The following is a 72089-nucleotide window of genomic DNA, read 5'->3' as shown; positions in this document are numbered from 1 at the left end:
CTTTCAACTCATACATGTTTGTTTACTTTGGACTGTAAGTGTGTTGGATGCACCCTCACGTCACACTGAGCCCCGCTTTACTACTCTCACTTTCAACTCATACATGTTTGTTTACTTTGGACTGTAAGTGTGTTGGATGCACCCTCACGTCACACTGAGCCCAGCTTTACTACTCTCACTTTCAACTCATACATGTTTGTTTACTTTGGACTGTAAGTGTGTTGGATGCACCCTCACGTCACACTGAGCCCAGCTTTACTACTCTCACTTTCAACTCATACATGTTTGTTTACTTTGGACTGTAAGTGTGTTGGATGCACCCTCACGTCACACTGAGCCCCGCTTTACTACTCTCACTTTCAACTCATACATGTTTGTTTACTTTGGACTGTAAGTGTGTTGGATGCACCCTCACGTCACACTGAGCCCCGCTTTACTACTCTCACTTTCAACTCATACATGTTTGTTTACTTTGGACTGTAAGTGTGTTGGATGCACCCTCACGTCACACTGAGCCCCGCTTTACTACTCTCACTTTCAACTCATACATGTTTGTTTACTTTGGACTGTAAGTGTGTTGGATGCACCCTCACGTCACACTGAGCCCCGCTTTACTACTCTCACTTTCAACTCATACATGTTTGTTTACTTTGGACTGTAAGTGTGTTGGATGCACCCTCACGTCACACTGAGCCCAGCTTTACTACTCTCACTTTCAACTCATACATGTTTGTTTACTTTGGACTGTAAGTGTGTTGGATGCACCCTCACGTCACACTGAGCCCCGCTTTACTACTCTCACTTTCAACTCATACATGTTTGTTTACTTTGGACTGTAAGTGTGTTGGATGCACCCTCACGTCACACTGAGCCCAGCTTTACTACTCTCACTTTCAACTCATACATGTTTGTTTACTTTGGACTGTAAGTGTGTTGGATGCACCCTCACGTCACACTGAGCCCAGCTTTACTACTCTCACTTTCAACTCATACATGTTTGTTTACTTTGGACTGTAAGTGTGTTGGATGCACCCTCACGTCACACTGAGCCCAGCTTTACTACTCTCACTTTCAACTCATACATGTTTGTTTACTTTGGACTGTAAGTGTGTTGGATGCACCCTCACGTCACACTGAGCCCCGCTTTACTACTCTCACTTTCAACTCATACATGTTTGTTTACTTTGGACTGTAAGTGTGTTGGATGCACCCTCACGTCACACTGAGCCCCGCTTTACTACTCTCACTTTCAACTCATACATGTTTGTTTACTTTGGACTGTAAGTGTGTTGGATGCACCCTCACGTCACACTGAGCCCCGCTTTACTACTCTCACTTTCAACTCATACATGTTTGTTTACTTTGGACTGTAAGTGTGTTGGATGCACCCTCACGTCACACTGAGCCCAGCTTTACTACTCTCACTTTCAACTCATACATGTTTGTTTACTTTGGACTGTAAGTGTGTTGGATGCACCCTCACGTCACACTGAGCCCCGCTTTACTACTCTCACTTTCAACTCATACATGTTTGTTTACTTTGGACTGTAAGTGTGTTGGATGCACCCTCACGTCACACTGAGCCCCGCTTTACTACTCTCACTTTCAACTCATACATGTTTGTTTACTTTGGACTGTAAGTGTGTTGGATGCACCCTCACGTCACACTGAGCCCAGCTTTACTACTCTCACTTTCAACTCATACATGTTTGTTTACTTTGGACTGTAAGTGTGTTGGATGCACCCTCACGTCACACTGAGCCCCGCTTTACTACTCTCACTTTCAACTCATACATGTTTGTTTACTTTGGACTGTAAGTGTGTTGGATGCACCCTCACGTCACACTGAGCCCAGCTTTACTACTCTCACTTTCAACTCATACATGTTTGTTTACTTTGGACTGTAAGTGTGTTGGATGCACCCTCACGTCACACTGAGCCCCGCTTTACTACTCTCACTTTCAACTCATACATGTTTGTTTACTTTGGACTGTAAGTGTGTTGGATGCACCCTCACGTCACACTGAGCCCAGCTTTACTACTCTCACTTTCAACTCATACATGTTTGTTTACTTTTGACCGGCTTTGAGATTGATAGCAAGGTTTGCAGTATCACCAACAGTGACCCACGTGCCATCAAGGCACTTCAGTGCTAGCAGTGGCGTAAACGTCCAAAGAGTTGGAGAGGCTGAGAAAAAGAGCACCTTGCTCATTGCAGAAAGGTCCTGTCAAGCAGCTTGTCACATTTAACAATCTGATGTTGAGGTTATTTGCTCAGTTTACGGCCAGACTACACTGAGCATGCCGGATCTGGTCAGCTCTGAGAATGTAAGCCCGGTCAGGCCTGGTTAGTATTTGGATGGGAGAGTGAGCGGGAATACCATGTGCTTTACGCCTTTGGCAATGCACCCTTTTGCTTTTCTTACAACGCTTACAGGAACTTGCCATACTTGTCAATACAGCTACATATTGCTCGTCCAAACAAAACCTTGCTCTTCTTACAGAAAAACATGATACAACCTGCCTATCATGTGATTCTACCATGTTGGCAAAATACAAACACACAATATATTGACATATATAACACATAAAACATGGAATTAGAAGTGAACAGTACCCATCCCTACCAGCAAGTGTTGTTGTACTGGAAACTAATTTACAAACACAACTTCATCACACACAATACTCCACTGTGGAATTGTTCTTATATTAAAATGAGAAACAAATCCATCTTTGTACAGCAATGGTTTGAAAAAGGCATTTGGTCACTGATGCACTTATTGACTGATAAAGTATTTTATTATTAGAAGATTTCATTAAGTACGACCTGCAAACAGACACAATATTTTAAGCAATTATAAAGGCTTTTGTTCAAAATATTGTGATTCCTGTAAATCTTTTTTTTTTTTACTTCTTTACTATTTCTTCTTTACTGTATTTTCTCTGGAACAAAAAAAATAGAAAATACCCATAATTTGAAAGTTTCCATTCTTCCAAACGCCAAAGGGTTAATTTAAGAAAAAAAGCCCCGGATTGATAACTTTAAATAATTTTTAAGATGTTGTTTTGCAATTGAAGACAACACTTGTTCGTTCTGCGATAGGGAAACAAAATAAACACTATATTTTATGAATGAAATGAATGAATGAAATCCCTGTGAGACAATGTACAATATTGGCTTTTCCCTGACATTCCAAACTTTGATTGATATTAATATTGTTTTGGGGATGTTGAAAAAGAAAAAAAAAATGTCTAAAACACAATAAGGGATCTTTCTGTGTGGAATTTGCATGTTCTCCCCGTGACTGCGTGGGTTCCCTCCGGGTACTCCGGCTTCCTCCCACCTCCAAAGACATGCACCTGGGGATAGGCCCCTCCCACCCCCAAAGACATGCTCCAGGGGATAGGTTGATTGGCAACACTAAATGGTCCCTAATGTGTGAATGTGAGTGTGAATGTTGTCTGTCTATCTGTGTTGCGATGAGGTGGCGACTTATCCAGGTTGTACACTGCCTTCCGCCTGATTGTAGCTGAGATAGGCACCAGCGCCCCCCGTGACCCCAAAGGGAAAAGTGGTAGAAAATGGATGGATGGATGTTTTTAATTCACAAATGTATGTTTGAAAAACAAAACCATCCTTCCACAAACAATTCAGACATTTTCTCTCACTTTTTATTGCATAAAGGTCTGGGGACATACATTTAAAATAATCACAACACAATTATCATAATACAAAAGAGAGTAATAAAGATAATAATAAAATGGATTACAGATTCCCAACAAATGATTCATAAAATCACACATTTTAAAATTGTATATAAGACAACTGTTTAAATGATGTATAAAGTAAATAATAATATGCTTCCTGAAGTGGTCCAGAAGATGTTTCAGATGTGAACCAGTACATATGTATATCATATAAAGGTGATAATCTATGGGATTATTAACAATTACAAATACAAATATGTAATACTTTCATATTTCAAACTATCTTAATCTATAAATGTAGAAGCATATTAAACAGATTGTTGGACAAACAACAATGTCACACATGTTATATGTGCTGATGTTGTTAGAAAGTCAAAATGAAAGTCTGGACAGTTTATTTCAAATCCTGCAGTTTCATTTGCTGCTGCTGTTCTCACCAGCACACTTGTGTTTCTTACACTGGTACTTAGAAGACAATCTTTCACCACACACACTGCAACTCAACACTTTCTCTCCTGGGTGTCTTCTCATGTGTGCTACAAGCTTTGATTGTTGACAAAAGATTCTGTTGCAGATTGAACAGGAATGCGATTTTTTTCCCAGTGTGTGTTCTCATGTGTCTTTTCACATATGTACATGTTGTAAAACCTTTACCACAGGTTGAACAGAAAAAAGGCTTTTCACCAGTGTGTGTTCTCATGTGTACCTTCAAATTGATACTTTGTGTAAAACCTTTACTACAGAGTGAACAAGAAAAAGGTTTTTCTCTAGTGTGTGTTCTAATATGTCTTTTCAAACTCTGACTTTGTGTAAAACCTTTACCACAGGTTGAACAGGAAAAACGTTTTTCACCAGTGTGTGTTCTCATGTGTACTTTCAAATTGATACTTTGTCTAAAACCTTTACTGCAGAGTGAACAAGAAAAAGGTTTTTCTCCAGTGTGTGTTCTCATGTGTCTTTTCAATTTACTAGGATATTTAAAAGTTTTGTGAGAGAGAGAAGATGTGAAGTGAGTGTTGTCAGTGTGACATGTCTTATCATCTTTAGAGTCTTCATCATCAGTGTCAGGAGAGTGTGACGTTGTGTCCTCACTATCTGATAGTGGAGCTAAGAGCTTGTCTGCTTGTGATCCTCCACAGTGGTCTCCATCAGCTTCTGTTGTCATGTGTTGTGTTGAGCTGCTGCTTGGAGGCTCCCCCCCTCCCCTCTCCTCACTTTCACCTTTCACCTCATCATCTTCACTCTTCACAGGGACACCAGTCACTGGGAACTCCTCCAACCATTTAGGCTGACTGATGCCCTCTTCCTCCTCTTCCTCTTTAATGTGCGGCGGCTCTTGGTCCTCCTCTTCCTCTTTAAAGTAGGGTGTCAGTGGGTCCTCCTCTTCCTTTTTAATGTGAGGGGTCAGCAGGTTCTCTTGCTCCTTAAAGTGAGGGGTCAGTGGGTCCTCCTCTTCATTTTTGATGTGTAAGATCAGTGGGTCCTCCGCTTGCCCTTTAATGTGAAGGGTCAGTTTAACATTATGGGTCTGTGGCGTCTTGCCTTCCTCTTTAATGTGGGGGGGATGTGGCTCCTCTCCTCCCTCTTTGCTGTGCTGGGAATGTGGTACCTCTTTTTTCTCGCGTATGTTGGGGGACTGTGGTTCCTTCTCCTGCTCATGGGGTAGAGGTTCTTCTTCAACGTCTGCGGGACAGGAGAAAACAAACATTCTTTAGAAAAGTCCAGCTTTGCTCAAATCAAACCAAATCAACTTTACTTATACAGCACATTTAATATTTACCACAAAGTGCTGTACAATAGACAGGTTAAAAGATAACACAAGGGAAACTAGCAAACACACCAAAACACAAACAAAGCCCGATAGATAATAAATAAAACATAGAAACAGGTTCACAGCAGGTGCATAATGGGCTGCCATAGCAAAATGGAGATCACAGAATGTTAAAGGCCATGGAATAAAAGTGTGTTTTTAAGAGTGATTTAAAAACAGGAAGAGAGGAGGCCTGTCTAACACTCAAAGTTAAGTTGTTCCAGAGCTTGCGAGTAGCAGCGGCGAAAGCTCTGTCACCGCTTAGCTTCAGCCTTGTGTAAGAGACCGTCAACAGCAGCTGACGTTACTGCCCCCCCCCCCCATGATCTAAGGGATCAGGAGGGGGTGGGGGGGCGTGTTCAGCAAGGCCGAAGGAGGTCGGAGATGTATGTTGGAGCGATGTTGTTTAGACATTTGAAAACAAATAGTAGTTCTACTAATTGATTCGGTAGAGCCCAGGGAGCCAGTGAAGGGACGCTAGTATGGGGGTGATGTGCTCACGCCTGTGGGTCTGTGTTAGCAGACGAGCAGCAGAGTTCTGCACGAGCTGCAGGCAGGCGAGGGAGGCCCGGCTAATGCCTACATACAGGGCGTTGCAGTCGTCAAGACGAGTCGAGATAAATCCCTACGTACAGTAGTTATAAGTGCCGAGGGGAGGGAGAGCGACTTGGACTAAACAACATAAAATCACAGGGCCAACACTGATAAACAGACAACATTCACACTCACATTCACACACTAGGGCCAATTTAGTGTTGCCAATCAACCTATCCCCAGGTACATTTCTTTGGAAGTAGGAGGAAGCCGGAGTACCCGGAGGGAACCCACACATTCACGGGGAGGACATGCACACTCCACACAGAAAGATCCCGAGCCCGGGATTGAACCCTGACTACTCAGGGCCTTCATATTGTGAGGCAGACGCACTAACCCCTCTTCCATCCTGTAAACTCTGCTGGTACTATTCCAGAAGAGAGGCTACTATTGATAATGTTAAGGACGCTTGATCCAATAGTAGCAAGTACCTCCTTAAACAGGTAAGGTGGGAGGGCATCTGCAGGAGAACCAGAGGGCTTCAAATGACTAACCGTGTCCTTTAGAAAGGAAAAGGACACCGGCTCAAACTGATGGAAAACAGAAGAAAAGTGCAGAGGAATAGAAAGGTCCTAGGAAAGCTGAGATAAACTGGCTCTAGGTGACACAATTTAGTCAGTGAAAAAGTGGACAGAATTTTCACAGAATTCTGAAGAAGCATCAAAACCAACAGATTTGGGAGCATCAATGACAATGCTAATGGTCTTGAACAGAACTCTGGGGTTGTTACAGTTAGAAGCTATAATCTCAGATAGATATTTATTCATCTTTGCTGGAGGACAACATGCTCTCTTTAAAAATGGCAAAAGACACATGCAGCCTGTCTTTTTTCCATTGTTCTCTCTGCTCTCCTACATTCGCGCCTGGCCGCACGAGTGATGTCATTCAACCAGGGCTCAGGTGTGGGTTTGGCGCGGCGGAACTTGAAAGGAGGGATAGTATCCAGTGTTTGTAAACAAATAGAGTTGAACCCAGAAACCAACTCTTCAGTATTCAGACACACAGAGGCTGCAGAATTATCATCACAAAGATTCTAAAAAATGGAAGAGAAAACAGAGCAGGAGACCAAGAATTAAACATGCGAGAGCGTTGAGGTGGAGCGCACAATGTAACGGACACTGAGTGGGAATATCAAACAGGATCGGCATATGATCAGAGAACACAGCGTCGCAAACCATACGAGAGCACTAAATGGAGTTTATGCCTGCGTTCATGTGTGGAACCACACACAGACTGTACAAAGTTAAATGAGTCAGGAAGCTCCTGGAAAGCGACTCGTCTGGGCTTAGGTGTGAATATTAAAATCACCAGCAATAAGGACAAGATTATATTTAGGCAGGATTTCAGCCCAAATTTCAGAAAAGTCAGTTATAAAGTCTTTGTGGTACTTGGGTGGTCGATGGACGACGGCACACAGGACGACATCAGAAAGACCCAGTTCAAACATGCACAGTTCCAAGCTTGAAAAGGAGGATTGCAGGCGTATCAGACGGCATTTAAATTCATTTTTAAAAACCACTGCTAATCCTCCTCCTTTTCGACCAGACGACCGCGGAGAATAAACGTAGGAACACTCTGGAAGCAGAAGTTCATTAAGAGGGGCGGACTCACCGGCTCTCAGCCATGTTTCCGTCACACAGAATTGGTCAAGTCTGCGGGAAGTTCAGGATAATCGTTTTGTTTGTCAAAGATTTTGCGTTCACAAGACTGAACCTGGCAGGGGCCACCACGTCCAAGGCCGCAGCTATTCCAGGTGGGGCCCGACAGACAGCCCGCAGGTGGCGGGAATCCACCCCGCGCCTCCGGGGGCGGGGACAGCAGGAGCAACGGCGGCAAGTCACATCCTCCAAACCAACGATATAGGAACAAGCCAGGAACCGATGGGATCCAGCGAGCATGGGTGCAGGAGGAGACCGGATACCGCACCATTCCTCCTTCGGGAAGCCATGGGAAGCCGGGCCAGGAGTGCCCTAAATTTCACCAGCTGGCCGCCACGTTTACTACGGCGCCGGAGACACTGCCGCTGGGGGAGAGGAACCAGGGGGCGGGAAAGGAAGGCAGGAATCCATGCAGGTGAAAAAGCTGACTTGGACCCCAGCAATTACACAGTCGATGCTTGTCCTGGACTGTGGTGCCGGGGAACCACACAGTGATGGAGGAGGTGAGGATGGACTCGATGATGGCTGAATAAAACTGCACCAGCATCTTGGTCGGCACCTTAAGTTACCTCAGCTGCCGCAGGAAGTACATCCTTTGTTGGGCCTTTTTCGTCATACACAAGCAGTGAGCTGACAGAGACGAAAATAGACGCAAACAACACAAAAACGAACAGAGCTGACAGCGAGACACAGCAGGCCAAAGCACATACTAGCGCCATCTTTGAAATACCTAAAACTCATTGTTATATCAACGATCAGAGACAGAAACTCTTCATTTAACATAATGTCCTTGTTTGATGCTTCAAAACAGCTCAATTAACACATAAAAAGGAAAAGTGAAATAACAGACGGACAGGGCTTTGCTGTTTGTAACACACACACACACAGCAAAATGCGCTAATGTTAAAAGCTAATTAGCCTTCACCTCAAGCCAGGACTGCGAGCGAGCTGAGCTGCTGTTTGTTTCTAGAACGTCAAAGGGCTCATAGTGATGTTACTAGTACAAACCTTGTTTCCATATGAGTTGGGAAATTGTGTTAGATGTAAATATAAACGGAATACAATGATTTGCAAATCCTTTTCAACCCATACTCAATTGAATGCACTACAAAGACAAGATATTTGATGTTCAAAGTCATAAACTTTATTTTTTTTACAAATAATAATTAACTTACAATACCATGGCTGCAACACGTGACAAAGTAGTTGGGAAAGGGCATGTTCACCACTGTGTTACATCACCTTTTCTTTTAACAACACTCAATAAACATTTGGGAACTGAGGAAACAAATTTTTGAAGCTTTGAAAGTGGATCATTTTTTACCATTCTTGTTTTATGGAGAGCTTCAGTCGTTCAACAGTCCGGGGTCTCCACTGTCGTATTTTACGGTTCATAATGCGCCACACATTTTCCATGGGAGACAGGTCTGGACTGCAGGCAGGCTAGGAAAGTACCCGCACTCTTTTTTTACGAAGCCACACTGTTGTAACACTTGTCTTGCTGAAATAAGCAGGAGCGTCCTTGATAACGTTGTTTGGATGACAACATATGGTGCTCCAAAACCTGTATGGACCTTTCAGCATTAATGGTGCCTTCACAGATGTGTAAGTTACCCATGCCTTGGGCACTAATACACCCCCATACCATCACACATGTGTAAGTTACCCATGCCTTGGGCACTAATACACCCCCATACCATCACACATGCTGGCTTTTCAACTTTGCGCCTACAACAATCCGAATGGTTATTTTCCTCTTTGCTCTGGAGGACACCACGTCCTCTGTTTCCAAATATAATTTGAAATGTAGTTACTGACAGTGGTTTTATGAAGTATTCCTGAGCCCATGTGGTGATATCCTTTACACACTGATGTCGCTTTTTGATGCAGTAACGCCTGAGGGGTCAAAAGTCCGTAATATCATCGCTTACGTGCAGTGATTTCTCCAGATTCTCTAAACTTTTTGATGATTTTACGGACCGTAGATGGCAAAATCCCTAAATTCCTTGCAATAGGTCGTTGAGAAATTTTGTTCTAAAACTGTTCGACAATATGCATACAAATTGGTGACCCTCAGCCCATTGTTGTTTGTGAATTACTTAGCATTTCATGGAAGCTGCTTTTATACCCAACCATGGCACCCACCTGTTCCCAATTAGCCTGCACACCTGTGGGATGTTCCACATAAGTGTTTGATGAGCATTCCTCAACTTTATCAGTATTTATTGCCACCGTTCCCAACTTCTTTGCTTCTTTGTCACATGTTGCTGGCATCAAATTCTAAAGTTAATGATTTGCAAAAAAAAAAAAAAAAAAAGGTTTATCAGTTTGAACATCAAATATGTTGTCTTTGTAGCATATTCAACTGAATATGGCTTGAAAATGATTTGCAAATCATTGTATTCTGTTTATATTTACATCTAACACAATTTCCCAACTCATATGGAAACGGGGTTTGTAGTTGACTGGGAAGTGTTTACTATAATTTGGGGAGAGTCCGCTGGCTGATGCTTACCTGCTAAACACCTACCTGCTCATGACACACACTGCTGATTGGCTGTTACTGCTCTGTCTGTAACCAATCAGATGGTTGTGTGGGTGGGACAATGCTGGGTGCTGTGTAGAGTACTGATGGAAACAGGCAGAACGAAGCGGCGCAGCTTGTTAAGACTTTAGATTAATATGTTCGTGTGGAAACTCATTCGTTACACATCCGAACCGAACCGAAACCCCCATACCGAAACGGTTCAATACAAATACACGTATACACAAATACATCCCCAATCTTCACTACTAAACCTTTGAAATGTGCTGACATATGTGCTGCTAAAGGTAAATAAACAGTAGCCATATTGAATGTTTGCCTTCATTTGACCACGTGAGGTAAGGAGGACGGCCTCTAGGTCACATGGTTACACCCCAGCAATTACACTGTTGATGATTGATGAGCATTCATTTTTAAATGGTGGTGTTAAAAAGCAAATATATCTCCCATCTTTAGTGATAAATGTGGCCCCCGGATGAACATGTGTCACAAACATTGTATTAGATGATATGTGGATGTTGTGCTTACTTGGACTGTGATGAAGCTGTGAGGACTCAGGTGGTTTGTCTTCATGCTCTTCAGTCTTCACAGAGACAACAGTCAGTGGAAACTTGCTGACATCAGCCTCCTCCTGCCCTACAGGAAAATCTCCCCTCTCTTCCGCTTTAAAATAGGGGGGCTGTGGATACTCCTTGTCCCCTTTAAAATGTGAGGGCTGTGGATACTCTAAAGTGAAACTGTCCCCCTGCAGATGAGGGAGACATTCTTCTTGGTGTCCAATCAGCTGATGGATGTCTACAGGACACAAACAAATCACATTTTAACTCCTACATGCTATGAAATAATGTGCTGTGGCTATTGAAAATGTTATTAATCAAGTGTTCCACTGGGAACGTTTTCGATTAATCGAGTAACTGGATAAAACATAGTGTTGCTTGGTTAAAAACAAATTTAAGCAACTATAAGACACTTCACTTAATAATGAACGGCCAATTAGTCTGAGATGGTATGAGATCAAGATGTCATCTTTAGATCAGGCTTGGTTTTTCCACAATCACTGCCACGTTAAAAAGTTAAAGTACCAATGATTGTCACACACACACTAGGTGTGGGGAGATTATTCTCTGCATTTGGCCCATTACCCTTGATCAACCCTTGGGAGGTGAAGTGAGCAGTGAGCAGCAGCGGTGGCCGCGCCCAGGAATCTGTTTTATGGGGATTTAACCCCCAATTCCAAACCCAATTCCAACCCTTGATGCTGAGTCCCAAGCAGGAAAGTAATGGGTCCAATTTTTATAGTCTTTGGTATGACTCAGTTGGGGTTTGAAATCACAACCTACCCATCTCAGGGCAGACACTCTAACCACTAGAACACTGAGTAGGTGGATGTAGTAGGTGTTGTAGTAGGTTAATGGCTGCACCAATATGAAGGAACTAATAGCTTTGACACACATATGGGGCGGCATAGCTCGGTTGGTAGAGTGGCCGTGCCAGCAACTTGAGAGTTGCAGGTTCAATTCCCGCTTGTGCCATCCTAGTTACTGCTGTTGTGTCCTTGGGCAAGACACTTTACCCACCTGCTCCCAGTGCCACCCACACTGGTTTAAATGTAACTTAGATATTGGGTGTCACTATGTAAAGCGCTTTGAGTCACTTGAGAAAAGCGCTATATAAATATAATTCACATAATTCACAACATATATAACTTGTCAAACCTGCCAGCTAGCAGGCTAGGTTTACAGAGTCAGTCACCATGGTAACTGACTCTGACTTTGTCTTACCTTTCTTATTTTTGGAGGTAAAACTCTCGAGCTTTACATACTCAGGACTTTGCACTTAACCTGCTCTCTGGAATATTCCCCCGGTGACTGTGTGAGTTTTGTGTAAACATGTTGATACACATTGTTACAAACATCAACCTCTCATAAATATTGTGTGTCTGACAATGTCTCCTTCTTATGAACAATGTAAAACAATCAGTGCATCATCCTCACATAACAATTCATCTTCCTATAGACAATCTATTTAAGAATAGTGTTAATAATAAATATAAAGTTAGTAAAGATGTGAGAGTAAGAAGTAAACAAACCTGTTCTGTGTAACACAACTTGATGTTTTTCATGTTGTCGCTCCTTCTCCTCTTTTGTTGGACAAAGTTCCTCCTCGTACTCTGCTATGGTTCTTTGGCACATTTTCACACAATCACAACACTTTACACTCACATTTGATCTCTACTTAGTGATGTGTTTTGATCACTTCCGCCTCTCTTTGTTAGCAGCTAACAAGCTAAGCTAACTAGCAAGCTAATCTAGCTCGAGAAGCATCAAAGTGCGCTCAGACTAATATAACCGGATGCAAACAGTTATTAACGATGTTTACTCTATTTACTAGAATGTAATAAAGGACATATATGTGTACATGGAGGCACAGATTAAGAACACTGAACTGTGACGACTGCAATAACGTCTTCACCGTCAGACGCCATCTTGCTTTGTCCTCGCCGTGTTTGGTTCGCGCGCAGTGTTGTCAGATCTCGCGAGAGAAACAAGTAACCAGCTCTTTTCCAAATCTCGCGAGAGGAATAAGTACAACCAGCTTTCCACCCCCGGTTTACTTCTTGTGAAAATAAAAGTAAACTTGTCCATTTCAAATCAACCAAAAAAAAAAAAAAAAAAAAAAAACCTATTTCCATAAAAATATTTAAATATTTGAAAATGTTTTGAAACAACAGTAGCATCAGGAAAGAAAAACAAGAAACAAAATAGATATTACACTCATGGTATTCTTTTTGTCTTTGATGGTAATCGTTTTTATAATGTATTTTAGAATGTGGGAGGTTTTCATGTCCTTTTAAAATTTCCTTTGTCGTTATTTATATTATATCTATCTATATACCTATATATCGATATATATATATATATATATATATATATATATATATATATATACATATATATATATATATATATATATATATATATATATATATTAGGACTGGGCAACAATTTAAAATTTTAATCAAAGTTAATCGCACTATTTCTCCGATTAATCGCGATTAACTGCGTTGTATACACAAAGCCCAATAATGAATTCAAAAGTAGTGTGTAGTGCACCTTTATTGGAATTTTCTCTCACATGAAGAAAAGGGCCAAAACATTTGTTGTGCAAACACAATTTAAATCAGTCCTTGTTAAACAGTAGCAGTTAAATAGCATATTTTATGAAAATCAACTCAAAAATTTTAAATACAAACATTTAAGCTAATTGCCACTACCAGGGTATTAAAGTTATCCTGTTTGTTATGGAAAATAAATATAATCTACATACAAATCTCTGAGCCACAATCATAACATCTGAACAGGCAATTTCTGAGGTAACAGCAGAAACATTTTTTTTTATCAGGGTCTTATGTTTAAAAAACCTATATTATAGGTAGTGGGCTGTTTTAGGGAATGTTTGATCAAATTATCCGTTCTAGCAATATTAATAATGTTGTGTTTATTCTGCGTAGTGCACTTAAAATAATTATGACCATATCTAGGAATTGATACGATGGGAATTTTCCGATTGTTTGCTTGGTGCTTTGATAAACTGAAGGCATCATATACATGGTACTATATTGTGATGTTATGAGCCAGGGAAAAAAATAACTACCCTACCCAGCATGCAACAGGAGTGACGAGCATGCGCGGTAGCCCGGTATAGGTTGTGTCGCCATGACAGCATATTGTATGTTGTGATATGCACGCTCTGAAAGCAAACGTTAAGAACTCAGCCAACACTCCTGGTCTGCATTATTGATAAATAGACAGACAACACATATACTCCGCTGCTTCACAGGCCGCTGGATGTAGCCGGCAAAGTATTCCCATGCTAGCTAGCCGGTCTAGCAAGCACGCGTCATTCAGTCCAAAACGGCCCGATCTATCCACATCCAGAATTGTCTGGCGGTCGTAAGTGATCCCCGAGTGACCACGCTGTAAGCCAGCCATGAAATTTGCAGAATTGTCCGGTATTTTTGCCAAATGTTCCATCTTTACCAAGAGCCCATCGACGCCGAAGTACATCCGGGAGTTGCCATCTTGTTAAGAAAAGGCGTTAACAAAATAAAAGCATGTAAACAACATACGCCCATTTGCCCACCCCTAATATATATATATATATATATATATATATATATATATATATATATATATATATATATATATATATATACATATATATATATATATATATATATATATATATATATATATATATATATATATAGTTTTTTTATATAAACAGTTGGCAGCAGAGGCTCCATGTATTACCTGAAGAAACATTTGACTTCTGACCTTTCCACATTATTTCTCTCATCTTTACTGCTGAAGTTCAGCTCACTGAGGATGTAAGCTCTGTTTTTTGTATTTTAATTATCTTTAATTATTCATAAACAGGCTAAAAACAAACCATTATTATGACTACTTCCTCATTTGTTTCACTCTCTACTAATTAAATCTATTCTAGCATGAAAACATTCAGGATGTTAATTCAAACAATATTACACATCCCCAAACGTACCATTTTATTAATGTATTAATATCATACGATATTACATTGAATATTCACATGTTAATGAAAATGTTTATTTCCACTCAGGGATTAATAAAGTATTTCTGATTCTGATTCTGATAATTACATCACTCTCATAAAGCCTTCAAAGCTGAATATGTTTTTACCATAGCTCAGCTTCACAATGTTGGAATATTGACTGCAGATATTGATATTCTTCTATTGTTTACAATATTACACTTTACTCTCTTTCTTTGCTCAAATGAACAGGATGAAAGTGTCTTTAATTGTCACTACTATCTATATATAATTATGTATATAATAATCTTCCATTCTTCACCTTCATTACAGCTTGATTTAACTCTCATCTTATTTTATCCAGAGAGAACTTGACCATAAAAAGATGGCTTAACATCAATAAACTGTCACTAAACTTCAATAATCCAATCAATCCACTTTATTTATATAGCACATTTAAACAACAATAACATTTCCAAAGTGCTGCACAGCCATGTTAAAAACAATATTATGCTCCACCAATGACTGAATAAAACAAAAATAAATACAAATAAAACCAATAAAAACAATACAAAAACAAATATGATTAAAAACTATTTTAAAGGGTAAAATCAATTAAAACAGTAAAATAGAAATCAAAGTGTATAAAAAACACAGAGGACAACAGAGGACAGAGGACCACACAACTCACATAGTGTTAAAAGCCAAAGAATAAAAGTGGGTGTTAAGATGAGACTTAAAACACTCCACTGTGGAAGCAGTTTGAACATGGAGGGGCAGAGTGTTCCAGAGCTTAGGGCCGACCACAGAAAAGGCCCTGTCTCCCCTGGTCTTAAGTCTGGTTTTGGGCACCACGAGCTGAAGCTGGCTCTCGGACCTCAGAGCGCGCGCAGGAATGTAAATTTGGATGAAGTCCGAGATATATTGAGGTGCCAGTCCATGTAAAGATTTAAAAACAAACAGCAATGTTTTAAAATCAATTCTAAAATGAACAGGGAGCCAGTGCAAACTCTGAAGAATTGGGGTTATATGCTGGCGTTTCCTGGCCCCTGTTAAAAGTCCTGCTGCCGCGTTCTGGACTAACTGCAACCGGGAGAGAGCTTTTTGGCTAATGCCAGCATAAAGTGCATTGCAGTAGTCCAGGCCACTTCAAATAAAAGCATGCACGACTTCTTCAAGAAGGTTAAAAGATAAAAACGGTTTAACCTTTACTAAAAGACGAAGGTGATAAAAACACGATTTTAAAACGCACTTGACTTGTTTGTCTAGTTTAAAATGGCTGTCTATAGTGACGCCAAGGCTGGTGACTTTGGGACGCACATCATTTTGCAATGGTCCCAAGTCAGTGAGGGCCGGACCATAAACTAAAATTTCCGTTTTTCCCTCATTCATTATTAAAAAATTCTGGGCTAACCAAGCCTTGACGTCACATAGACAGTTAAGGAGGGGTGTCAGGGGGCCGTGGCCTTTTGAAATCGGCATATAAATTTGGCAGTCTTCTGCATAAAAGTGATAAAACACTCCATGTTTCCTAAAAATATCTCCAAGAGGGAGGAGATAAAGAGCGAACAGGATGGGGCCTAAAATAGATCCTTGGGGGACACCACAGTAAAGCGGGGCAGAAGAGGAGGTGGCGTCCCCCAGCCTGACAGAGAAGGACCTCTCAGACAGGTAAGATCTGAACCACTCTAACGCAGTCCCCCTGACACCCACACAGTCTCTCAGGCGCTCTAAAAGAATTGTGTGGTCGACTGTGTCAAAGGCAGCTGTAAGATCTAAAAGCACTAAAATGGCAGAGCTGCCAGAATCAGACATTAAAAGCAAATCATTAAAAACCTTTAAAAGTGCAGATTCAGTACTGTGCAAAGCTTTGTATCCAGACTGAAATGGATCGAAAGTGCTATTTTCATCTAAAAAAGGCTGCAGTTGTGCCAGAACACATTTCTACAAAATCTTCGACACAAAAGGTAATTTGGAAATGGGCCGATAATTTGACAAACTTGTCGAATCAAGACCTGGTTTTTTAATCAAAGGCTCAACAACAGCTCTTTCACAAAAGGAGGGGACACAGCCAGAAATCAAGCTGCTGTTGATGATGTTCCTAACAGACACATCAATAGTGTCCCAGATTTCTTTAAAAAAGCGAGGGGGGACTGGGTCTGTGGAACATAACGAGGGTTTTAGCTTGCCGACTATTCCTGTAAGTTCAGGCATGGACACAGGCTCAAAGTGACAGAACACAGTCGAGCACTGAGTGGCCACATTAAAACTTAATGGAAAACGAGAAAGATTTGCCAGAATAGAAGCAACCTTATCATTATATCCAAAATAGTTTCTCTCGTTTTGATGAAATAACATTAGAAGGATTGTTACAACGTGTAAATGGAATAAAACAAACAACATGTTTACTTGACCCACTTCCTGGGAAACTTATCAAGGAGCTTTTTGTATTATTAGGTCCATCAGTGCTAAATATTATAAACTTATCACTTTCCTCGGGCACTGTTCCCGTTGCATTCAAGAAAGCGGTTATTCATCCTCTCCTTAAAAGACCTAACCTCGATCCTGACCTCATGGTAAACTACCGACCGGTGTCTCACCTTCCCTTTATTTCGAAAATCCTCGAAAAAAATTGTTGCAGAGCAGCTAAATGAGCACTTAGCGTTTAACAATCTATGTGAAACCTTTCAATCCGGTTTCAGGGCAAATCACTCGACGGAGACAGCCCTCGCAAAAATGACTAATGATCTATTGCTAACGATGGATTCTGATGCGTTATCTATGTTGCTGCTCCTCGATCTTAGCGCTGCTTTCGATACCGTCGATCATAATATTTTATTAGAGCGTATCAAAACACTAATTGGTATGTCAGACTTAGCCGTGTCTTGGTTTAACTCTTATCTTACTGATAGGATGCAATGTGTCTCCCATAACAATGTGACCTCGGACTACGTTAAGGTAACGTGTGGAGTTCCCCAGGGTTCAGTCCTTGGCCCTGTACTCTTCAGCATCTACATGCTGCCGCTAGGGGACATCATACGCAAATACGGTGTTAGCTTTCACTGTTATGCTGATGACACCCAACTCTACATGCCCCTAAAGCTGACCAACACGCCGGATTGTAGTCAGCTGGAGGCGTGTCTTAATGAAATTAAACAATGGATGTCCGCTAACTTTTTGCAACTTAATGCCAAAAAAAACGGAAATGCTGATTATCGGTCCTGCTAGACGCCGACCTCTATTTAATAATACAACTTTAACATTTGACAACCAAATAATAAAACAAGGTGACTCTGTAAAAAATCTGGGTATTATCTTCGACCCAACTCTCTCCTTTGAGTCACACATTAAAAGCGTTACTAAAACGGCCTTCTTTCATCTCCGTAATATCACTAAAATTCGCTCCATTTTGTCCACTAAAGACGCCGAGATCATTATCCATGCGTTTGTTACGTCTCGTCTCGATTACTGTAACGTATTATTTTCGGGTCTCCCCATGTCTAGCATTAAAAGATTACAGTTGGTACAAAATGCGGCTGCTAGACTTTTGACAAGAACAATAAAGTTTGATCACATTACGCCTGTACTGGCTCACCTGCACTGGCTTCCTGTGCACTTAAGATGTGACTTTAAGGTTTTACTACTTACGTATAAAGTACTACACGGTCTAGCTCCAGCCTATCTTGCCAATTGTATTGTACCGTATGTCCCGGCAAGAAATCTGCATTCAAAAGACTCCGGCTTATTAGTGATTCCTAGAGCTCAAAAAAAGTCTGCAGGCTATAGAGCGTTTTCCGTTCGGGCTCCAGTACTCTGGAATGCCCTCCCGGTAACAGTTCGAGATGCTACCTCAGTAGAAGCATTTAAGTCTCATCTTAAAACTCATCTGTATACTCTAGCCTTTAAATAGACCTCCTTTTTAGACCAGTTGATCTGCCGCTTCTTTTCTTTCTCCTATGTCCCCCCCTCCCTTGTGGAGGGGGTCCGGTCCGATGACCATGGATGAAGTACTGACTGTCCAGAGTCGAGACCCAGGATGGACCGCTCGTCGGGACCCAGGATGGACCGCTCGCCTGTATCGGTTGGGGACATCTCTACGCTGCTGATCCGCTTGAGATGGTTTCCTGTGGACGGGACTCTCGCTGCTGTCTTGGAGCCACTATGGATTGAACTTTCACAGTATCATGTTAGACCCGCTAGACATCCATTGCTTTCGGTCCCCTAGAGGGGGGGGGGTTGCCCACATCTGAGGTCCTCTCCAAGGTTTCTCATAGTCAGCATTGTCACTGGCGTCCCACTGGATGTGAATTCTCCCTGCCCACTGGGTGTGAGTTTTCCTTGCCCTTTTGTGGGTTCTTCCGAGGATGTTGTAGTCGTAATGATTTGTGCAGTCCTTTGAGACATTTGTGATTTGGGGCTATATAAATAAACATTGATTGATTGATTAAAAAAGGAGAGAAATTTTTCACAAGTTTCACTTGTCATCTCCAGTGAAGTGGCTGGATTCGGTTTAAGAACATTACTAATAGTATTAAAAAGAACACATGGCTTACTGATGCTACTTAAAATTAAGTCTGACAAATATTTTGTTTTCTCAGCTTTAACCACACTTTGATAATTTCAACAGTTTTCTTTTAAAATTTGATAGGAGACTTCCAATTGATCCCCTTTCCACTTGTTTCCACTTAAAACTAAATATACCATATTTGGAGATTGTAAAAATGTAAAACACAAATTATGATGGATAATATTGAAATGAAAGGAATAAAGGTAGTCACATTTTTAGGAGTTAATATAGATGATGAAGTAAGCTGGACACTACATGTAAGTCATATAAAGAAAACATAAAAAAATGGAGTGCAATACGAAATAGAATAAAATACATACTTATGAATATTAACTATAATTATTGTACCCAACTTTAGTTGAGTCATACATTGTTTATTGCATAAAGGTCTGGGGACATACATATAAAACAAGCACACATCAATATTCATATTACACAAGAAAGTAAAAAGGACAATTAATAGAATGGATTATAGAGACCCAACAAATAATTCATAAAGTCACACATTTTAAAAGTAAATGATCTTGTATAAAAAAACAATTGTTCAAATGATAGATAGATAGATAGATAGATAGATAGATAGATAGATAGATAGATAGATAGATGGATAGATAGATGGATAGTACTTTATTGATTCCTTCAGGAGAGTTCCTTCAGGAAAATTAAAAATTCCAGCAGCAGTGTACAGAGTTGAGATCAATTTAAAAAAAAAAAAAGAAAGTAAAAAGTAAATAATGGGGGTTTAAAAGGAAACAAAATAGAGAAATATTACAAAAAGAATAAAAACAATGGGAACAACAATATAACAGTAAAATAAGAATATAACAAGACAAAGTAGGCAGTAGTGACCATGTTATGAAAACGTATTGCACTGTTAATGTTTTGCATCCCCTGTCATCCTAGTACCCCCCGTCCCCCGTCCCAGACAGGAGTTGTACAGTCTAATGGCGTGTGGGACAAAGGAGTTCTTGAGTCTATTAGTCCTGCACTTGGGATGAAGCAGTCTAGAACTGAACAGGCTCCTCTGGCTGCTGATAACACTATGCAGAGGGTGACTGGCATCATCCAGGATGCTCACTAGTTTGTCCACAGTCCTCTTCTCTGCCACCGTCACCAGTGAGTCCAGTTATATTCCCATTGTAGAACCGGCCCGCCTGATCAGTTTCTCAAGTCTGGAGCTGTCCTTCTTAGATGTACTGCCCCCCCAGCACACTACCATGTAGAACAGAACACTGGCAACCACAGACTGGTAGTACATCCACAGGAGTTTTCTACAGATGTTGAAGGAGTGCAGTCTCCTGAGGAAGTACAGCCTGCTCTGTCCTTTCTTGTACTGGTGGTCCGTGTTAACAGTCCAGTCCAGCTTATGGTCCACCCAAACCCCGAGGTACTTGAATGAGTCCACGGTCTGTACCTCAACTCCCTCGATCACAATAGGTTGTGACCGTGGACTCGACCTCCCAAAGTCAATGACCAGCTCCTTGGTCTTTGACGGATTGAGCTGCAAGACGTTCGTGTGGCACCAGACAACAAAGTCCCTCACCAGGTTCCGAAACTCCTCCTCTCTGCCGTCCCTGATGCACCCGACGATGGCTGTGTCATCCGCGTACTTCTGGATGTGACACAGCTCTGAGTTGTAGCAGAAGTCAGCGGTGTACAGGGTGAAGAGAAGAGGGGCCAGCACCGTTCCCAGCACCAATGATGTATAAAGTAAATGATAATATGCTTCCAGAAGTGGTCCAGAAGATGTTTCAGATGTGAACCAGTAAATATGAACTAAGAGGGATTTATGTGTACTCAAAAGCAAAGGTATGAACACATGTAAAACAAATATGTACATCATATATAAGAGTTCATCTATGGAATCATCTACAATTAGAAAATAAAATATGCAACTCTTCATTATTACAAAAAACATATGAAACACTATTATAAATAAGTATAAAAGTAAATTATGGATATCGGCACTTAAAATGTTTACTGTAAGTAACATATTTTATATACTATTTATTCTCACATTTTCAGTCAAAAATCTGTTCATTTCAAAGTACACAAATGTGTATATTAACTCATGTACCTGACTGAAATAAAAGCACTAATTTGAAGTGTCTAATCTATAAATGTTAGAAACATATTAACATTATTGTACACACACAACAACAATGTCACACATGTTATATGTGCTGATGTTGTTAGAAAAGTGAAAGTTCAAGTCTGGACAGTTTATTTCAAATCCTGCAGTTTCATTTGCTGCTGCTGTTCTCACCAGCACACTTGTGTTTCTTACACTGCTACTTAGAAGACAATCTTTCACCACACACACTGCAACTCAACACTTTCTCTCCTGGGTGTCTTCTCATGTGTACTGTGAAAGATTGTCGGTGACGAAAGCTTTTGTTGCATCTTGAACAGGAGTATGGTTTTTCACCAGAGTGTGTTCTCACGTGTGTTTTTAAAAGGGGCCTTAGAGTAAAATTTTTACCGCAGATTGAACCCGGAAAAGGTTTTTCACCAGTGTGTGTTCTCATGTGTGCTTTTAAGGTTTGATTTGTTACAAAACCTTTACCACATTCTGAGCAGGAAAAAGTTTTTTCTCTAGTGTGTATTCTCATGTGTGTTTTCAAATTGTGCCAATGCGTAAAATCTTTACTGCAGATTGAACATGAAAAGGTTTTTCTCCAGTGTGTGTTCTCATGTGTCTTTTCAAATTTTGTCTTTTAGTAAAATCTTTACTACAGATAAAACATGAAAAGGTTTTTCTCCAGTGTGTGTTCTCATGTGTCTTTTCAGATGACTATGGTTTTTAAATGTTTTGTGACAGTGAGAACATGTGAAGTGAGTGTTGTCAGTGTGACATGTCTTATCATCTTTAGAGTCTTCATCATCAGTGTCAGGAGAGTGTGACGTTGTGTCCTCACTATCTGATAGTGGAGCTAAGAGCTTGTCTGCTTGTGATCCTCCACAGTGGTCTCCATCAGCTTCTGTTGTCATGTGTTGTGTTGAGCTGCTGCTTGGAGGCTCCCCCCCTCCCCTCTCCTCACTTTCACCTTTCACCTCATCATCTTCACTCTTCACAGGGACACCAGTCACTGGCATCTTGGTGACATCAACCTCCTCCAGTCCTTCAAGATGCTCTCTCTGCTGACTGATGCTGTGCTCTTCCTCTTCCTCTTGAATGTGAGGGGTCAGTGGGTCCTCCATCTCCTCTTTAAATCGGGGTGTCAGTGGGTCCTCCTCTTCCTTTTTAAAATGGGGCATCAGTAGGTATTCCTCTTCCTTCTTAATGTGGGAGGGCTGTGGCTCCTCCGTCCGCATCCTGAAGCTGCACTTCTGTTGCTCAGGGTGAAGATGTTCTTCACAGACGTCTGCAAGACAAACACACACCATGTCTGCTCAGTCACACAATGCATTCAGTACTTTTACATGCACTTAGGAAAAACAAGTTATCGTATGAAGTGTCTTGAAACCTCAGTGACGCACAAACACGCTGCTCTTTACAACATTATTCACAGGAATAGAAAAACAAACCAGGACGACAGGACATTCTACTATGGATAGACGATATGGTTTAAAATGTATTTTGCGATACATTATTTCATATAGAATTAGTAATAAAACCATTTTAAAACAGGCTACATGTCAGGTTCAAACACTGATGACATCAATTAAACAAGACAAGATGCAAAGAATCAAACAGAGACATAATTCAATTTGGATTCAATTGAGGAGAAACGTGTCGACCTCTAACTTTTTACAGTGTCACCCACGCTCTGGCGAAAGATTGTACTCCCCCTTCTTTATTTTACTTTCTTCGACCACATGACCACAGCTGCTTCGAGAGGGAAGTGTGTCGTAAACAGCGTTGCCTTTGGTTACGGAACAGTTCAAAAGAAAAGGTCGTAAATGAGTTCAAAAAGAGGTTCGTAAAACAGTTGAAAAAGTAGGTTCAAAAAGAGGTCCCCTGGAGGGGACACTGGTTCTGCTTCCTCTTTGCTTTTGTAGTACTTGGGTCAGACAATATCTTTATGTTTGATTATAATACATGAAAGAAAACAGGAACACCTTCATCTTGCTTTCCCCAACACAGTGGAGTTTTACGAGCCTTACTCTTGGTAGGTTTCAAAGACAGCTTTTGCTTCTCACCAGTCACTCAATGCAACACAAAGTTTTTGTGATAACTTAGAAACAATTATTCTGACACTACACAGGCTCCTAATTTAGTTGCTGAAATATGCAGTCAAATATTACATAATTTCCAGAATTATTTTGTCAAATAAATAAACCAGATATTAATAGTAAATAAACAAGTACATTAATAATAATCGTTTCGACAAAATAATACAATTAGAAAAGACACAATATGTTACTGCATATGTCAACTGCCAAATTAGGAGCTTTTGTAACCCGCTTTGAATTTTTTCTATCATCAATCATATATCAAATGATGTATCGTGACATATATTGTTATTAAGATATAGATTTGAGGTCATAGCACTCATACCAAACTTTGGTTTGCCGAGTCATTTTGTTTGGCCCACCAAATATATATATTTTTTATAATCTTCAGATGTGTGTGTATTAAGGGTGTAACGGTACGTGTATTTGTATTGAACCGTTTCAGTACGGGGGTTCTGGTTCGGAGGTGTATTGAACAAGTTTCCACACGGACATATTAAGTAGCGCACCACACGTTGTGTCAACAATGTACACTGAGGCACAACACACAGCATGCTAGCAATGACCGGGCTACTACAAAGTGTAAAAGCCAGAGCTGGAAGACCCTCCTGCCTCGTTAAGATCTCCCGTTTGGGAACACTTCGGCTTTGCAGTGCGATACAACAATGGATAACATGGCTTCAACGAAGAGAAAGACGAACAAACACAGCTCCCACTGCATTCAAGCAGCTTCTACTCGGCGACTCAGGCAGGGCTAAAGCAATAACAAATGCTGTTGGTGTTTTTACAGCAGCAGATTTAAGACCATATTGCATTAAAAACTCGATTTTGACCCACTTCTATGGTGGAAGAACAATGAGCCCACATATCCTCTTACTGCCAAGTTAGCCAGGCACTACCTCACCATACCTGCTACCTCTGTGTCCAGCGAAAGGGTATTTTTCACAGTTGGGGACATTGTAACTGCAAGCAGGTCTGCTCTTTCTGCAGACAATGTGGATAAACTGATTTTTCTGGCAGAAAACATGAAAATTGATTGAAAGTCACCAGGGTTAAAGGCTGGAGGGTGGGAAAAAGAAAAGTTAATATGAGGCTGAGTTGACTTGAAACTGTTTAATGCTGCACTTTTTGTATGTAGAAGAAAAGTTTTGTCATTTTATTTAATCTGAGCAACAACTTGAAGCAGTTTAATGTTGCACTTTATATGTGAGAATGTTGCACTTTATATGTAGAAAGGTGTCATGACGCGGAGTCGAACCCGCGTTACCTCAGCGGCTGGAGCTGCGTGTGCCTCTGCTGACAGTGAGCCAAGAGGCGCCTCTGCTGACAGCGCACCAAGAAGCGCCCTCGCTCGTGCTGAGGGCACCACGCCCACGCAGCAACGAGCCTACACGCTATCAATAATCAACACACCTGGACTTGATGAGAGGGAGCAGCATAAAGACCAGCAGACCCGAGGACCCTTTGCCAGAACGTCGCTAACCTTCCAGTAAGCATCACGTCTGACATTCCCTGTTTTCCCAGTGAATTTCTTGCCCTTGTTTTGCTCTATCTCTCTGTTTTCCCCTGGTTCATGTCCTTTTGTATTTCCTCAGTGACTACGCTATCCTTCCTTATTTGTGCCTTGTCACTCAACTCGCATCCGGATTCCTGACTGCTCTCCTCGATCCACGACCTCCCTGCTCGGACCCAGACCACGCTGCCCTGCTCTTGCCCATGACCTCTTGCATGTCCACGACCTGCCTCTTCGCCTTGCCCTCTTGGATTACGACCAAAGATACAACCAACATTTACAGACAACAACCCTTGGTAACATTTACATATTTAATATTACACATAGTGAAGTGAAGTGAATTATATTTATATAGCGCTTTTCTCTAGTGACTCAAAGCGCTTAACATAGTGAAACCCAATATTTAAGTTACAGTTAAACCAGTGTGGGTGGCACTGGGAGCAGGTGGGTACTCATTCACTTTGAGTAGCATACACACGCCACGCATTCATCAAAGGTTTTAAATCAACCTTGTAAACCGCAGTCCTGCCCTGGTTGTTGCCTCCTTCCCTTCTCTGGTACACAACAAAAGGTTTGGTTAAGAAACCAATTCTGAGCCTTATCTTATTTAGTTTTTATTGTGTGTGTATATATATATATATATATATATATATATATATATTTATATATATATATATATATATATATATATATATATATCTGCCTAGAGTCGGGACCCAGGGTGGTCTGTGCATCGGTTGGGGGCATCTCTGCGTTGCTGACCTGTCCCTGCTCGGGATGGTCTCCGGCTGGCTCCACTATGGATTGGACTCTCACTATTATGTTAGAAACTGGCTGGCCTGGGAACGCTTTGGGATCCCCCGGGAAGAGCTGTACGAAGCGGCTGGGGAAAAGAAAGGCTGGGCATCTCTTCTTAGGCTGCTGCCCCCGCAATCCGACCTCAGATAAGCAGAAGAAGATGGACGGATGGTTGGATGGATGGAAGGATGTGTAACACAACTTGATGTTTCTTGAAAACAGCGTCCAGTAGTTGATGTTGTCGCTCCTTCTCCTCTTTTGTTGGACAAAGTTCCTCCTTGTACTCTGCTATCATTTTTTTTTCTAACATCACACATTTTTCTTCAACAGCAGCATTTAGTCGCTGATTCAGCAACACTCACATCATTTGTAATGTAGACATGTTCACACAATAAAAACACTTTACACTTACATTGGATCTCTGCTTTGATGTGTCGATCACTTCCGCCTCTCTTTGTTAGCAGCTAACAAGCTAAGCTAACCAGCAGGCTAGGCTAGCACGTCAAAGTGCACTCAGACTAATGTATCCGCATACAAACAATTAATAAGGACGTTTACTGCGTTAAACGACACACATGTGCACATGTACGTTGTAATTAAGACCTGTAACCATAATAACCAATACAACGTCTTGTTTTGTTCTACCTCCTGTGTGACGTCATCGAGGTGTTCTCAACCGCAGAACAAATGTTGGCCAAATACGTGTTTCACTGGGACAATAGTGAGTGGTGCACACTTCCTTCAAACACGTGTTTCACTGGGACAATAGTGAGTGGTGCACACTTCCTTCAAACACGTGTTTCACTGGGACAATAGTGAGTGGTGCACACTTCCTTCAAACACGTGTTTCACTGGGACAATAGTGAGTGGTGCACACTTCCTTCAAACACGTGTTTCATTGGGACAATAGTAGGTGGTGCACACTTCCTTCAAACACGTGTTTCACTGGGACAATAGTGAGTGGTGCACACTTCCTTCAAACACGTGTTTCACTGGGACAATAGTGAGTGGTGCACACTTCCTTCAAACACGTGTTTCACCGGGACAATAGTGAGTGGTGCACACTTCCTTCAAACACGTGTTTCACTGGGACAATAGTGAGTGGTGCACACTTCCTTCAAACACGTGTTTCACTGGGACAATAGTGAGTGGTGCACACTTCCTTCAAACACGTGTTTCACTGGGACAATAGTGAGTGGTGCACACTTCCTTCAAACACGTGTTTCACTGGGACAATAGTGAGTGGTGCACACTTCCTTCAAACACGTGTTTCACTGGGACAATAGTGAGTGGTGCACACTTCCTTCAAACACGTGTTTCACTGGGACAATAGTGAGTGGTGCACACTTCCTTCAAACACTTGTTTCACTGGGACAATAGTGAGTGGTGCACACTTCCTTCAAACACGTGTTTCACTGGGACAATAGTGAGTGGTGCACACTTCCTTCAAACACGTGTTTCACTGGGACACTAGTGAGTGGTGCACACTTCCTTCAAACACGTGTTTCACTGGGACAATAGTGAGTGGTGCACACTTCCTTCAAACACGTGTTTCACTGGGACAATAGTGAGTGTTGCACACTTCCTTCAAACACGTGTTTCACTGGGACAATAGTGAGTGGTGCACACTTCCTTCAAACACGTGTTTCACTGGGACAATAGTGAGTGGTACACACTTCCTTCAAACACGTGTTTCACTGGGACAATAGTGAGTGGTGCACACTTCCTTCAAACACGTGTTTCACTGGGACAATAGTGAGTGGTGCACACTTCCTTCAAACACGTGTTTCACTGGGACAATAGTGAGTGGCGCACACTTCCTTCAAACACGTGTTTCACTGGGACAATAGTGAGTGGTGCACACTTCCTTCGCCCGGCCACAGAAGACAAAAAAGAGTTGCTGGTGTAACAATAGGAAGAATATATTCCACTCCTCTCTTGTACACGCGGCTTATGAGGTAATATACATGATATATTTTCATATTATTTATCTTATTTACCTCATATGTTGTTCGAAGCTAACGTGCTAGCTTTAGCCCGCTAGCAGGCCTTTGTAGCAAATGCGAGCGTTTTTTTTTTGAGGAGTGTATTTTATATGTTCTATGTAAGAATTATATTGACTTATTTAATACTTTTAACTGTTTTTTTGTTGTATATTACAGTCACGCTTAACATCATTGAATATTTGTTACTAGAAAGAAACGAACGTCTCGAAATTTAAGTCTGGAATAAGTCACATTATATAACAATAATAATAATACATTTTATTTGGTATAGCGCTTTTCAGTGTACTCAAAGATGCTTTACAGGATGAAAAAATAATTACAAATATTATTATTATGACAGTAGAATATTATTGCAGTGGTCTATTTTGTGTTGGTGTCAACTTTATTAACAATAAATATAAATGATGTTTGCACGCACTTCTATTCCTTTGATAACATCCATCCATTTTTTACCGCTTGTCCCTATTTGGGGTTGCGAGGGGGGACAGGGGGTGTTGGAGCCTATCTCAGCTGCATTGGGTGGACATATCATGGAAATTAAATTAACTGATGTTTGTTATTATGAATACACTATTTGCACAATTGTAAGCGATTAATGCTTATTCAGTCAGACTCAAATAAATATTTAATTAAATAAATGTTAAATATGAAAAATGGCTTTAATATACTGCACACAAATTGAATATGCATCAATATTTTGTTTGTAATCAAATCATGAGGTACCCAAATATTCTAATATATATATATATATATATATATATATATTTATATATATATATATATATATTTATATGTATATATATATATATATATATATATATATATATATATATATATATATGTATGTGTATATATATATATATATATATTAAGGCTGGGTAACGATTAAAAATTGTAATCGAAGTTAATCGCACTATTTCTCCGATTAATCGCAATTAACTGCATTGTATACACAAAGCCCAATAATGAATTCAAAAGTAGTGTGTAGTGCACCTTTATTGGAATATTCTCTCACATGAACAAAAGCGCCAAAACATTTGTTGTGCAAACAATTTAAATCAGTCCTTGTTAAACAGTAGCAGTTAAATAGCATATTTTATGAAAATCAACTCAAAAAATGTAAATACAAACATTTAAGCTAATTGCCACTGCCAGGGTATTTAAGTTATCCTGTTTGTTATGGAAAATAAATATAATCTACATACAAATCTCTGAGCCACAATCATAACATCTGAACAGGCAATTTCTGAGGTAACAGCACAAACATTTTTTTTTTAATCAGGGATCTTATGTTTAAAAAAACTATATTACAGGTAGTGGGCTGTTTTAGGGAATGTTTGATCAAATTATCTGTTCTAGCAATATCAATAATGCTGTGTTTATTCTGCGTAGTGCACTTAAAATAATTATGACCATAGGACGGCGTGGCGCAGTGGCAGAGTGGCCGTGCGCAACCCGAGGGTCACTGGTTCAAATCCCACCTAGAACCAACCTCGTCACGTCCGTTGTGTCCTGAGCAAGACACTTCACCCTTGCTCCTGATGGTTGCTGGTTGGCGCCTTGCATGGCAGCTCCCTCCATCAGTGTGTGAATGTGTGTGTGAATGGGTAAATGTGGAAGTAGTGTCAAAGCTCTTTGAGTACCTTGAAGGTAGAAAAGCGCTATACAAGTACAACCCATTTATTTATTTATTTATCATTTATCTAGGATTTGATATGATGGGAATTTTCCGATTGTTTGCTTGGTGCTTTGATAAACTGAAGGCATCATATACATGGTACTATATTGTGATGTTATGAGCCAGGGAAAAAAAGAACTACCCTACCCAGCATGCAACAGGAGTGACGAGCATGCGCGGTAGCCCGGTATAGGTTGTGTGTCGCCATGACAGCATCTTGTATGTTGTGATATGCACGCTCTGAAAGCAAACGTTAAGAACTCAGCCAACACTCCTGGTCTGCATTATTCATAAATAGACAGACAACACATATACTCCGCTGCTTCACAGGCCGCTGGATGTAAACGGCAAAGTATTCCCATGCTAGCTAGCCGCTCTAGCAAGCACGCCTCATTCAGTCCAAAACGGCCCGATCCATCCACATTCAGAATTGTCTGGCGGTCGTAAGTGATCCCCGAGTGACCACGCTGTAAGCCAGCCAGGAAATTTGCAGAATTGTCCGGTATTTTTGCCAAATGTTCCATCTTTAGCAAGAGCTCCTCCACGCCGAAGCCTGTCCGGGCGTCGCCATCTTGTTAAGAAAAGGCGTTAACAAAATAAAAGCATGTAAACAACATACGCAAATGTGCGATAAAATAATTGTAGGTGTTAATAGATTGGTGAATTAACTCGTAATTAACGCATTAATTTGCCCACCCCTAATATATATATATATATATATATATATATATATATATATATATATATATATATATATATATTCTCACGCCAGCACATTCCTTAAGGTGTGAGTGAGGTTCAAGCAACATACTATCACACGGCCACACTCGCTGGCACTTGTTACACGTGCTTCGCTGCACTTCTGTTTCTTGTCTGTTGGGCTAAAAATGTTGCTTTTGCAGAAGGAAGAACAAGGAGAGGATATTGTGCGTAAAAGTAAAGCCAACCGACCACAGCTCTGTAGTCCTGGTCACCGTTGACGTGAGGTGGGACTATTTTGGAGGTGCACGTCAAGGTTGGCTGGTAGGTTGGTAGTGGGAGGAGCCAGTTGGCGTCACTTGATGCTGCAGCACAATGACACTTTTGTACGTGCAGACTGACTTCATGCAGTCATGACGGTATTAAAATCCCAGCAGGAGGTTTTCTATAAGTTGTTACTTTTTAATCAATAATTAATGTAAATGCAGAAAATAGGATCAATGACACAATTCATAATAATCAATAACTGATGATTATTCCATGTGTAGAAGAACATCACCACAAAGTGGTGTCAGTCCACTTGGAAAATATTATATTTGATAGACAAAACATATTTGACACATCATAGCTGAAGTTTGTTTGTGTTGTCTTGCGGACGTCCAACAGATGAACGCTCGTCAAGAAGAACGTCCCCTTCAGCAGCAGGAGGATCCACAGCCCCCCCACATTAAAGAGGAAGAGGAGGAAGTGTGGATGAGTCAGGAGGGAGAGTGTCCTGTAGGGCAGGAGGAGGCTGATGTCAGCAAGTTTCCACTGACTGTTGTCTCTGTGAAGACTGAAGAGCATGAAGACAAACCACCTGAGTCCTCACAGCTTCATCACAGTCCAAGTAAGCACAACATCCACATATCATCTAATACAATGTTTGTGACACATGTTCATCCGGGGGACACATTTATCACTAAAGATGGAGATATATTTGCTTTTTAACACCACCATTTAAAAATGAATGCTCATCAATCATCAACAGTGTAATTGCTGGGGTGTAACCATGTGACCTAGAGGCCGTCCTCCTTACCTCACGTGGTCAAATGAAGGCAAACATTCAATATGGCTTCTGTTTATTTACTTTTAGCAGCACATATGTCAGCATATTTCAAAGGTTTAGTGGTGAAGATAAGAGATGTATACCAAGTACCATTTTTTTTTTTTTTTAGTACTGGTTCCTAAAGGTCTACTGAAAGCCACTACTAGCGACCACGCAGTCTGATAGTTTATATATCAATGATGAAATATTAACATTGCAACACATGCCAATACGGCCTTTTTAGTTTACTAAATTGCAATTTTAAATTTCCCGGGAGTTTCGTCTTAAAAACGTTGTGTAATGATGACGTGTACGCAAGACGTCACAGGTTTATAGGAAGTATGAGCGCTGCACACACACACAGCTAAAAGTCGTCTGCTTTAACCGCATAATTACACAGTATTTTGGACATCTGTGTTGCTGAATCTTTTGCAATTTGTTCAATTAATATTGGAGAAGTCAAAGTAGAAAGATGGAGTTGGGAAGCTTTAGCCTTTAACCACACAAACACACGGTGATTCCTTGTTGGAAATTCCCGGAGGTGAAACTTTCCTATGGATCAGAGCGCGGTCAAGAGAACATGAATCACGACAGAATGTCAACCAGCAGGTTTCGGTGAGATAATTGTGGTTAAAACGTCGCTTCTTACCGGAGAAAAGCTGAGCTTGTGCCATCCATAAAGCTGCCGTCAACTCCTCTGAGACACTGGCGTCAAGACACCCGTGGAGACACACCTCCGACTATCAGGTACTATTTAACTCACTAAAACAATAGCAACACAATAGAAAGATAAGGGATTTCCCAGAATTATCCTAGTAAATGTGTCTAAAAACATCAGAATCCGTCCCAATGCAATCGCGTTTTTTTTTTTTGTAGTCCATCGCTATCAATATCTTCAACCACAAATCTTTCATCCTCGCTCAAATTAATGGGGAAATTGTCGTTTTCTCCTGTCCGAATAGCACTTTTTGTTGGAGGCTCCCATTAAAATCAATGTGAATATGTGAGGAGCCCCCACACTTGTGACGTCATCGTCTGCGACTTCCGGTAGAGTCAGGGCTTTTCTCTTAGCACCGAAAGTTGCAAACTTTATCGTGGATGTTCTCTACTAAATCCTTTCAGCAAAAATATGGCAATATCGCGAAATGATCAAGTATGACACATAGAATGGACCTGCTATCCCCGTTTAAATAAGAACATCTCATTTCAGTAGGCCTTTAATTATGTGGTCCATGAAGACCGTGAAGATTCTGGACTAACGACACAACTATTTGTATTTTTAATTCCAGCTGACTGAGGTAACTATGACACGTTGTCACATTGAGTTCAGCTGCCGCTGCTACACATTACAATCAGCTTTGAATGATGACAAATAAGGAAGCAACCAAAGTTTGATGTGTGTGTTATTGAGAAGAAGATGACATAACTGCATTTCACCTTGCACTGCACACATAGTTGACTTCTTTAAGACTTCAACCTCTTCTGCAAATAGGAATGCTATTTAAAATGCCTCTTTTCCACTTTTTTATTTCCACAAATGACATGTAGTACCGACAAGAGTACCGATAAATACTGGTATCGATAAGGAATATTGATTAGGGTATCATATCCATAAATCTATAAATGTACATCCCTACTGAAGATACAAGCCAGATATTGGTCTCAAGATGGCGGCGCCCTGCTCGGCTGCGGCTGCAGAGGCTCTTGGTAGTAATAGAACATTTTGGCAAATCTACCAGTAATTTCTGTGAATTTCATGGCTGGCTTCCAGCGTGGACACTCCGTAGTAACGTACGACCGCCAGACAATTTTGGATGTGGATGGATCGGGCAGTATTAGACCGAAAGATGCGTATACGTTGGACCTCCTCGCTATCCTGGGAATACTACGCCGGCTACATCCAGCGGCCTGTGAGGCAGCGGAGCCTAGTACCAGAGGGGACCGCAGACAGAGGAGACATAAGCGGTGTGATCAGAAACAGAAACGGAGATGCCGAGCGGGGCTAACAACAAAGCTAAAGGCTAATCCTCACAGAACGCCGCTTCCTTCCATCCTGCTCTCAAATGTCCGCTCACTGGAGAACAAACTGGACTACCTGAAGCTGGATTCATATGCAAGACACTGCTGCTGGAATTGTAATTTTCCTGAAGGAACTCTCCTGAAGGAATCAATAAAGTACTATCTATTTATCTATCTAGATGAGAGACTGCTGCGCCATATTTCTCACAGAAACGTGGCTGAAACCATTCGTCCCGGGCGAGGCAGTTAGCATCGAGGAGCTAACTATGTTTGGGTCGGATAGGAGCAGCACTCTCACTGGTAAATCCCGAGGCGGTGGTGTTTGTATATACATCAATAACAACTGGTGCAACAACGGGAAGAACGTCTCATGTCACTGCTCTCCCGATGTAGAAATATTAACTATAAAATGCAGGCCATTTTATTTACCTCGGGAATTCAGTGCTATGATCTTCACAACAGTGTACATTCCCCCCAGTGCTCACACCAAAGAAGCTTTGAATGCTTTGTGCTGCTCCATCAATGAACTGCAAACTACACATCCAGAGGAAGTTTTCATCGTTGCAGGGGATTTTAATCAAGCTTACATGAAAACAGTTTTCCCTCATTTCCATCAATATGTGAATTTTGCAACCAGGGGTGGAAGCAAGCTGGACTTGGTTTATAGTAATATTAAACAGGCGTATAAAGCTGCACCACGCCCCCACCTGGGCTCCTCAGACCATCTATATGTGATGCTAATTCCTGCATACAAGCCCCTGCTGATCAGAAAGCAAGCTACAGTGAAGCAGGTGAGGACCTGGCCAGAGGGAGCAATGGAAGCATTACAAGACTGCTTCGGAACCACAGACTGGGACATGTTCAAGGCAGCCGTCACCGATAATCATAACACATGTGTGGAGGAGTATGCAAAGTCTGTGTCCGCATACATTCAGAAGTGCATGGAGGATGTCAGTGTGATCAGATTAGGGGCGGCATGGCGTAGTGGGTAGAGCGGCCGTGCCAGAAACCGGGGGGTTGCAGGTTCGCTTCCCACCTATTAACATCCAAATCGCTGCCGTTGTGTCCTTGGGCAGGACACTTCACCCTTGCCCGTGGTGCCGCTCACACTGGTGAATGAATGATGAATGAATGATTGGTGGTGGTAGGAGGGGCCGTAGGCGCAAATTGGCAGCCACGCTTCCGTTGGTCTACCCCAGGGCAGCTACAGATGTAGCTTACCACCACCAGGTGTGAATGAATGATGGCTTCCCACTTCTCTGTGAGCGCTTTGAGTATCTAACAATAGAAAAGCGCGATATAAATCGAATCCATTATTATTATTATTATTATTATTATTATCAAGAACATCCCCACACGGGCCAACGAGAAACTCTGGATGGATGAACAGTGAGGTACTGCGTGCAATGCTGAAGGCTCGGAACAAGGCGTTTAAGTCTAGCGACATGGTAGCAGTAAAAACAGCCAGAGCTAACCTGAACCGTGCCATTAAGGTTGCAAAGGTGCTCACAGTCAGAAAGTGCAGGACTTCTTCCAGAACCCCACGAACACTCGACAAATGTGGCAGGGCATACAGGTCATCACGGACTATAAAGCTGCCCCCCATCCCTGTGACAACAGTATCAGCTTCCTAAATGACCTAAACAACTACTTTGAAAGGTTTGAGGCACTTAACACCCCTCCGGCGAGAAAATCCATCACTCCGGCGAGAAAAAACACCCCTCGCTCTGATGAGCAGCCGCTCAACTTGGACACAGCGGATGTCCTGAATACCCTGAGGAAAGTGAACCCCCGGACCTGATGACATTCCGGGCCAGGTGCTTCAGGGATGTGCAGACCAGTTGGCGGGGGTTCTCACAGACATCTTCAACATCTCGCAGGGAGGTGGTGAAACATCTGGTTGACTGGTGCAGAACCAACAACCTGGTCCTGAACGTCGACAAGACCAAGGAGGTCATCGTTGACTTCAGGAAGCACCGGTCCAGCCACACTTCACTCTTCATCAACGGCACAGCGGTGGAGATGGTAAGCAGCACCAAGTTCCTGGGGGTGCAGATTACTGACAATATAACCTTGTCCCTACACACCGGAGATCTTGTAAAAAGAGCTCAGCAGCGCATGCACTTTTTGCGTCGGATGTAAAGAGCACAGCTCCCTCCCCCCATTCTCAGCACAGAGGAACTATAGAGAGCCTGCTGACCAACAGCATCTCTGTCTGGACTGGAGCCTGCAATGGCTCAGACTGGAAGTCTCTCCAGAGAGTGGTGAGGACGACGGAAAAGATTATCAGGTACCTGAGGCAGAGCAACAGCCCCAGAGCATGATTGACCCCCCACCATGCTTAACAGTAGGAATGGTGTTCTTCTCTTTGTAAGCTTAATTTTTTTCTCCTCCAGACATAACGTTGATTCATAGGCCCAAAGAGTTCCAGTTTTGTCTCATCACTCCATAGAACAGTTTCCCAAAACATTTGGGGTTTGTCCAGATGATTTTTTGGCATACTGGAGTCTATTTTTCTTGTGCCTGGTAGTCAGAAGTGGGGTGCGCCTGGGAGTTTTGGCACGGAGGCCTTCATCTCGTAGTGCGCGCCTTATTGTCTGGGACGAAACCTGCGTTCCCCCCTCTGCAATGTCCTGTTGTAGTTCCTCAGTTGTTACCCGGGGGTTTTTCACCACTGTACGCACACAGCATCCTCTTTCTACCACGCCCAGGTAGGGTTCCCACTGTGCCTTTAGCTTTAAACTTGCGAATTATGCTCCCAACTGTGTCTCTTGGAATGTGTAATGTCTTTGCTATTTTCTTATATCCATATCCTTTCTTATGAAGAGAAATTACCTCCTCTCTTGACTTCTTTGACCACTCCTTGGACTTCACCATGTTGCAAATACACCATTGACCATCTACAAGAAGCTGAGCGTCAGTCTTTTTCAATCACTTTAATTGTTGCTCGTTATGGTTCTAATCACATCTACAGGTGTGTTCAACACCTGATTGAAAAGACCTTATTCAAATTCTGTTCTTAAGAGTTATGATCTGCAAGGGGTTGAATAATTTTGTCAATGAGATATTAAGAAAAATGTCCTTTTTTGGTATTTTGTAAAATACAGTGTTACGATTTGAGTTGCATTTGTCTATTTGAAACATCTTTATTTGATATGACTATAAACAAAATACGGAATAAATGTCCAACTTGCTAAAACACCAAAATTGTGTGGCGGTTTAATAATTTGGATCACAACTGTATATCTGCACCTTATTGTTTTTTTTTATCCTGCACTACCAAGAGATAATGCAACGAAATTGCGTTCTTATTTGTACTGTAAAGTTCAACTTTGAATGACAATAAAAAGGAAGTCTAAGTCTAAATATCTTATAAAAAATAAAATCATTTTTTTATTTGGATTTAGTTACTTCTCCGCTGTCCATCAATGTCTCAACACCTTTGAGAGATGATTTAATCTAGTTCATTTCTACTAATTAGCTATGTTTTGTTGATATCAAACATCAGAATCAGACATACTTTAATAATCCCTGAGGGGAAATAAACATTTTCAGCAGAATCCCATTCAAGGTCAGACAAACATTCCAGGGAGACAGAACAGGATCGCTGACGGGTCTGCCAACTTGCGGCGCCCCTTGCAAAAAAGGTGAGATACATACATGTAAACAAGTGGGGGGAATGTGAGAAAAAATTAAAAATCGGTCTCAGCCTGGGCCCCTGGAGAGGGGGTCCAGACTGAGGCCAAGGGAAAAAAACAACTTATAGCCCTAGCATACATCCCTCTTTCATGTGTAAGAGGGAAACATCAAAGAAGACAAAGGACATTAAAAGAGCAGAGCTGATGCAACCAGACACTTCTACATACAGCTATGAATAAAAAGTAAAAGAAACAAATACACTGTGGTGGCTTTTGCGGTGTCCCACGCCATCGTCTGCTGGGGTGAAGGGAGCTTGGCCAGAGACGGGAGCAGACCCAACAAAGCAACCAAGAGAGCCGACTCCACCCTCGGCCGCCGACCAAGTCTCTGCCAGTGTCCAGTCCGCATGGATGAGTGAGGATACGTCCAAAGAGACCGAGGTGTCCGATACCTGCTCATTCAGCCAAGACACTGTGAAGCTTTTCCGTCCCGGCGCTCAGTGCTAGCTCCGCAGTCCTGTCTCTTCATCTGCATCTCCTCCAGTCTCTCCAAACGGACTCTGGTGTGGCAGAGACCCAGCAGCTGGTCTCCATGGCCAAAAGGCTCTCGGGAGGCGGATCCAGAAGTTCACAAAAAAGCACCGCAGAAGTCACGAAAGTACCACCCCTTGTCACACAATCCCAAAGGGTCCGGACCAAAAGGCAAAAAAAATAAAAATAATAATACACATATATATATATATATATGTATATATATATATAAACATGAAAAGAAGAGGGAAACACAAAAGGATGACACAAGAGCACAGAGTTCCTGCCAACAGCAGCCACTACAGGGTCGCCATCTTGGGGGGAAAAAAAAAAATTGCAGCATACAAGCTACAACAACACACAAATCATAAAAGTTTCCTAAAGGAAAATGTTCATACTTAAATAAGTAGAGTAAATAAATCATAAACAGGATTTTACAGTTTAAATGCAAATGTTGATGCTCCTCTTAGACACTGTTCTTTGTTCTCTTTCGGGTGTACAAGCAGCTGTCTTGTTTGTATGTAAGTGTTTTACTGCTGTGTTTATTTTTTTCATGAGTTTTTGTATTGCTTCGCTGATGTACCGTATGGTTTTGACATCTTGAAAGTCAACATGGGGACTGATGAGATCCTCAGAGACATTATCAGAATATATGCAGGACAAAGTGTCATGTGACTGGGTAAATCTGGACTTTTCTAAAGCATTTGTTCGTCTAACTTGTGTATTGAAGAACATTTCCCTGAGCAGCAAGAGCGGACCTCAAGGATGGAGCAGAATCAGTCACAACCCCTTATATTAAAAAGGAAATGGAGGTTCTGCAGTACCCCAAGATTAAAGAGGAAGAGGATTCAAAGCAACCCCACATTAAAGGGAAGGAGGAGCCAGATAGCTCTCACATTAAGTAGAAAAATGAATCACAGCCCTCCCTTACCTTACAGAGAAAGAGGAGTCACAGCTCCACTCACAATAAAGAGGAAGAGTAGGACTCACTGACTTTTTGCTGCGTCAACACAGAAAAAGGTTAAGTGAAATAACTTAGATGTTAACTATCGGTCAATAATGCTTGTCTTTCTCTCAGACAGGCAGGGCTTTACTGTCCGTAACACACACGCACGCACGCACGCACGCACACATCGCAAAATGAGCTAACGTTACGCTAAAAGCTAATCAGCCTTCACCTCGAGGACTGTGAGCGAGCTGAGCTACCGCCTATACCTCCAGATCGTCAACGGGCTCATAGTGATGTTACAAGTAGTTGACTGGGAGGTGTTTATTATGATATGGGGATCGTCCGCTGCATTATGCTCACCTGCTGAACACCTTTCTGCTAACATGCACCGTCTCTCCTCTCTGCCTGCCTCTGCCGTGAGCCCTGATTCCATGCACTCTGAATACGCACTGCTGATTGGCTCTTACCGCTTTGCCTGTAACCAATCAGATGGTTGTGTGGGTGGGACAATGCTGGGGGCTGCAGAGACATAGTGACAGAGACAGAGGCAGTACGAAGCGTACCAGCTTGTTAAGACTTTAGTGTAGCACAAAATGATAATATCAATACGTCTAATGAAGTCAAATACAAATAAGGCAACCAGAGAAGTATCCTACACTTCTCTTTTGTAAAGTAAATGTGAACATGCGATATGGGCATCTACATCGACTATATGATTTGCCTGAGAAGCCGGACAGGACAAAAAAAAACCAAAAATGTTTTGGTTTTTTTAAGACTTTAGTTTAGGCGGTGGGTAATGTGTTGATGTTGTTAAGGTGGCCTGGCAGTATAGCTCGGTTGGTAGAGCGGCCATGCCAGCAACTTGAGGGTTCCAGGTTCAATCCCAGCTTCTGCCATCTGAGCCATTGTGTCCTTGGGCAAGACACTTCACCCACCTGCTCCCAGTGCCACCCACATTGGTTTAAATGTACACTTCCACGTGATGTAGAACAGTAGTACCACATTTTAAACATACACACACATCTAAAGAATATAAAAATAAATATATTTGGTGGGCCAAACAAAATGACTCGGCGAAACAATGTTTGGTATGGGCCATATGACTTAAAATCTATATCTTAATAACAATATATGTCACGATATATCATTTGGTATATGATTGCTAATAAAATAATTTCAAAATGGGTTACAAAAGCTCCTAATTTGGCAGCTGACATATGCAGTAACATATTGTGTCATTTCTAATTGTATTAATTTGGCGAAACAATTATTATTAATGTACTTGTTTATTTACTGTTAATATCTGGTTGCTTTATTTGAGAAAATAATACTGGAAATGATGAAATATTTTACTGCATATTTCATCAACTAAATTAGGAGCCTGTGTAGCCTGTTTTAAAACGGTTCTATTAATAATTCTATAAGAAATAATATATGACAGAATCAATTTTAAACCATCAACCGTCTATCCATTGTAGAAAGTCCTGTTGTGCTGGTTTGTTTTTCCTTCCTGTGAATAATGTTGTAAAGAGGAGCCTGTTTGTGCGTCACTGACATTTCAAGACAGTTCATACGATAACTTGTTTTTCCTAAGTGCATGTAAAAGTACTGAATGCATTGTGTGACTGAGCACAGATGGATGTTTCTAAAACGTGTTTGTCTTCTTGTGGCCTGCAGACGTCTGTGAAGAACATCTTCTCCCTGAGCAACAGAAGTGGAGCTTCAGGATGGAGCCACAGCCCTCCCACATTAAAAAGGAAAAGAAACACCCACTGATCCCCCATTTTAAAGCGGAAGAGGATGACCCACTGACCACTCACATCAAAGAGGAAGAGGAGGACTCATTGACCCCCAATTTTAAAAAGGAAGAGGAGAAGCCACTAATAACCCATTTTAAAGAGGAAGAGGAGGACCAAGAGCCGCCGCACATTAAAGAGGAAGAGGAGGACCAAGAGCCGCTGCAGATTAAAGAGGAAGAGGAGGAAAAGGGCATCAGTCAGCCTAAATGGTTGGAGGAGTTCCCAGTGACTGGTGTCCCTGTGAAGAGTGAAGATGATGAGGTGAAAGGTGAAAGTGAGGAGAGGGGAGGGGGGGAGCCTCCAAGCAGCAGCTCAACACAACACATGACAACAGAAGCTGATGGAGACCACTGTGGAGGATCACAAGCAGACAAGCTCTTAGCTCCACTATCAGATAGTGAGGACACAACGTCACACTCTCCTGACACTGATGATGAAGACTCTAAAGATGATAAGACATGTCACACTGACAACACTCACTTCACATGTCCTCACTGTCACAAAACTTTTAAATACCATTGTCGTCTGAAATCACACATGAGAACACACACTGGAGAAAAACCTTTCTCTTGTTCAATCTGTGGTAAAGGTTTTACACAAAGTATCAATTTGAAAGTACACATGAGAACACACACTTGTGAAAAACGTTTTTCCTGTTCAACCTGTGGTAAAGGTTTTACACAAAATCAGAGTTTGAAAATACATATTAGAACACACACTAGAGAAAAACCTTTTTCTTGTTCACTCTGTAGTAAAGGTTTTACACAAAGTATCAATTTGAAGGTACACATGAGAACACACACCAGTGAAAAACCTTTTTCCTGTTCAATCTGTGGTAAAGGTTTTAGAGAAAGTCAACATTTGAAAAGACACATGAGAACACACACTGGTGAAAAACCTTTTTCATGTTCAAACTGCGGTAAACATTTTACTCAGAGGCCAGATTTAAAAGTACACATGAGAACACACACTGGAGAAAAACCTTTTTCATGTTCTATCTGTGGTAAAGATGTTACTCAGAGGCCACATTTGAAAGTACACATGAGAACACACACTGGAGAAAAACCTTTTTCATGTTCAATCTGCGGTAAAGATTTTACTCGAAGGGAAAATTTCAAAAAGCACATGAGAATACACACTGGAGAAAAACCTTTTCCTGTTCAATCTGCAGTAAATATTTTGCGCAACGACACTATTTGAAAGAACACGTGAGAACACACACTGGAGAAAAACCTTTTACATGTTCAGTATGTTGTAAAAGTTTTTTACAAAGTCAGCTTTTGAAAAGACACATGAGAAGACACCCAGGAGAGAAAGTGTTGAGTTGCAGTGTGTGTGGTGAAAGATTGTCTTCTAAGTACCAGTGTAAGAAACACAAGTGTGCTGGTGAGAACAGCAGCAGCAAATGAAACTGCAGGATTTGAAATAAACTGTCCAGACTTTAACTTTGACCTTCTAAAAACATCAGCACATAGTTTCTAAGATTTATAGATGAGATATTTTAGATTATTGCCTTTTTTCAGTCAAGTACTACACATGACAAGTGTTTTTTAAAGTTGTTCATGATTTATCCCCCTTTTTTAGAATTCCTCAAACATTATCAATTTCAGAAAACATGGGAACGTTTGGAATGTTTGGGAAAAGTTAATTATGTACATCATCCCACAGAGCTTTACTGTACATCCATCCATTTGTTCTACCACTTGTCTCTTTCATTTTATATGTATAGCATTTAATCACATACTTGTCCGCCAAAGGGTGTTGCGTTTTGGAGGAACTCCTTCTGTCAGAGTGCTGTTCACACTTCTTTTACTGCGGAAATCTACTCACAAAAACAATCCAAACAGTAGGAAACAAAAAACGATGGTGCGAAAAAGAGAAGACTAAACGTGCATTTTGGAAAAAATAACAAAAGCTACTTCTATACACAAATAAAGTCAACTTGGTTTGGAGTTACAAGACGTGCACACTACAAAACAACACCAAGATGGATGGCACTGGGAATGGCCAAGGTAGCAAAATACTCAAAGCATGGAATCAACTGGCGTGGAGTAGAATCGCCGAGTGCCATCCAGCTGTCAAGGTGCTGCTTAAGTAGCACCAGGGTCAATTGGAAGCAGCTGTGCACGTCCCACAACTCCGCCCACAAAGGCAACACAGGAACTCTAGGAGGAAGGAGAAATGTAAGAACAAGGTCAACTGCACCAAAAGACGAAAACTGACTGTTGGAGCCAAATTTCCTTATTTGCTTATATTGTTTTTATTTAGTTTTCTCTGATTGATTGCTGGCTTCAGTTCATGCTGAATTTCCCTTTCTGCAGATTGCTCCGCCCACTTCCTGTTGAGAACCAGGAAGTGTTGACAGGGATGGGACTGTTGCTATGGTGCGGTTGCCATGGTAGCCTCCTTTAATTGTGTTCAGCTGGGAACACTGGGGGGTGATTGCATGGAGGACAAACAGTTTTGGAGCGTGTGGTGTGGTGTGTGGTCAGGTCTCACTGCTGTGACAATGTGCCATTCAAGGTCAGCATACATAATGTTCTAGAACCTACTTTTCATTTCATTTTGATAGCTTGGAATAAAGGGATTGTCATATCCAAACACATTTCTACAGTACTGGACATTCAATCATCAAACTGGTCAACACAGTATCAGTATCAGTATCAGTATCAGCCCAAAGATAAGTGCTGTACAATGAGAATAAAATGCCTCGTAGCCGATTATACAAATGTGATCAATTCATCTAGATACTGTCCTGCCACAGTGAATAGGTTTCCCTTTTTAAAGGGCAAATTCCTCCCAGGGTCTTTTGTCCTAATGACTGTCTGGATAAAGTGAGGAGGATATAATTAAGGGAAACAATTTATTTTACAAATAAACTAGATTAAGTAACACATTTTTACAGTTAGCTAAATTGGACAGAACACCTGCATCATCTTCTCAACAACACCCACATTCTTACAAACAACATATTTAAGAATGGTGGTGTTAAATACAAAGTGCATTCAGATACAAACAATTATTTTTGATGTTTACTCTATTAAAGGACATATATGTGCACATGTATGCACTGATTAAAAATACAGAACAATAATGCCCACGTTTAGACTTTCTCCATCCAACGCCATCTTGCTTTCTCCTCCTTTCTATTTCCAGCAGACTAGTAGAACATCTTAGGTGTATTGCTGCCCTCCACAGTCTATTAACAAAATGTCTTCCTTCTGTCCTATTGCCCACACTACAGACTTGGACACAAACAGGAGAGAAAGTAAAAAGCAGCTTTAAGGACGTCAAAACAAAATGTATGCATTCTTTCCAACGGCCGCTGGGTGGCAGCAGAGGCTCCATGTATCACCTGAAGAAACATTTTGACTTCTGACCTTTCCACATTATTTCTCTCATCTTTACTGCTGGAGTTCAGCTCACTGAGGATGTAAGCTACATTTTGGTATCTTAATTATCTTTAATTATTCATAAACAGGCTTAAAACAAACCATTATTATCATTACTGCCTCATTTCCCCCACTCTCTACTAATTAAAACTATTCTAGCACAAAAACATTCAGGATGTTCATACAAAAAATATTACACATCCCCCAAACGTTACAATTTATTATGGTATTCATATAATATTACATTTAATATACACATGGTCATAACAGTGCTGACAATTTAAATTCCCTGTGGGGATTAATAAAGTATTTCTGATTCTGATAATTACATCACTCTCATAAAGCCTTCAAAGCTGAATATGTTTTTTACCATAGCTCAGCTTCACAATGTTGGAATATTGACTGCTGATATTGATATTCTTCTATTGTTTAGAATATTACAGTCTACTCTTTTTCTTTGCTCAAATGAACAGGATGAAAGTGTCTAATTGTCACTACTGAGTGTAATTATGTATATAATAATCTTCCATTCTTCACCTTCATTACCGCTTGATTTAACTCTCATCTTATTTTATCCAGAGAGAACTTGACCATAAAATAGATGGCTGCACATCAATAAACTGTCACTAAACTTCAATACAACTAAATATTATCATATTTGGAGTTTGTAAAAATGTAAAACACAAAATATGACGGATAATATTGAAATGAAAGGAATAAAGGGAATCACATTTTTCTGAGTTAATATAGATGATGAAGTAAGCTGGACACTACATGTAAGTCATATAAAGAAAACAGTAAAACAATGGAGTGCAATACTAAATAGAATAAAATACATACTTACAAATATTAACTACATTTATTGTACCCAACTTCAGTTGAAGCATACATTGTTTATTGCATAAAAGTCTGGGGACATACATATAAAACAATCACAAAACAATATTCATATTACACAAGAAAGTAATAAAGATAATTAATAGAATGGATTATAGAGACCCAACAAATGATTCACAAAGTCACACATTTTAAAAGTAAATGATCTTGTATAAAAGACAACTGCTGAAATGATGTATAAAGTAAATAATAATATGCTTCCAGAAGTGGTCCAGAAGATGTTTCAGATGTGAACCAGTAAATATGAACTAAGAGGGATTTATGTGTACTCAAAAGCAAAGGTGTGAACACATGTAAAACAAATATGTACATCATATAAAGGAGTTCATCTATGGAATCATCTACAATTAGAAAATAAAATATGTAACACTTCATTATTTAAAAAAACATATATAAAACACTATTATGAAAAAGTATAATAGTGAATTATGAATATCTACACTTAAAATGTTAATTGTATGTAACATATTTTATGTACTGTTTATTCGCACCCTTTCAGTCAAACTGTTGTGTTCATTTCAAAGTACACAAATGTGTATATTAACTCATGTACTTGACTGTAATAAACACACTAATCTGAAGTGTCTAATCTATAAATGTAGAAGCATATTAAACAGATTGTTAGACAAACAATGATGTCACACATGTTATATGTGCTGATGTTGTTAGAAAGTCAAAATGAAAGTCTGGACAGTTTATTTCAAATCCTGCAGTTTCATTTGCTGCTGCTGTTCTCACCAGCACACTTGTGTTTCTTACACTGCTACTTAGAAGACAATCTTTCACCACACACACTGCAACTCAACACTTTCTCACCTGGGTTTGTTCTCATATGCACTGTAAGAGTGTTTAGGTGACCAAAGCTTTTATCGCAGCTTGAACAGGAGTATGGTTTTTCACCAGAGTGCTATATCATGTGTAATTTTAATTGTCGTCTTTCTATATAACTTTTACAACATACTGAACATATGAAAGGTTTTTCACCAGAGTGTGTTCTCATTTTTACTTTTAAACTTTGTCTTATGACAAAACTTTTACCACATTATGAGAAGGAACAAGGTTTTTCTCCAGTGTGTATTCTCATGTGTGTTTTTAAATGTTGCCTTCGAATAGATTTTTTACCAAAGATTGAACATGAAAAAGGTTTTTCTCCAGTGTGTATTCTCATGTGTGCTTTGAAATGCTTCTTTTGGGTAAAATCTTTACCGCAGATTGAACATGAAAAAGGTTTTACACCAGTGTGTGTTCTCATATGTACTTTTAAACTTTGATTTATTACAAAACTTTTACCACATTCTGAGCAGGAAATTTTATTTTCTCCAGTGGTAATCTCATATGTACTTTCAAAAATTGCCTTTGAGTAAAATTTTTAACACAAATTGAACATGAAAAAGGTTTTTTCTCCAGTGTGTATTGTCATGTGTGTTTTAAAATTTTGCCTTCGAGTAAATTTTTTACCACAGATTGAACATGAAAAAGGTTTTACTCCAGTGTGTGTTCTCATATGTACTTTTAAACTTTGATTTATTACAATACTTTTACCACATTCTGAGCAGAATTTTTTTTTCTCCATTGTGTAATCTCACATGTACTTTAAAAACATTGCCTTTAAGTAAAATTTTAAACACAAATTGAACATGAAAAAGGTTTTTCTCCAGTGTGTATTGTCATGTGTGTTTTAAAATTTTGCCTTCGAGTAAAATTTTTACCACGTTATGAGCAGGAAAAAGTTTTTCTCCAGTGTGTATTGTCATGTGTGTTTTGAAATTTTGCCTTTGAGTAAAATCTTTACCGCAGATTGAACATGAAAGAGGTTTTTCTCCAGTGTGTGTTCTCATATGTAATTTTTAACTTTGATTTATTACAATACTTTTACCACAGTCTGAGCAGGAAACATTTTTTTCTCCATTGTGTAATCTCATATGTATTTTCAAAGATTGCCTTTGAGTAAAATTTTTGACACAAATTGAACATGAAAAAGGTTTTTCTCCAGTGTGTATTGTCATGTGTGTTTTAAAATTTTGCCTTCGAGTAAAATTTTTACCACAGATTGAACATGAAAAAGGTTTTTCTCCAGTGTGTATTCTCATGTGTGTTTTCAAATTATGGCTTTGAGTATAATTTTTACCACAGGTTGAACAGGAAAAAGGTTTTTCACCAGTGTGTGTTTTCATGTGTCTTTTCAAATGTTGACTTTCTCTAAAACCTTTACCACAGATTGAACAAGAGAAAGGTTTTTCACCAGTGTGTGTTTTCATGTGTTTTACCAAACTTGAACTTTGTGCAAAACATTTACCACAGAGTGAACAGATAAAAGGTTTTTCTCCGGTGTGTGTTCTCATGTGTGTTTTTAGACGACAATGGTCTTTAAAAGTTTTGTGACAGAGAGAAGATGTGAAGTGAGTGTTGTCAGTGTGACATGTCTTATCATCTTTAGAGTCTTCATCATCAGTGTCAGGAGAGTGTGACGTTGTGTCCTCACTATCTGATAGTGGAGCTAAGAGCTTGTCTGCTTGTGATCCTCCACAGTGGTCTCCATCAGCTTCTGTTGTCATGTGTTGTGTTGAGCTGCTGCTTGGAGGCTCCCCCCCTCCCCTCTCCTCACTTTCACCTTTCACCTCATCATCTTCACTCTTCACCGATTTCTCTTTTAAAAGAGGTATCAGTGGGTCCTCCTCTTCCTCTTTAAAATGGGGTGTTAGTTGGTCCTCCTCTTCCTCTTTAAAATGGGGTGTTAGTTGGTCCTCCTCTTCCTCTTTAAAATGGGGGATCAGTGGGTATTCCTTTTCCTTCTTAATGTGGGAGGGCTGTGGCTCCTCCGTCCGCATCCTGAAGCTCCACTTCTGTTGCTCAGGGTGAAGATGTTCTTCACAGACGTCTGCAAGACAAACACAGCATCTCTGCTCAGTCACACAATGCATTCAGTACTTTTACATGTACTTAGGAAAAACAAGTTATCGTATGAACTGTCTTGAAATCTCAGTGACGCACAAACACGCTGCTCTTTACAACATTATTTACAGGAAAATAAACAAAAAACAGGATGACAGGACTTTTTACTATGGATGAACGATATGGTTTAAAATTGATTTTGCGATAAATTATTTTATATAGAATTACTAATACAACCATTTTAAAACAGGCTCCTAATTTAGTTGGTGAAATATGCAGAAACATATTACATCATTTCCAGTATTATTTTCTCAAATAAAGTAACCAGATATTAACAGTAAATAAACAAGTACATTATTAATAACTGTTTTGACAAAATAATACTATTAGAAACGAACAATATGTTACTGCATATGTCAGCTGCCAAATTAGGAGCTTTTGTACCTAGTTTTGAAATTATTCTATTCTCAATCATATATCAAATTATATATTGTGACATATTGTTGTTAGGATATAGATTTGAGGTCATATCGCCCATACCAAACATTGGTTCGTCGAGTCATTTTGTTTGGCCCACCAAATATATTTAATTTTAATATTCTTCAGATGTGTGTGTATGTTTAAAATGTGGTACTACTGTTCTACATCACGTGGAAGTGTCATGTCATGGGGATGGTGTGCTTTCAACTAAGGGTGTGACGATACGGTCAGCTCACCAAAGGATACTCGATATTGGCTTTAGGAGAACGAGACAATATTTTGGTGGTTAACATGATTCTTACACATGTGTGTACTTCATGTGTATATGAATGTACTTTCCCTTGTGTGCTTAGTTTGACTGTAACTTCATAGTGGATAATATCTATAAACAACCTCAATTGTTTTACATCTTTAATTTGAAGGACTGTTTACTTATCTGACAAATTCAAAGGAAACTGCACTTTTTTAAAATGTTGCCTATCATTCACAATCCTTATGTAAGACATATGTTTTAAACTTTTATAAATTTAATTATTAAATAAACGTGAGCAAAAATCAGCTAACATTGGAGTCAATGGGAGCTCCTCTATTAGACCCACAAAGTCCTCCAAAAAAACTGCCAACAATACTCCATTTACATTTTGTGACCCGAATATTAACCAAGTATTAGCGATATTGTTATTATAAGCGCTAACGCTAAGGACCTACTTTTAGCGGTGCATTGATCACAGAAGTAACTAGCTTATGCTGCTATATTGACATACTGAGCTGCTTCCTCACCTCTAAGAGGGTGAAAGCTAATTCTACATTATAAATCATGCTTCTCACTTATGTAGTAGAAGGTTGTGGACATAAACCGAGAACTTGGTCAACTCTGACATCCAACTTAGACCTGGAGATGGCAAGAAAAACACGAAAATACGCTCTTTTGCACCCACCCTTTTTAACCCTTTGTGAGGATTAATTCTTCATCTAAATGGGAAGATATGAACATCCCATCAGTCGGCATCCCACTGAGAGCAGACATAGTATGCTTAAAATGAGCAAGATATGTAAATATGACATGTTATTAAGAATGTTACTACATTACATATATACTTAAAGTGTGTATTTAAATGTTGAAGCGGGTTTTAGGATGTTATTTAGAACACTTTATAGGCAGAATAGAGTGGCTGCCAATGACTCAATTGTTAGCTAACTTTTGCAAAGGTTTATTTTCTACTGAGGATGCATTAACCATCGACCTGCTCAGTGGCCTTGTGGTTAGAGTGTCTGCCCTGAGACTGGAGAGTCGTGAGTTCAAATCCTTGCCGAGTGATACCAAAGACTATAAAAACAGGACCCATTGTCTCCTTGCTTGGCATTCAGCATCAAGGGTTGGGGGTTAAATCACCAAATGATTCCCGAGTGCGGCCTCCGCTGCCCTCACCTCCCAGGGGGTGAACTTGGGGATGGGTCAAATGCAGAGGATCATTTCACCACACCTAGTGCGTGACTACCGTTGGGAACTTAACTTTAACTTACATAGGGACTGTGAATGATTCCAAAAAGTGCAGTTCTTGAAATGAGAAAATAGAATAACAAGATATCATGTGAAGTGAAGTGAATTATATTTATATAGTGATTTTCTCTAGTGACTCAAAGCGCTTTACATAGTGAAACACAATATCTAAGTTACATTTAAAACAATGTGGGTGGCACTGGGAGCAGGTGGGTAAAGTGTCTTGCCCAAGGACACATTAGCAGTGACTAGAATGGCAGAAGCTGGGCTCGAACCTGGAACCCTAAAGTTGCTGGCACGGCTACTCTACGAACCGAGCTATACCGCCCCAAGTAGTGTATTTTTCGTATTATAAGTCGCTCCGGAGTACACGTCGCACCGGCCAAAAGTGCATAATCAAGAAGGGGAAAAAACGTCACACTGGAGTATAAGTCGCCTTTTTGGGGGGAAATTCATTTGATAAAATCCAACACCAAAAATAGACATTTGAAAGGCAATTTAAAATAAACAAAGAATAGTGAACAACAGGCTGAATAAGTGTACGTTATATGAGGCATGAATAACCAACTGAGAAGGTGCCTGCTATGTTAACCTAACATATTATGGTAAGAGTCATCCAAATAACTATAACATATAGAACATGCTATACCTTTACCAAACTATCTCTCACTTCTAATCAATAAATCCCCCCCCCGCCGAATTCTTATTGGTTGACGTGTGTGACAATTGCTGACATTTTCTTGATCTTTTCCGCGAATGATAAATAATGTAATTTGATATTCTATGGCCCGGAGGTGGGGCACGATGGCGAGCGCCTGGTGGCCGGGCCTGTTCCCATGGGGCCCGGCCGGGCACAGCCCGAAGAGGCAACGTGGGTCACCCCTCCAATGGGCTCACCACTCATAGGAGGGGCCATAGAGGTCGGGTGCAATGTGAGCTGGGCGGAAGCCGAAGGCAGGGCACTTGGCGGTCCGATCCTCGGCTACAGAAGCTAGCTCTTGGGACGTGGAACGTCACCTCACTGGGGGAGAAAGAGCCTGAGCTAGTGCGCGAGGTAGAGAAGTTCTGGCTGGATATAGTCGGACTCACTTCGACGCACAGCAAGGGCTCTGGAACCACTTCTCTCGAGAGGGACTGGACCCTCTTCCACTCTGGCGTTGCCCGCAGTGAGAGGCAACGGGCTGGGGTGGCAATTCTTGTTGCCCCACGGCTCAAAGCCTGTACGTTGGAGTTCAACCCAGTGGACAAAAGGTTAGCCTCCCTCCGCCTTCAAGTGGGGGGACGGGTCCTGACTGTTGTTTGTGCTTACGCACCAAGCAGCAGTTCAGAGTACCCACCTGTTTTGGGAACACTCGAGGGAGTACTGGAAAGTGCACCCCCGGGTGATTCCCTTGTCCTACTGGGAGACTTCAACGCTCATGTTGGCAACGACAGTGAAACCTGGAGAGGCGTGATTGGGAAGAATGGCCGCCCGGATCTGAACCCGAGTGGTGTTTTGTTATTGGACTTTTGTGCTCGTCACGGATTGTCCATAACAAACACCATGTTCAAACATAAGGGTGTCCATATGTGCACTTGGCACCAGGACACCCTAGGCCGCGGTTCCATGATCGACTTTGTAGTTGTGTCATCGGATTTGCGGCCTTATGTTTTGGACACTCGGGTGAAGAGAGGGGTGGAGCTTTCTACCGATCACCACCTGGTGGTGAGTTGGCTGCGATGGTGGGGGAGGATGCCGGACAGACCTGGGAGGCCCAAACGCAGTGTGAGGGTCTGCTGGGAACGTCTGGCAGAGTCTCCTGTCAGAGAAAGTTTCAATTCCCACCTCCGGAAGAACTTTGAACATGTCACGAGGGAGGTGCTGGACATTGAGTCCGAGTGGACCATGTTCCGCACCTCTATTGTCGAGGCGGCTGTTCGGAGCTGTGGCCGCAAGGTAGTTGGTGCCTGTCGGGGCGGCAATCCAAAAACCCCTTGGTGGACACGAGCGGTGAGGGATGCCGTCAAGCTGAAGAAGGAGTCCTATCGGGTCCTTTTGGCTCATAGGACTCCGGAGGCAGTGGACAGGTACCGACAGGCCAAGCGGTGTGCAGCTTCAGCGGTCGCGGAGGCAAAAACTCGGACATGGGAAGAGTTCGGGGAAGCCATGGAAAACGACTTCGAAGCGATTCTGGACCACCGTCCGCCGCCTCAGGAAGGGGAAGCAGTGCACTATCAACACCGTGTATGGTGCGGATGGTGTTCTGCTGACCTCAACTGCGGATGTTGTGGATGGGTGGAAGGAATACTTCGAAGACCTCCTCAATCCCACCAACACGTCTTCCTATGAGGAAGCAGTGCCTGGGGAATCTGTGGTGGACTCTCCTATTTCTGGGGCTGAGGTCGCTGAGGTAGTTAAAAAGCTCCTCGGTGGCAAGGCCCCAGGGGTGGATGAGACCCGCCCGGAGTTCCTTAAGGCTCTGGGGACTGTGGGGCTGTCTTGGTTGACAAGACTCTGCAGCGTCGCGTGGACATCGGGGGCGGTACCTTTGGATTGGCAGACCGAGGTGGTGGTCCCTCTCTTTAAGAAGGGGGACCGGAGGGTGTGTTCCAACTATCGTGGGATCACACTCCTCAGCATTCCCGGTAAGGTTTATTCAGGTGTACTGGAGAGGAGGCTACGCCGGATAGTCGAACCTCGGATTCAGGAGGAACAGTGTGGTTTTCGTCCTGGTCGTGGAACTGTGGACCAGCTCTATACTCTCGGCAGGGTTCTTGAGGGTGCATGGGAGTTTGCCCAACCAGTCTACATGTGCTTTGTGGACTTGGAGAAGGCATTCGACCGTGTCCCTCGGGAAGTCCTGTGGGGAGTGCTCAGAGAGTATGGGGTATCGGACTGTCTTATTGTGGCGGTCCACTCCCTGTACGATCAGTGCCAGAGCTTGGTCCACATTGCCGGCAGTAAGTCGGACACGTTTCCAGTGAGGGTTGGACTCCGCCAAGGCTGTCCTTTGTCACCCATTCTGTTCATAACTTTTATGGACAGAATTTCTAGGCGCAGTCAAGGTGTTGAGGAGTTCCGGTTTGGTGACCGCGGGATTAGGTCTCTGCTTTTTGCAGATGATGTGGTCCTGATGGCTCCATCTGACCGGGATCTTCAGCTCTCGCTGGATCGGTTCGCAGCAGAGTGTGAAGCGACCGGAATGAGAATCAGCACCTCCAAGTCCGAGTCCATGGTTCTCGCCCGGAAAAGGGTGGAATGCCATCCCCGGGTTGGGGAGGAGACCCTGCCCCAAGTGGAGGAGTTCAAGTACGTAGGAGTCTTGTTCACGAGTGAGGGAAGAGTGGATCGTGAGATCGACAGGCGGATCGGTGCGGCGTCTTCAGTAATGCGGACGTTGTATCGATCCGTTGTGGTGAAAAAGGAGCTGAGCCGGAAGGCAAAGCTCTCAATTTACCGGTCGATCTACGTTCCCATCCTCACCTATGGTCATGAGCTTTGAGTCATGACCGAAAGGATAAGATCACGGGTACAAGCGGCCCAAATGAGTTTCCTCCGCCGTGTGGCGGGGCTCTCCCTTAGAGATAGGGTGAGAAGCTCTGCCATCCGGGAGGAACTCAAAGTAAAGCCGCTGCTCCTTCACATCGAGAGGAGCCAGATGAGGTGGTTCGGGCATCTGGTCAGGATGCCACCCGAACGCCTCCCTAGGGAGGTGTTTAGGGCACGTCCAACCGGTAGGAGGCCACGGGGAAGACCCAGGACACGTTGGGAAGACTATGTCTCCCGGCTGGCCTGGGAACGCCTCGGGATCCCCCCGGAAGAGCTGGACGAAGTGGCTGGGGAGAGGGAAGTCTGGGCTTCCCTGCTTAGGCTGTTGCCCCCGCGACCCGACCTCGGAGAAGCGGAAGAAGATGGATGGATGGATGGATGGATATTCTATGGTAATGTGTTAATAATTTCACACATAAGTCGCTCCAGAGTATATGTCGCACCCCCGGCCAAACTATGAAAAAAACTGCGACTTATAGTCCGAAAAATTCGGTAACAAAAACAGAATAAATTATATCTCATGTGCGCCTTGAAATGGCGTCTTCAAGTAAAATCTTTACCGCAGATTGAACATGAAAAAGGTTTTCCTCCAGTGTTTATTCTCGTGTGTCTTTTCCTACTCAGCGGCCTAGTGGTTAGAGTGTCCGCCCTGAGATGGGTAGGTTGTGAGTTCAAACCCCGGCCGAGTCATACCAAAGACTATAAAAAAACGGGACCCATGACTTCCCTGCTTGGCACTCAGCATCAAGGGTTGGAATTGGGGGTTAAAGGGGAACATTATCAGCAGACCTATGTAAGCCTCAATATATACCTTGATGTTGCAGAAAAAGGACGATATATTTTTTTTAACTGATTTCCGAACTCTAAATAGGTGAATTTTGGCGAATTAAACGCCTTTCGATTTATCGCTCTTGGAGCGATGACGTCAGAACATGACGTCACCTAGATAGTCAACGCCATTTTCTCCACAACATTACACACACCAAGTCAAATCAGCTCTGTTATTTTCCGTTTTTTCGACTGTTTTCCGGTACCTTGGAGACATCATGCCTCATCGGTGTGTTGTCAGAGGGTGTAACAACACGATCAGGGATGGATTCAAGTTGATTTACGTAGAATGTGCATCGATTAGCACGGCATGCTAATCGATGCTAACATGCTATTTAGGCTATCTGTTAGCTGTATGTACATATTGCGTCGTTATGCCTCATTTGTAGCTATATTTGCACCTAGCCTACCCTCCACCCACATTTAATGCCAAACAAACACTTACCAATCGGCAGATTTAAGTTGCTCCAGTGTCAAGAGATGCAAAATTCCCTTGTTTTGTTTTTACCGGAGATGCTACGACAGAGATGGCACAGAGATGACAAGAATGTCTGGAAATCCTGCGACACTCAAAGCAGATGCATTCCCAATGATAAAGTCAACAAAATCACAAAGGTGAGTGTTGTTGATATATTGACTTTTGTGCTAATCAGACATATTTGGTCGCGGCATGACTGCCAGCTAATCGATGCTAGCATACTATTTAGGCTAGCTGTATGTACATTGGTAGTTGTATTTGCGTTTCCTTCCACCCACATTTAATGCGAAACAAACACCAATCGACGGATTTAAATTGATCCAGTGTCAATGCGAAAGTCCTGATCGGTTGGTCTGCACATTTTACAGGCGATGCTAACGCAGACATGGCCGAATAGCGTCAATAGCTATTCGCTCAATAGCTTCGGTTTCTTCTTCAATTTCGTTTTCGCAATCTGCCTCCATACTCCAACCATCTGTTTCAATACATGCGTAATCTGTTGAATCGCTTAAGCCGCTGAAATACGAGTCTGAATCCGAGCTAATGTCGCTCTATCTAGCTGTTCTATCGACCATTTGTTTGTATCGGATTCGCTATGTGACTTCACAGGGAAATGGACAGTGGCTTCGCAAATAGCGAAAATCAAGAACTTTAAAGCTTTTTTTAGGGATATTCCGGGACGGGTACAATTTTGAAAAAAACTTTGAAAAATAAAATAAGCCACTGGGAACTGATTATTTGTTTTAACCCTTCTGAAATTGTGATAATGTTCCCCTTTAAATCACTATAAATGATTCCCGGGCGCGGCACCGCTGCTGCCCACTGCTCCCCTCACTTCCCAGGGATTGATCAAGGGGATGGGTCAAATGCTGAGGACAAATTTCACCACACCTAGTGTGTGTGTGACCATCATTGGTACTTTAACTTTGACTTAATATTGCAACGGTTACTAAAAGTTTTGTGACAGTGAGCAGATGTGAAGTGAGTGTTGTCAGTGTGACATGTCTTATCATCTTTAGAGTCTTCATCATCAGTGTCAGGAGAGTGTGACGTTGTGTCCTCACTATCTGATAGTGGAGCTAAGAGCTTGTCTGCTTGTGATCCTCCACAGTGGTCTCCATCACATTCTGCTAAACTGCTGCTTGGAGGCTCCGCCTCTCTCTTCTCCACACACTCACCTTTGACCTCATCATCTTCACTCTTCACACTGACGAGGTGTCTCTTCTCTTCCTTTATGAAGTGGGGGGACAGCCGCTGTTTTTCCTCCACTTTAAAGTAGGGGGGCTTTGGCTCCTCTTCTTTCACGTGGAGGTACTGTGACTTCTTCTGCTCCATACTGGAGGACCCCTCCTGCTGCTCAGGTGGGCGATATTTTATACAGACATCTGCAGGACACAAGAAGACAAACACATGCTGGGATGGAAATAGACAAGATTTTACCAATTCAGATTTCATTTTCGATTCTGCTTTACGATTGGGTTATTTGTGGACTCACTTTTGCTTTCACATTCAGTAAAAAGGAGAAGAAACAGGTCGATTAGCATCAACTTTGACTAGTTGAGAAGTAACATGAGCCTACAAAGCCAACAGTGAGGTCTTAAAAGGCACAGATTTTACGGGTCCCCCATGGGGGGCCAGAGGGCCCTAAGGTCAATATTGTGCTTTAAAAATATCTATAAAATAAAAATATTTTTGGCAAGAAATTAACAAAATACTACACGTTATTTTGTGGCAATTACAAAAGAATGTCCAGAAAAATTCTCAGGGCATTCAATCAATCACAACAGGACTGTTAAACTGAACATATATATACATATATACATATATACACATATATATATATATATATATATATATATATATATATATATATATATATATATATATATATACATATATACATATATACACATATATATATATATATATATATATATATATATATATATATATATATATATATACACACATATATATATATACACATATATATATATATATATATATATACACACACACACATATATATATATATACACACACATATATATATATATATACTATATATACACACACATATATATATATATATATATATATATACACACACATATACATATATATATATATATATATATATATACATATATATATATATATATATATATATATATATATATATATATATATATATATATATATATATATATATATCCATCCATCCACCCATTTTCTACCGCTTACCCACTTCGGAGTCGCGGGGTGCTGGAGCCTATCTCAGCTACAATTGGGTGGAAGGCGGAGTATGTATATATATATATATATATACATACTCCGCCTTCCATCCAATTCCGAAGTGGGTAAGCGGTAGAAAATGGGTGGATGGATGGATATATATACATATACACATGCATATATAGAGTCGCGATCAAAAGTTTACATACACCTGTAAAGAACATCATGTCATGGCTGTCTTGAGTTTCCAATCATTTCTACAACCCTTATTTATTTGTGATGTAGTGATTGGAGCACATACTTGTTGCTCACTAAAAACATTCATGAAGTTTGCTTCTTTTATGAATTTATTATGGATCTACTGTACATGTGAGCAAATGTGCTGGGTCAAAAGTGTACATACAGCAATGTTAATATTTGCTTACATGACCCTTGGCAAGTTTCACTGCAATAAGATGCTTTTGGTAGCCATCCACAAGCTTCTGCTTGAATTTTTGACCATTCCTCTTGACAAAATTGGCGCAGTTCAGCCAAATGTGTTGGTTTTCTGACATAAACTTGTTTCTTCAGCATTGTCCACACGAATTTGGGAAGGCCATTCTAAAACCTTAATTCTAGCATGATTTAGATATTCCTTGACACTTTTGACGTGTGTTTGGGGTCATTGTCCTGTTGGAACACCCAACTGCGCCCAAGACCCAACCTCCGGGCTGATGATTTTAGCTTGTCCTGAAGAATTTGGAGGTAATCCTCCTTTTTCATTAGCTCATTTAAAGCACCAGTTCCATTGGCAGCAAAACGGACCCAGAGCATAATACAACCACCACCATGCTTGAAGGTAGGTGTGGTGTTCCTGGGATTAAAGATCTCTCTTTTTCTCCTCCAAACATATTCCTGGGTATTGTGGCCAAACAGCTCCATTTGTATTTTATCTGACCACAGAACTTTCCTCCAGAAGGTCTTATCTTTGTCCTTGTGATGTCAGATGGAACAAAAATTGAGCTGTTTGTCATGTATATAATGTAATGCATTGTGGCCAATCAACTGAGAACAGTACGATACTACCTTTGAAAAGTACCGCTTCCGCTCTTTCATCTGACTGCATACAAGCAATAACATCTTGAAGAGGAAGAAAGGCAAAAAACTACAATTCTACTGGTTAATAATAAGGGTGTGAAGTACAATATGGACTTCAAAACTTTTTTTTTTTTTCCCCTTGGCCTCAGTCTGCACCCCCACTCCAGGGCCCAGGCTAAGACCGATTTTTTAGTTTTATTTTAATCTTCTATTTTTTTCTTCCCTCCACACCCCTTGTTTACCTGTATGTCATCTTTTTTGTAAGGGGCGCTGGAAGCCGGCAGACCCGTCAGCGATCCTGTTCTGTCTCCCTGTAATGTTTGTCTGATCTTGAATGGGATTGTGCTGAAAATTGTAATTTTCCTGAAGGAACTCTCCTGACGGAATAAATAAAGTACTATCTATCTATCTAACAATAAAGGTGACGCTTTAAGCAGGGATGCACCGGGTTGCAAGTTCTGTTTTACACCTTCCCTGCTTGTCGGCTCCCAGACCGTAGTCGAGGAGAGCAGGGGAGACCTTTCACTTCGGAATGATGAGGCCATCAATTAGTTACAACTTGCTCACTTTATTTATAATTTCCACAGGGCACAACCGGACATCCAACATGCTATTGACAGTCCTGCACATGCTAGCACTACCTCTCCTAACTTGCCCACTCACTTACTCGTCACGTACCCCACATACTGCCATTCTTAGAGGAGCACACACCGAATGCTACTATCACAACAGCTGCTTTAAAGGGGAACATTATCACCAGACCTATGTAAGCGTCAATATATACCTTGATGTTGCAGAAAAAAGACCATATGTTTTTTTAACCGATTTCCGAACTCTAAAAGGGTGAATATGGCGATGTAAACGCCTTTTCAATTGTTCGCTGTCGGAGCAATGACGTCACAACGTGACTTTAAAACGTAAAGCAATCTGCCATTTTCTCATACACATTACACGCAACAAGTCAAATCAGCTCTGTTATTTTCCGTTTTTTCGACTGTTTTCACTACCTTGGAGACAATATGCCTCGTCGGTGTGTTGTCCGAGGGTGTAACAACACACACAGGGACGGTTTCAAGTTGCACCAGTGGCCAAAAGATACGAAAGTGGCAAGAAATTGGACGCACATTTTACCGACGACAGCAATGCTACGACAGAGATGGCAAGAATTTGTGGATATCCTGCGACACTCAAAGCAGATGCATTTCCAACAATAAAGTCAGAGAATGTTGTGTCACATGCGGTTTGAATCTTCCTCCGCTGCGGTTCCACCCAGAGGGAACTTAGTTCTCTGTTGAAGTACAAACTCTCCGTCACCTGCAAAGTGAGCTGTGCGTCTCACTCTTCTCCGGATCTCCTTCGTCATCAGATTGCTTCCTTCGTCCCTCGACTCCTCGCTTCCTTCCACGGACTACCCTGCCTGTCTTGCCCTTATTGGACTGCATCGCGTCTCTCAACACGCACCTCCAACACTTTGGTAAGACACTCCAGTTAATCTATACACATAGTCTTACAACACACTCTTGGGTTTTTTGACACACACATCATTCTCTAGTTTATTAGTATTGTTATTATTATTATTATTATATTTTGTATTATATATGTATATACTATAATATATATATATATTTTTTTTTTTACTTTGTATAAGAATAAATCTTTGGACATTAATGCCATCTGGTGTCCGTCCGTCACGTCTTTAGTAAACCATAACAGAGAAATCACAACGGTGAGTTTTGTTGATGTTATTGACTTATGTGCTAATCAGACATATTTGGTCACAGCATGACTGCAAGCTAATCGATGCTAACATGCTATTTAGGCTAGCTGTATGTACATATTGCATCATTATGCCTCATTTGTAGCGATATTTTCATCCAGCCCTTCCCTCCACCCACATTTAATGCCAAACAAACACTTACCAATCGACAGATTTAAGTTGCACCAGTGGTCAAAAGATGCAATCGTTGGTTAGGTGGCGATCGCCGAATTCGTCCTCGTTGCCGCTGTCTGTCGTGATATGATTAAATAGCTTCAGTTTATTCTTCAATTTCTCTTTTGCTATCTGCCTCCACACTCCAACCATCCGTTTCAATACATGAATCGCTTACGGCGCTGAAATCAGAGTCTGAATCAGAGCTACTACGCTATACTTTTGTGTGCTATCCGCCATATTTGTTTTTGTTGGCTTCACGAAGTGACGTCACAGGACAATAGACGGGTGGCTATAACGACGGTTAAAATCAGGCACTTTGAAGTCGTTTTTTGGGATATTGCGTGATGGGTAAAATTTTGAGTAAAACTTCGAAAAATAAAATAAGCAACTAGAAACTGATTTTTATTGGTTTTAACCCTTCTGAAATTGTGATAATGTTCCCCTTTAAAACATGCCTCCCCAAATGCTGCGATGAATGTTAGCACCTTTGTTTCAAACTGAAGTCAACATTTAAATAATGAACAATCAGATCTGCACAAGGAGTTATAAAGAGTGACATGTAATAATGTCATTGTTACACCAGTCCTGCTGTTCGGTCCGGTGAAGACTGCTCTCATATGAAACTTATCTTAACTACATAATGTCAGTTATTTGAAGTAACACACAAATTAATAACATTGATTAAAAAATAATTCCGTTAGCAGGGCTCGAATTTAACCAAGGCAACCGTGACAAAAGCTGCGACTGCCCTTGTGACTTGCCGTAATGCCCTAAAAAATTGACCAACATCGACGACAAGAACATGCCGTGACCGCCCTTGACTTTCTAGTTCAGGAGTTAATTCGGCAGTATTTCCAACTAGGACTTTCCCCCACGTCCCTTTAGGGGTGTTGTGGAAAAATGTGAATGCCTGCCGAAAACGTATTTCCTTCGCTGAAGCTGCAGTTTTGGCTTGGTCTGTCCACAGCGGATTACTAGGTGTAAGATAAACACTTTCTCTTCCTGGTTATTGTGTCGCTACGTGTTTGACATCATTTAAGACTTTATCGTGCCCGGAAAAGGACAGTTTGCCTCTTCTGTGGTATTGATGAGATTTAAAGGAGTGTTGTTAGTCCCATGTTGATGTGATAAAACCTCTTTCTCGTTTGGAAGATACACACAGCTGTAACTGTTATTTCTTCCTGCACATGATAAATATGTACAACAGGTTTGGATGTCTAAATTTATGTAAAATTGTCATTAAATGTAATATTGCCTGACAAAAAGTGATTTGACGTAATATTTTGATATTTACACATCGCATATTTACAGAAGCGTATTTTACTATAATACCCTTATGACCATTCCATATATCAAAATCAAGTACCTACTGTACTGTTTACTTGTTTAAATTCCCTGTTAGAGCAAATATCTACCCAAATGGACACTTTGTTGTTGACAAAAATGTATTTTAAGTAACATTTTCATATTGACATATCTTATCTCTGCATATTCTACTAGAATACCCTTATGGGCCTTACACATATGTAAATCAAGTACCTACTGTACTGTTGTTTAAATACCCTTTTTAGAGCTAAAAACTACCCAAATTGCCATTTTGCTGCTGCCAAAAATTGATTCCAGATAATATTAACAATAATAACAAAATTGTCAGAATAATTGTACATTAGTTATAACACAACTTTGTGTTCCATAGAGTTCAGGTCCCCTGCTAGAAGACAAAAACTGTATTTCATCTTATCAAACAAAAGGCTTGTAAAACTCCACTGTGTGCGATGGGATGCAACATGGAGGTGTCGGTTTCTTTGATCTATTGACAGCCACAGGAAGACCTTGTCCTGACCCGAGATCCACGAAGCGGAGAGGGAGCAGACCTGACGCAATTCCAGGTACCTTTTCTTTGAACTGTTTATAACTGAGTGCAAAAGCTGTGTACGGCCCCCCTCCCTTTAGAAACAGCTGCAGCTATGTAATCAGAAAAGGCCTTAAATAAAAGAGGACGCGTGGAACTCCCTCGTCAAAGCGTGGTGGGAAACTGTACGAAGTTGCAGCCCAGACGTTTCTCCTCATGAGGTAAATAGAAACCGGTCTCTTTTTCATTTCTTTGCTTCTTGTCTTGTCTAAGATATACCATCGGTGTTTGAACCTGATAAAAATATCAAAGCATTACTCTAAAACACAACATTATACATTCTGAAAATGTAAACGATAGCAAACATATACCTACATATTTCAGAAAATTTCACTAGCAAACACTTTGTTTTAAAGGTTTTTACTGCCTTTTTTCAGCCCTTTGAGACACTTGTGAGTTAGGGCTATATAAATAAACATTGATTGATACTGTACAAAAATTCTAAATAACTGAAGAAAAATCACTGATAAACACTGGAAAACTGTCACTGAACGTCTTAGTGTGATGTCATTCTGTGACAGACAAATGGAACACAGTTTCCACATGGTGAGGACATTGATGGTCTGACTCACTGTCTTACGGATCACCTCAACTTCTGCCTAGACGTGACCTGCCCTGCTAAGACTGTTCGGTGCTACCCTAATGACAAACTCTGGGTAACACAGGAGGTTCAAGCTGTGCTCAACAAGAAGAAAGCTGCCTTCAGGAGTGGAGACAGGGAGGCAATGAGAGCAGCACAGCGGGAGGTCAAAGGACACGTGAGGAAGGCTAAGGACAGGTAGCCAGGGACTGCAGATGGAAATTAGCTATATAGCTATAATCTGGAACAGAACATATCTGTCTTTGAGCTTAATGTTTCTGTGCATTGTCCCTTCAAATAAAGACTAAACTAAGCTACAGGAAGAAGGTGGAGCAGAACAACATGAGGGAGGTCTAGTAAGGTGTGAAAACCCTCACAGGCCACAAGACAAAGACCAGAGCAGTAGGGGGGACAATTGAGATGAATAACTTCTTCAACCGGTTCAACCAGCATGTGTCCTCCCCAACCCCCACTCCTCATCGCAGCCACCCCCTCTTCTTCTCCCCCCCAGCCATGGTTGCAACCCCTTACTCTTCCACCTCCACCAGACAATAGATGGGTTTCCGCTAGCGGCGATTACCCATAATCCTTCGAGTCAGCCGCCATCTTGTGCAACAAAACTTTGTTTACTTGTCTGCGGCAGTTTTCTAAATACATTTCCACACTTTTGCAGCAACAATGACGTCCACTTCAGGAAATTTGAAAGAAGTCGTAAAAGTTCCCTACAGACAGACGCTAGATGCAAAGCCAGGTATTTACAGAAATGGAAGGATATTGGCGATAAAGATCCATATGAGGTGGGAAAGCACGAATGGACTACGGACTTGAAATGTTATCCGGATATAAGTTACGCCGACATCGTCAACTATTTGGTGAACAATGTTAGTGCCTACACTCTGGATGAGCTCAAGGGCTACAAGTCACTCGAAGCGTACAATTACTTTGTGTGTGGATGGGTACAGGAAATGAAACTGGCTACAATGGAAGATAAATGTGTGCTCATCGCTGGTGTTCGTCACTCTCAGAGATCAACTGATATGTGTTTGGTGCCATGGGTCATATCAGAGAAGACGGGTCGTGTTTTATCAGGACACTGTACATATATGGCAGGTATTGGCGAAATATGTTCACATGTTTCTGCATTGTTGTTTGCCATTGAAACGAGCGTCAAGATGCGGGACAACACGACAGTCACACAGGAAAAATCTTACTGGCTACTTCCATCTGCAGTCAAGAAAGTTGGGTACAAGACCATACAGGACATTAACTTCACATCCGCCAAGACAATGAAGAGAAAGCTAGACAAGGCAATCGTATCTGGAGATACACCGGCACCATTAAAACAGAGGAAACTACCGGAGGTACAGAAGGGGACACAAGATGAACTGTCAGACTTGTACAGAGAATTAAAATCCAAACGAAAAATTAAGCCTGTCTTACTTTCTCTGATTCCAGGATATGCTGAAGACTATCGTCCAGAAGCACTTGATAAATAGTACCCAAAAGTATTTTCAGAACTATATGATTCTAACTATGCAACTGCATAGTTTAGGGTTACTTGATTTAATTCATTCAAATTTTAATAAAATCGTCCAAAAATAAGCAGCGATTGCCTATATTATATATAGAAGGTTATATTTGTGCAACAACAACGTCAGACGTCGAGCGTTATTAAGTACAAGCACAGGCACAGTAGTTCCTCCTATGTTTTAATATCCATTCTAACCATAACACATTTTATCATCGATACAGAGAGCAACATAATTCAAAGTACCTGTTACAAAATGATCAGAGCAAACTTTATAATGTCGTTTTGCTGGATCAGGGGTAAATCCCACTCGATTGATTCTAGCTAGCCACAGGTTGCTCCTTTCTGTCGACAGTCGCTCGCTTTCCTTTCCCTGTTTTACTATAACCTTAGGGATATCGTAGTACTTTGTTGTTCTTTGTCCTGAATTGGCGCGGTTTACACAGCCCCAAACGACACGTGTGACCCATTCTCACAAAAATAACAACGGAGGCGTCCTTGGTTACGAGTGTTTGTTTTGACGCACAAGATGGCGGACAAGGGAATTGTGGGACGGGTGTGACGTCATCGGAAACCCATGTATAGTCATCTCTGTGGACCAGATCAGAGGTCAACTGAGGAAACTGCATCCTGGAAACTATCTGATGCGCACCAGAATCTATCTGATGTGCACTGCGTATTATTTAAGTACAGTCTTTTATTTTCCTACTTGCAAACACAGTGTTACTGTTCAAACTGTGTGTAATGCAACAGTATTTAAAATGATTTAATATACTCTTTAAATAATGTGTCTTCCTTGTTTTTAATGAATAATTAAGGCCTACTATGCTACTGTATTTTAATGCTGTTTATGATGGTGGTACTTGGAAATCCAAGTATTTTCTGAGGTGGTACTTGGTGAAAAGGGTTTGACAACTACTGATGTAGTGACATTGTAAACTACATTGGCAGACACCATTTTGTTATACCCAAACGGCGTCTGCTCATACATCGCGCTTCCAACGAGATCTTCCCTTCGAGTAAAAAGGTTCCACAAATGTTCACGTTATACCATCTCATCTTATTGTCCATCATGTGAATGTTTGAAGTGGAACTAAATGTGATCTCTGAAAGGGGTACACATTATTACCAAAGCAGGGCCCCCATCCACATATACAATACTAGTACATAGCTGATGAAAAACAACATTAGTTTTGTTTTTTTAATTATAAGTGTGCCAAACCACCTCTATTTGGTCATTATCTAATGCAGGGGTGTCCAAAGTGCGGCTCGGGGGCCATTTGCGGCCCGCAGCTAATCGTTTACCGGCCCGCCACCCATTCTGCAAAGATTGCAAAATTGATAGTATTGCAATTCTTCATTTTTTTTTTCCATTGCTCAAAACAAATGACAAAAAAAATCAATGTTATAATGAATTATTACTTAAAAGTTATCACTTTAAAATGTTTTGTATAGAAAAAAATATTGCATATGTTGTGTGGTTGTCATATAAAAACATCAACATTTGGAAAAAAGAGCATAAAATAAACAAAATAATAGTTCAAACTTAAAATTGACATATATATCGGAAGTTTATCTTGAAATTTAAGTGTTAAAAGTAAAAAAAAAATCTAATAAAAATGCATCACTTTATGAGTGGGGAACCTTTCGGATCTCAAATATATTTAGTAGGAGTTTATTTGACTTTTCACTGTGATTACTCAAAAATATTAAATAATTAAAATCAATGATGTCCTGCATTATTGATCTTTGAGGGCTTTAATTGCTAAATAAAGGAACTCTCCTAAAGGAATCAATAAAGTCATATCTATCTATCTAAATACTGCATATTTCAGTTTTACTATAAAAAAACAAGTTATGTTTGACGGAAAATATATAAAACCTTATTTGTTTTACTTTATATCAACCTCAAGTTGATATAGAGATTTACTCTAAGCCTTAAATAAAATTAAAAAAATAATAATTTGACTTATTTTTAACATTTTAGTGACTGAGGCCCTCTATGCTCCCCAGGAGCCCTAAGGATTAAAACAAAAAATCTGTATATGTTGTTATGGTTGGAAAATGAAAAATATCAAAATGGCCCCTGCATGCTTAAATTTTTCCGTGTTCGGCAGTCTGTGGAAAAAGTTTGGACACCCCTGATCTAATGGAAATGACTGCTGCAAACACGTCATGTTCATGATGAAATATAAAGTTAGTAAAGATGTGAGAGTAAGAGGTAAACAAACCTGTTCTGTGTAACACAACTTGAGGTTTCTTGAAAACAGCCTCCAATAGTTGACGTAGTCTCTCGTTCTCTTCTTTTGTTCGAGAAAGTTCCTCTTTGTACTCTGCTATCGTTCTTTCACACATTTTCACACAACAAAGTTCCTCCTCATACTTTTCTATCGTTCTTTCGCACATTTTCACACAATCACAACACTTTACACTCACACTTGATCTTAACTAAGCGATGTGTTGATCAAATCCGCGTCTCTTTGTTAGCGGCTAACATGCTAAGCTAACTAGCATGCTAAGCTAATTGGCGCGCTCAAACAACTATCAAGCTAAGCGGGCCTAATAATCTCCAAATGTGGCTGAGACGAGTGGAGTTTATCCTGACACGGAGGATGAATAAAGTGTAGTTAGTAGCGATGTGAGGAGATGTGCCGAGGCTTAGAAGCGTGTGTGGAGAAAAGGAGGACTTTGCCGCAAAGCGCATGTCTTCCAAGCATGCGTCCGTAGGGGCGGGGCCAAAGAGTCATAGTTGTGATGTTTTGAGCTAGGGAGTTTTCAGAACTACACCACCCAGCATGCAACAGTAGTGACGAGCATGCGCGGTAGCCCCGTGAAGTGGTGTCGTATGTCACCATGCAGACAGCTAGAATGTGGTTATGAGCACGCTGTGTGAGTCAACGTTGAACACGCCTCGTCTGCATTTATTACAATTAGACAGACAACACAATAAGTGCATTAAAAACAGTACTAGTTAATTATTTTCATACATACATGATTTAAAGTAAAATACGGTTTATATATTTGAAATATCATTTTTGATTGATTGGTTGATTGATACTTTTATTAGTAGATTGCACAGTACAGTACATATTCCGTACAATTGACCACTAAATGGTAACACCCCAATAAGTTTTCAACTTGTTTAAGTCGGGGTCCATGTTAATCAATTCATGGTACAAATATATACTATCAGCATAATACAGTCATCACACAGGTTAATCATCATAGTATATACAATTAATTATTTACATTATTTACAATCCGGGGGGTGGGATGAGGAGCTTTGGTTGATATCAGTACTTCAGTCATCAGCAATTGCATCAACAGAGAAATGTGGACATTGAAACAATGTAGGTCTTACTTGGTAGGACATGTACAGCCAGCAGAGAACTTAGTGAGTTCAGATAACATAAGAACAAGTATATACATTAGAAGTACATTTGATTATTTACATTAGGTTATTTATAATCCGGGGACATGGGATGTGAATGGAGGAGGGTATTAGTAAAGGGTTGAAGTTGCCTGGAGGTGTTGTTTTAGAGCGGTTTTGAAGGAATATAGAGATGCACTTACTTTTACACCTGTTGGGAGTGCATTCCACATTGATGTGGCATAGAGAGAGAACGAGTTAAGACCTTTGTTAGATCGGAATCTGGGTTTAACGTGGTTTGTGGAGCTGCCCCTGGTGTTGTGGTTATGGCGGTCATTTACGTTAAGGAAGTAGTTGGACATGTACTTCTGTATCAGGAAGGTGTCGCGGATTTTATAGACTAGGCTCAGTGCAAGTTGTCTTACTCTGTCCTCCACCCTGAGCCAGCCCACTTTGGAGAAGTGGGTTGGAGTGAGGTGTGATCTGGGGTGGAGGTCTAAAAGTAACCGGTCTAGTTTTTTTCTGGGATGTTTGGAGTCTAGATTTGAGAGTTTTGGAGGTGCTGGAGTATCAGGAGGTGCAAGCATAATCGAAAAAGGGTTGAATGAGAATTCCCGCTAGAATCTTCAAGGTGCTTTTGTTGACCAGAGAGGAGATTCTGTAGAGGAATCTCGTTCTTTGGTTGACTTTTTTGATTACCTTGGTTGCCATTTTATCACAGGAATGATTAGCCTCTAGAATGGAACCTAGGTAGGTGATCTCATCTTTCCTGGTGATAACGATGTCACCCACTTTTGTTGCCATGTGTTGTTCTTTGTGGTTACCCGTAGGAAGAACTATGTCAAGCTGCATTAATAAGTTGGCTTTAATTAAGTCTTCAGCAGGACAGCAATTGTATGTACGCACTGCATGAGAGGGTGGTAGTAACTGACTCCTGGATGTGCACACCCTGGTGGTGTCTTCGAAAATTACAACAACAAAACAATCATTTTACCAAATGATCTACATCCTTCCCTTTTAGTTAAACGTCTTTACAAAAAACAAAAGAAGCTAAGTCAAATTAATATCCATATGTAACTGAGATCAAATCTCTTAACTGTGTAGGGTGAATACAAACAATTCACCATCTGTATGGAATATCTAAACAAATCATAGAACAGCTACAAAAATACTATCTCAAAATAAATCACACGTGCATTTTTCTTTTCTTACTACACATACTTTGGATTGGGTCTGCAAACTCGTCCTGCACGTGTTGTGTAAGCTGTGTCAGTCTGCGTCGTGAATCTGGGTCGACTTGGTGATGTACTTTCCGTTTGCCTAATCACTGTCTTTTCTCTCAGTGGTGTGGGAGGGACTAAGTCCACCATGGTATGTCTACCATCCTGAGAGTCTGCTTCGTCGTTCTGGAATGGTTTTGGTGGTTGTTCTTGATGTGGAGACGATTCCTCCCGTATCTTCTCCCATCGGACTGGATGATGTAGGAACGTGGCTCTTTGCACGACTTTTCCACTATTCCAAGTCGGTCATGTCCAGCAGGAGTCTGCATACGGGTCACTTGCCCTTCTGCCAAGGGAGTCAGGGAGCCACTTGATTTGTCGTAGTGACGTTTTACCATAGTTCTCTTGTCGACTAGTCGAGCGCGTACTAGTGTTGAGTCTTTTGCTGTTGGCTATAGTAGTCTGGTACACACTGGGATAGCTGCACGCGTTTGTCTTGACATTAAACGTTCGGCAGGGGAACCAAGGTCTGCATCTCGGGGAATGTTTCTGAGGTTGAGGAGGTTTAGGAAGACATCAGTTTTGTCCCGGTGGGATTTCTCCATCAGTTGCTTGGCACTCCTGACAGCTCTTTCCGCAAGTCCATTCGACTTGGGAAACTCTAGGCTGCTGGTGGTGTGGATGAAGTCCTGCTCTTCAGCAAATTTTCTGAATTGCTCACACTTGTACTGTCTTACATTATCAGATAGCAGTGTGTGTGGTGTACCGTGCACTGAAAAATGTCTTTTCATTTTGGAAATTACAACTGTCGCTGTGATGTTTCGTAGAAGGTCAATTTCAAACCATCCAGAATAGGAATCCACTATCACCTGGTAGTGTTGTCCACGCCATTCAAAAATGTCTGTAGCAACTGTGGACCACGGAAGGTCTGGAACTGGATGAAGATGAAGTGGTTCTTTCTGCTGATGTGGTTTTGTGCTGTTGCACACTGTGCAAAAAAGTAGTTCTTTAGTGATGTCTCGTGACATTGATGGCCAAAAGATGATACCTCTTGCTCTGCGTTTGGTTGCTTCAATGCCTGGGTGACCTTTGTGTACAATCTTAATGTACTCTTTTTGTAGTGACGTTGGAATGACTGCTTTCTGCCCTTTCATGACAATTCCATCTTCCACAGTGAGTTCGTCTCTGTAGGGGAAGAAAACTTCAATGGCAGGCTGCAGCTGAGTCTTTCTGGCAGGCCATCTACGCTGGATAACTGTACTGAGTCTGCATTACTTCAACCTCCTCCATGTGCTTCTTGAGCTCTTCCAGGCGGGCTGTAGAAATGTAGCTCACAGACATGACGTCGAAAGAACTACTGTCAGATGGGCTCTCACTGTCTGTTGCATTAGGGGCTCTTGAAAGAGTGTCAGCCAAGTACATGTGCTTTCCTTTTTTGTAGATTAGGCTTATGGCATGGCTTTGCAAGCGTAGCAGCATCTGCTGAAGACGGGCTGGGGTATTGTGAATTGGTTTCTTCAAGATAGTCCCCAACAGTTGGTGGTCAGTTTCTACTGTGGTGGCCTTGCCATACACATAGTCTCTGAACTTGGTGCATGCAAACACAACAGCTAGTAGCTCCTTCTCAATTTGAGCGTACCAAGTTTCTGTTTCTGTAAGGGCGCGGGATGCAAAGGCTACTGGCCTTCCATTTTGCATGAGGCAGCTCCTAGTCCAAAGCATGACGCCTCACAGGTCAGCCTGACTGGCTCTTTGACATCTTAGTAGGCCAATACTGGTGGAAAGGAGAGACATGCTTTCAGGCGGTCGAAAGCATCTTGGTGTTGCTGGAACCAGCACCATGCGGTCTCTTTGTGAGTCAGCTTCCTCAGTGGCGTTGCGATGTCACTGAGGTTTGGAATGTGCTTGCCAAAATAGTTAACCATTCCCAGGAAACGGTGAAGTGAAGTGACATCTGTGGGGACTGGCATGTCTGTGATAGCAGCAGTTTTGGAGGGGTCAGCTTTCAAACCTTTACTTGTGAAGATATGACCAACATAGCATACTTGGTCAAGTCGAAATTTGCATTTCTGCATGTTGAGTTTGAGGTTTATTTCCTTCACACGTTCAAGCACCTTTTTTGGCTTCCGATGATGATGTCATCGACAATGACTGAGCATGGATATCCAGCAAAGAGCTGATCCATTGTGCGCTGGAATACTCCGCTTGCTGAGTTAATGCTGAAAGGCATGCGAAGGAATCAGTAACGTCCAAAAGGAGTACTGAAAGTTGTCTTCATTGAGGACTTCTCGTCCAGGCGGATCTGCCAGAATGAATTTTTTGCATCCAGCACTGAAAACATTTGTGCTGCTACCTCCTCCACACTTCTCATGGGGTGGTGGGGCCGTTTTAGTGCTTCATTTAAAGGCCTACTGAAAGCCACTACTACCCACCATGCAGTCTGATAGTTTATATATCAATGATGAAATATTAACATTCCAACACATGGCAATACGGCCTTTTTGGTTTACTAAATTGCAATTTTAAATTTCCCGGGAGTTTCGTCTTCGAAACGTTGTGTAATGATGACGTGTACGCAAGACGTCACAGGTTTTTAGGAAGTATGAGCGCTGCACACACACACACAGCTAAAAGTCGTCTACTTTAACGGCATAATTATACAGTTTTTTGGACATCTGTGTTGCTGAATCTTTTGCAATTTGTTCAATTAATATTGGAGAAGTCACAGTAGAAAGATGGAGTTGGGAAGTTTTAGCCTTTAGCCACACAAACACACGGTGATTCCTTGTTTAAAATTCCTGGAGGTGAAACTTTCCTATGGATCAGAGCGCGGTCAAGAGAACATGGATCCCGACCACATGTCAACCAGCAGGTTTCAGTGAGAAAATTGTGGTTAAAAAGTCAGTTCTTACCGGAGAAAAGCTGAGCTTGTGCCATCCATAGCTGCCGTCGACTCCCCTGAGACACTGCGCATCAAGACAGTCGTGGAGACACCCTTCCGACTATCAGGTACTATTTAACTCACTATAACACTGGCAACACAATAGAAATATAAGGGATTTCCCAGAATTAACCTAGTAAATGTGTCTAAAAACATCGGAATCCGTCCCAATGCAATTGCGTATTTTTTTTTTTTGAACTTTTTTTAAAATTATTTTTTCTAGTCCGTCGCTCTCAATATCCTCAAACAAGAATCTTGCATCCTCGCTCAAATTAATGGGGAAATTGTTGTTTTCTCGGTCCGAATAGAACTTTTTGTTGGAGGCTCCCATTAAAAACAATGTGAATATGTGAGGAGCCATCAAACATGTGACGTCATCGTCTGCGACTTCCTGTAGAGGCAGAGCTTTTCTCTTGGCACCGAAAGTTGCTAACTTTATCGCGGATGTTCTTTCCTAAATCCTTTCAGCAAAAATATGGCAATATTGCGAAATGATCAAGTATGACACATAGATTGGACCTGCTGTCCCCGTTTAAATAAGAAAATCTCATTTCAGTAGGCCTTTAAATCTTTGGGGTTGATGCACAATCTGATTTCTGATTTGCCTTTCTTGTGCGCAGCAACCATGGATGACACCCAAGCTGTTGGTTCGGTGACTGAAGTAATAACGTCTATGCTTTCCATGCGTTTAAGTTCAGCTTTCACACAGTCTTGCATCGCTACTGGGATGCGGTGGGCCGGCCTAACAACTGGCGGCACATTGGGGTCCACTGTCATTGTGTAAACAACTGGTAGTTCTCCGAGCTCTTCACTGAAAATATCTTGGTATTGTGTGAGGATCCGTGCGCTGAACTCTCCAGTGTTCTCTGTGGTGACATGGTGCACATCGGGACTCAACTCGACTAGCCCCGTACGCAGGCATGCACGGAAGCCCAACAGTGATGTCACA

General features: G+C 41.2%; 3 protein-coding genes across 4 annotated transcripts; 1 reads left to right on the top strand and 2 right to left on the bottom strand.

Moving 5' to 3' along the window:
• Window positions 1–3650: 3650 nt before the first annotated feature.
• On the bottom strand, window positions 3651–12799 carry LOC133547454 (oocyte zinc finger protein XlCOF8.4-like). 2 transcript variants are annotated; one of them, XM_061893136.1, is made up of 4 exons: window positions 12405–12799; window positions 10844–11110; window positions 10301–10398; window positions 3651–5391 (listed from the first exon to the last, which is right to left on the bottom strand). In XM_061893136.1, the coding sequence occupies exons 1-3, from the start codon at window positions 12505–12507 to the stop codon at window positions 10331–10333; spliced, it is 438 nt and encodes a 145-aa protein (XP_061749120.1). In that variant the 5' UTR covers window positions 12508–12799; the 3' UTR covers window positions 3651–5391; window positions 10301–10330. The 2 variants fall into 2 exon arrangements, with proteins under 2 accessions (XP_061749120.1, XP_061749119.1); XM_061893135.1 differs by lacking the exon at window positions 10301–10398.
• Window positions 12800–40526: 27727 nt separating this feature from the next.
• LOC133547456 (gastrula zinc finger protein XlCGF8.2DB-like) lies at window positions 40527–42958 on the top strand. Its single transcript, XM_061893139.1, has one exon. The coding sequence runs from the start codon at window positions 40672–40674 to the stop codon at window positions 41545–41547; it is 876 nt and encodes a 291-aa protein (XP_061749123.1). The 5' UTR covers window positions 40527–40671; the 3' UTR covers window positions 41548–42958.
• Window positions 42959–44617: 1659 nt separating this feature from the next.
• Window positions 44618–66375, bottom strand: LOC133547455 (zinc finger protein 37 homolog). Its single transcript, XM_061893137.1, has 3 exons — window positions 65841–66375; window positions 55523–55729; window positions 44618–47514 (listed from the first exon to the last, which is right to left on the bottom strand). Exons 1-3 carry the CDS (start codon window positions 66013–66015, stop codon window positions 46484–46486), a joined length of 1413 nt encoding a protein of 470 aa, XP_061749121.1. The 5' UTR covers window positions 66016–66375; the 3' UTR covers window positions 44618–46483.
• Window positions 66376–72089: the final 5714 nt, after the last annotated feature.

Source organism: Nerophis ophidion, unplaced genomic scaffold, assembly GCF_033978795.1.
Source record: "Nerophis ophidion isolate RoL-2023_Sa unplaced genomic scaffold, RoL_Noph_v1.0 HiC_scaffold_114, whole genome shotgun sequence".
Classification (NCBI taxonomy): Eukaryota; Metazoa; Chordata; class Actinopteri; order Syngnathiformes; family Syngnathidae; genus Nerophis; species Nerophis ophidion.
This window is presented reverse-complemented; position numbering and strand designations above follow the sequence as displayed.

What these genes read in the sequence shown, in the direction of transcription:
- LOC133547454 (XM_061893135.1), bottom strand. Translation starts at nt 12,507, where the DNA reads ATGTGCCAAAGAACCATAGCAGAGTACGAGGAGGAACTTTGTCCAACA. An exon ending in AGTTGTGTTACACAGAACAG is followed by an intron (nt 11,111 to 12,404) that starts GTTTGTTTACTT and finishes TGTGTCCTGTAG; the next exon opens with ACATCCATCAGCTGATTGGA. An exon ending in ACAGCTTCATCACAGTCCAA is followed by an intron (nt 5,392 to 10,843) that starts GTAAGCACAACA and finishes CCTGTCCCGCAG; the next exon opens with ACGTTGAAGAAGAACCTCTA.
- LOC133547456 (XM_061893139.1), top strand. Translation starts at nt 40,672, where the DNA reads ATGACAACAGAAGCTGATGGAGACCACTGTGGAGGATCACAAGCAGAC.
- LOC133547455 (XM_061893137.1), bottom strand. Translation starts at nt 66,015, where the DNA reads ATGTGCGAAAGAACGATAGAAAAGTATGAGGAGGAACTTTGTTGTGTG. An exon ending in AGTTGTGTTACACAGAACAG is followed by an intron (nt 55,730 to 65,840) that starts GTTTGTTTACCT and finishes TGTGTCCTGCAG; the next exon opens with ATGTCTGTATAAAATATCGC. An exon ending in TGAAGATGATGAGGTCAAAG is followed by an intron (nt 47,515 to 55,522) that starts GTGAGTGTGTGG and finishes TTTGTCTTGCAG; the next exon opens with ACGTCTGTGAAGAACATCTT.